We start from the raw sequence: 60,948 nt of genomic DNA on the forward strand, positions 1-60,948 counted from the left end.
AGTTGCTAATTGTAATGAACTTAATTTCGTAAGACAGGTACTTAATATTGTCAAATTACCTGCCAACGACAAGAGAACATGATACCTTCTTTCAACAGGTTTCTTTGAGGATAGCAATTTTAGAATCTGTGAACTGTCTTGTTCGTGTGTTCATATCGTAGTGCTGCATCAGCATTTTCAGCTCAGTAAGAAGTTAAACATTTTGAAAGGAGATTTGTGAGTAGGCAATGCGTGAGTGCGTTATGCACCGCTGTAAGCAATACTCCATCTATATCAGCGTTTTGGACACTAGAAATTAACTTCTTCAATTATGTCATGTTGGAAAATGGAACCCGGATCTTCTGCTTGAGGAGAAAATACTCAGCTATTATACACGTACTCACGCAACATGATGTTAATTCTATGTGGTTGTAATATGAATGGTGGTTTTTCGTCACAAATACTGTTCAGAAACTAGTTTTCTTTTCTTGCTATGAACATTTTTATATTATTTACAGAATTATCAAAACAATCTTTAACTGTAACAATTGGAACGATACCATTTATGTTACATATCTGCACGGTTTGGAAAAGTCACTACTCGTATTGTCATGCTTAGGTGTCTTCCTTGGTATGAACAAACCCAGAGGAAGCCTAGTATTTCAGTACTGATACTTATACAAACAATTGTATCATAGATGGTACATACCGAAAGGCAACCTAGCAACATGTTCAGATACATATACCAATAACAATGTCCAAGAGTAGGATAGTAAGAGTATAAGATAAAACAGGTATCAATGGCAATGTCCAAGAGTTATGTATTATTGGTTTAAGACACAAACACTCAGATGAGCACCCCCTTGCCACTCAATGCAAACGTTATGTAGTTACTATGTGGTGTGTTGAAATGGGGATGAATGTCGCGGGTTTATTGTGCTAGAGACACCATGCGGCGGATTAACATGGACCCACTTATTCGGCGAAGATGATCTGGCAAGTACACAACAGACGTGGTGTGTTTGTTTGTTTGTTTAACGTCGCAATCAGCAATATTTCAGCTATGTGACGGCGGTCTGTAAAAAATCGAGTCTGGACCAGACAATCCAGTGATTGACATCAGAAGGATCGATCCACGCAATTAGGATACGATGACATGCATCAAGCAAGTCCCGTTAGTCGTGTCTTATGACAAGCATGGGTTGCTATTCTATCCCGGATCTTCATGAGAACTAAATTAATTGGGAAACATAAAGAAACTGACTAACACAAGAGTTATTTTATAAAACTGTTATTAGAGATTCATTTCCTTCAGATAACATTCCCAACATTTCAATGCAAATACATTCAAATCTTTGAAAGATATTTAAAAGTGATACACATAAGGAAGAGAATTTACGGATGTCAACTTCTTTATTAGGATGAAAACAACGTTTAGGAGTATATGCTTACTCCTTCATCAGGTGAATGAATGCTATGAGGCAGAGAGCATATGTATACTGAACAACAAAAGTACCTGTGACATTGAATAAGATTTAATGCAAAGGTATGTTTTTACCAAATCTGAAACAATTTCGGTTTGCTACAGATAAAAGACTTCTGTAAGTATTCAAATGGTTTAATTTGCCATGTTGACCTCAGAAAAAACAACCGACCTTCTTCCATGACACAATTATTGACGTAACGTTCACCTCGACGTTGGTACACTCGATCCATCGTCCATCGCTGTGGCTGAGGTGAAAACGAGACTCGTCAGTGAATAGAACTTGTCCCCACTGCATGGCCGTCCGTTTCGTAATGTTGAATAATTGCGTAATTTTGTTGCTTTTCTGAGTGATTGTTGTCAGCACGTAGGTAAACAATGCAAATGGAATCCCGTTAACGCACGTTTTTATCCCCATTCTTGGGTAGTGAAATGCATGGGGCTTGCTTAAAAGTCAACTTTTGCATGGAATGCATGCTTTTCTGTCGCAGTGGCGTTTTTGTGACTTGATTCCATACATGTACTACAATATTGAAAACCAAACTTTACTTGTTTGAAAAAAACACTAAAATATTGGTGTCACAGGAACTTTTGTTGTTGAGTATATGCACATGTAAGGTAAACAAAAGTAATAAGTGAACAAAAGGTGGAAACTTGATCAGTTCCCGCCAGCTTATCAATTTCATATACTAGTATACATACGGAGACAGATCTCCACTGGAGAGACACATCACGCGGTCAGCGCGGGGTGGGCCGTGGTAATACTCTCTAAATACCTAGGTTAAAATATAAATATATACTTTTCAAAAGTTGTTAAAGAGCCCCCGATTATTTCATATCACTATGGTTAATCAGTCATGACTGATTGTATTGCAAAACAGTCGTATGATTGAGAGAGAGAGAGAGAGAGAGAGAGAGAGAGAGAGAGAGAGAGAGAGAGAGAGAAATACTCTGATAGGCAGAAGTTGACGTCCTCCGACACTGCCGATCTGAGAGTAACATGGGCGTGCTTCCTCATTCACGGCTGAGTCCTTAGTGTTCTGAAACATGACAACCTAAGCTGTTATTTCCTTCGGGCAACTATTGCTCCCTTAATCATATATCAGAATCTTTCCAGAATTGAAACCTTGTCTTTATACTGATAGAGAATTGACTGGACAAAGTTCAAAAGATCTCCTTTCTTCCTGAATCTCTTAAAGGCGTACTCGTAAAGAAAATCCTTCATCCCGAACCATTCCCCATCCCCACACCACCCCAACCAGATGCTGATGGAGCTTTAATATCCGATTCAAAATACGGTACTGGAAAGTTAAGCTACATTTATATTTCTTTTTGAATCGACCGCCTCTTTGGTCTAGTGGTAGAGCGTTCAGCGGGCGAAAGGTCCGGGGTTCGATCCGCGACGGCGTCATTGCAAAAGTCGCTAAAAGATGGTATTTGCTGTAGGCGGTCGGCATTAAAGGGCTAAAACAAGGTTTTGTCGGCCTAAAAGCAGTACGCTGTGTCTGAGTGGGGTATTCACTGCATGGTATCTCAGTGGGCTAGCTCTGTAAAATCGGCTTTAGTTCGGACTAGTACAAGCAGCCACACACATACACACATATGGATGCACGTCGCTATATACGTCCAATAATCATGGACGCGACGTTAAAACCGTCTCACTGTCCCTCTTTTTTAATCAATCAGAGACTCACCTCTGCTTAACCAATGAGGTAGAGAGACTTGAATGCCGGTTCAGATGTGAGGTTCGGTTTCTGCACACATGACGGCAGCAGGATGTGTCTGTCCCCGAGGGGGGTATGGGGGTAGTCATCGGGTTCTGGCTGGAGATGCAGGGACTCCCGAATGACAACCATGGTTTGGGACTCAAGCATTTGCTTGAAAGTTGACACACTCAGAGTAGGTCTGTAGTTCGTATTTGGAGTAGAGGACTGGCTCATGATGCCTTAAATCATATTGTATATATTAAACATATAGAAGTATTGATTCACAATATTTACATAGGAGATCTTGAGAATGGATCGTTATATGAACCTAACCTAATGACAAAATAGGATCTACATTTACTATTTTCACAAGTGCAACCAAACAACATTGTTTTAAGGCTAAGTGACTAATAATCCGTACAACCATAACAGTACAATCGTGGCCCATGATCCGTACAATCGTGACCCATAATCCGTACAATCATTTTCGTATAATTAAGTAGCTCATGCATTTACATCATATCCTCGCGAAATTTAAGGACATTATATATATATTTTTCTAAAAAGAATAATAGTGTTTTTAGTTACAAAATTTCAAACAGCCTTAATAAGGTAATGTAATTATGTCAGGAGTTCGTAATTCTTCACATAATGGACAATGGAAAATCATATTTTCATCTTCAATGACATTACAAAAGGACACATTGCCTCAATATTCTGAATATCACACAGACCTTTTCCCAACATTATGTATGTCTATATAGTTTAACAAACGCTTCTGAGCAGCAATCATGCCTTTCTAAATTAACTGTTTTTAATACAAAGTAAATACATAACTGTAAATTATAACCATGATTAGAAAATATAACGACTTTCTACCAGAAAGTTCTGAATGCCAATTTTGCTCAGCACAGTCAGTAAGTCTCTGTTTCAGCTATTCAACCATATGTCTGTGTTTCCAACCCCACGAGAACCCATTCATGGCCCAAACCAAAGCAATGTATGACAAGGGATGCCCAATTTGGGCGTTTTCGGTCGCATAGCTGTCTAAAATCTTTTAATAACATTGATAGGGGTATCTGTAAGTAGGCACTGATACTAATCGTAACCATAAACGGACGTCCTCTACATTTACCATAGACTACAACAACAGGGCATGGTTACAACAAAATGGCCCATGCACAATTATTTTATTTTCCATTCTTTAAACCTCCATATTAATGGCCTATGCACAATAGCTACCTTTTACATTCTTTAAACCCCCATATCAAAATGACCTATGTACAAGTATTATCTTTTTCATTCTTTAAACCTCCATTATATAATGACCTATGTTCAAATGGTATCTTTTCCATTCATTAAAACCACCATATTAAAATGGTCTATGTACAATTATTATCTGTTCCATTCAGTTTTGTTACAATACAAAGTCAGATACTTTAAATGCAGGCATATCATATTATATTTAAAAGTGATCTTATTAGGCTTTTTCAACTTGTTCAGCAAGCACTGTACAAGCTTTGCTGCTTATGAATTTGGGTGTACTTATAAATCCCAGGTATTTGTATGAGGTAACAACTTGAACTACACTGTTATTATAAGTCCACTTTTGTTCAAATTAAGACAAGTCTCCCTCATGTGTATGTAGTTACCAGGTTCATTGATACTCCTCCTTTCGTGTAACGGTACATAATAGCACTAGTCCAGAAATAGGGAAACTGACCTTTATATACTGTCTGTGTAAAGAATAGGGTAAGATATGGTGCAATTGTATCCTTAATATCTTCAGGAATTCAGATGGAGACCATCTCCCTGTGATGTTTACCACATCAAAAATCACCCATATATTTCTACATACATACACACATAGCAACATCCTCCAATAGAAGATCACCATATGAACACGTGTCGCATGTTTCTTCATTGTGTACTATCATAGTATTATCAATATAGTTATCAAACATTATACCCCTGTCTTGAGTGTCTTCACTCGTGGGATGGTTCAATAATTCCATAGGTAGAGATACTATATCTCTGAAGATGTTATTCATAGTTGCTGATTTTCCTTGATACCCTGTAACACGTTTCCAAATCTTAATCAATCATTTGTAAAACTTACTTGAGTAATTGAAATGTCAATGCTTGATATTTATATATGTTTCGTTTGTGGCATGTTGAAATTCACTGTGACAGCACTCTGGTGGTGCTCTCTTTCACTTGCAGTCTTTCCTAATCATAAATCTACCACAAAACTAATGTTTTCACCGAACATTCACGGCTTTACCAATATTATTGTATACATATCCGGCGAAAAGAATCCTCGAGTTGTTTTTAAGTGATTATGCAAACGTGTTGTTAATACACGACACGACGTTAATCACGAAACGACATGACCAGTCTAAGGTCACACAAGAACCCAATATATAGATATAAATGCTCATGTACCACCGGTGGTGATATCTCTGAGAAATAAACTGCATCTGAATCTGTTACTTGATGTTTACCTAGATCAACTAATTGTACCAATCAACTCAAATAAAACTTTAAAACTTGAAACACATACCTGGTCACTCTTCAATATTTTCGAAATAGATGCTCTCAAAAATCCCGCTGTCTGATGTCATACATAAGTAAGCTCTGCGCAGCGCTGTCTGTGGCATACTAATATCACAGCGCATCTTATGCCCTGTGTGGAGAAATGGCTATGAACACCGTTTTAGGTATGTTTCTTCTCAAGTTATTATATTTAGTACATACCAATAAATAGAGGCTACTTCATGCTTTTTGTCGAATACGATTTATATTTCGTCGAGTGAAGCCTCGAACCCCATATTGTTTCGAGATCGAAGATGAAGGCTTCACTACGTTGAAGTAAATAGTTCACTCAAATTATACTCATTTCAAATTGTCAAAGAAAACGAAATACAAATGTCAGTTAAAAAAAACATTTCTTCAAATTGGCATTTTATTAATTTCTTAATTTATTATTGTATATAACTCATTGTCCAAACAATGTTTCGCACTAACGTCAATGCGTAGGAATACATGATAATCCAGAGTCAGCTGATAAGTTTGAACTTTTGTCAACAAAGTCAACAACGTAAAAGGATATAACAAACACTGAATATGAACGCGAAAAGGTAAGTCGAAACATATTTTGTTGTCAATATTTTATGACGAACATAATTTATGGCATAGACTCTATTTCAAGATGATCTTGTCATTTTATTGCAAGCATGGTCTTTTCAATGGTGGTAACTCGTCTTCACATGTGTTTGATGTTGTCGCATTTGCAGTGTGTTTTTCGGAGGACATTGATACATTGAACATGTCAGGCGATAGGCATATGTTAACATTTCCGTTGATTGTATTTCCAGACAACAAGCTTGTCAGAAAATGTTGATTCTGAAGGCGGTTGGACACAGATTGCATCGCAAATCCACCCTGCATTGGTGCCGAGTCAGGATTTCGATCAGCTGTTGTAACTGTGCTGCTGGCGGTGTTACTGTTTGACAGAATGCGAGATATTCACTTCTGCTTTTCAGTATTCATACTTGAGTAATATATTTATCGAATTCACGTTTTTTTGTGGCCTGAAATGTGGAAAACAAAATAATTCAAAATTACATTTTATCCATATTTTGAAAGATGAATGAATGATATTTGTATTTCTCTTAAGAGTATTTTATTATTTATTTGGTATTTCATTACTTTAATGTCTTACAACAAGTTTATAGGATGAGGCCAATAGAATTTTCAAATGTTTATTTTTTTTTTACCGATATATGTTCTCATAACATTCAAAATACTAACAAAATGAATTTAACTAACTTATACAAACACATTTTAACCATTGATATTAAAAAAGGAAAATAAATTTGTTATTGTGCCCAGACTTATCAAATAAATGTAGATAAAATAAATGTATATTTTCACTTCAGTGGAATACCAACCTTCAACATTTATTTCTAAATATGTTTTATCCATATAATTTTATTGATTTAATATATGTAGTATAAATATTTCATAAATTCATTTTTTTTGTTTACAGCTATCATCTCACGAGATATCTGAATGATGTCATTAGGAGAAACGCCACTGTCTGTTAACTTCTGGACCAGGTGTTTCCTCAAATTTATTTCACAATACCATTTATATTTTCACTATATATCTATATATTTCATACTTATGTATATGATAAAAATATTTCATAAATTCACTTTTTTGTTTACAGCTGTCATCTCGCCCGGATATCTGAATGTCATTGGGAGAAACGCCGCTGTCTGTTAACTTCTGGACCAGGTGTTTCCTCATACTGAAAAAAACCCCAAATGATTCAGGTATATTCAATATCATGTCATTTATTTGATATTTATAAGCTAATTTATTTTGACTGATTGTCATTGTATTTCCCAATATTATACTAAAGTCTTTATCCAAAACTAATATAGATATTGAATATTTACCTGTATTGTGTCAATCTTTTGTCATCAGCTATGTCAGCACCTTCTGTCATAGCCTTCATAATTCCATATAGCTTGTTGACACCCAGTGGGGCATTTTTTTGTACCAGTACGACTGTTCCTTCCTGTTGTTATTGACTGCTAGAATAAAATGGACTGTCTGGTGTACAAGAGGCTGGTGGTCGTCTTTGTCTGTACAATGCATTGACAGGGCATCTTTCCAGATCTTCTGGTGTTGCATAGGCTCTTGGTTTCATTTGCCGTATATTTTTAAGATTATCCCCAGGTCTTGTTTTTGTTTGTCGCTCACTTATAAAGATAAGATACTCGGATCTATCATCATCATTTCTTACACATTGCGCCCATACATTATAAACAATTAAAAGAAGGGTATATTGCACTCTCCCTGATGCCACTCATTACACTATAGAGACGGTCTTTGCCGAGTTTACTTCGACAACACATTTTAGAAAACAGTGAGTAAATATATGGTATATACATATCATCTTTCAAAGTGTAATAGACTCGTCATATATATAGCCTCTGGTCGGACTCGAACCGACGTCAGCCAGGACAACCAATCAGAGGCCTTTTATCTGAGTCTAGATGAACTATCACAGATATATTTGAGAATATGTGTCAATCATTATCAATCATTCTTGCATTATGAAAAGCACACGGTGGTACAAATCATATCTTTCATGTTATTCACAATAATGTATATAGTCCCATTAAAAAATATGAATATTATGATTTTACTTCCATGAAAACCAAATGAGTCGGAATGTTTATAATCATAATCATATATCTTTCTAATTAACGCCGTTTCCCTCTCAAATTTCATATCATACACAACGTAACCTGCTCGTTCTTATTTGCGTAAATCGCTATTTTTTACCCTTGATAAACTACCAAGAGAAAGGGTTGCTCAACGATGCGTACCTTACACTTTAACAATTTCACATAGTGTCCATTGTGTTAAAGAAAACCCGTGAAGATCCGGGATAGAATAGGTCTTCAGCAACCCATGCTTGCCGTAAAAGTCGACTATGATTGTCGTAAGAGGCGACTAACGAGGTCGGGTGGTTTGATTGTATACATAACCTTGTTGAATAGTCGGATTTTTGTTGCATAAACAATTAACAACTGAAGGACAAGACAAAAAACGTCACCAAAATCCCAAATATAACAAATATAATACAGCATATTTGTATTTATCTCTAGGATAAAATTGTTGTAATATTCCTACATTCTGAATCCCTTTAAAAAATACACCAACTTTCTTATAACATAATACATAACAAATTAGTTGATACCACTAAGATCACACATTTACAACTGCTTGGTTGATAGAACCGCGATCTATATAGATAACATGGCCTCTATATAGATACCTGTTTCTGTCTCGATCTTGACATTGTATACAGCTCCATATGTGGAACTGTTATATTGTCTGTTTGTACTTGTGATAATCAGTAACAGTTCCGTTCATATACAACATATACTTTGTAGTAGCTGGCAAAGCGTGTTGTGAATGACTTAACCGAAACTTGTGGAAAGCAAATTTGCCAGAGCCTAGTCTACCTTTAATTCCTTTTGTAAACTGCATATAAAAAACAATTATTTAGTTACTGCAGTGTTCTAACCCACACGATGGCGAGTAACTAACGGTATTTTGGAATTAAACAAATGGACCAATTACAATATTTCTTGTGAAAATATTTCTGCCGGTACTGACATGAATACTAAGTTCATCCTTCTTCACTGAAAGTTAGGGAATATTGTAAAACACATCTCAAACATGCTGTCAATTTTTTTTATGCCTCAAATTATAGATAAAAATAAACGCTTCAATAAGTGTTGACCGAATAGTGTCACCTATTCATTGATAAATACACTATCATTTTTGCACGTTTTGCCCAACAATTTACCGTGTCATCAGATATTGAAGAATCTGGCTTCTAAAACACACTTTCTGTGTGGTACAGGAAGAGAAAACCTAAGTGTGGGTTTTTTAAAATGCATTTTGTGTAACTCTTGTGAATGCAATATAGCTATATCCTTAGATATTAATGTCTGAGATGTATTTAAGTAGTGCAAGCATTCAAATGTATCTCTCATCAAAGACTCATTTCCAATCAGCTACTTCAAATTGTTTATTCATGGCAAACTGAGAGGCCATAGGCCCATAGTTCAACGTATTTACAAGGTATGCGCGTTTCTTCTTACTGACAATGCATGATGTATGTACAATGCAATATTTTGTAATAATGTAATATTTTCGGTTGACATAAGTATGCCAAACAAATTGATATTTGAGATAAGATGTAAACTTCTTTGGAATATACTTGTTTATTAATTGAAGATAGAGTTTACACACAAGCATAAAATGATACTCATTTTCTACAACATTAAGGTTACAAGATGTACAGATATTGTTAGACTTTTAAAATAAGCTACACGATGATGCCCCTCCACAAGACAGACGTTAGCAAGCATACTTAAAGAATACATAGGCTCGGGTTAACTGGCCGCCATAGAAAGTTTAAATTCAGTAATTTAGAAAACCTATTTTGTTTATTAATTCAGAAGTAAACGATTTACACAGATACATTGCTTATTACTAATTTGCCTTTTGAAATCAATTTCGGCAGATATTTGAAACTGATTAGTTTCTGGTTGGTTATTTTTAATTAATTGATGCCACAAATAACAAAGTCTAAAGACAGACTGGGCATGAGAACCAGACCGTGGAATGAAAAGGTCTGAAAAAGGTCGATGTCTACGTGAACGAAATATTGTGTTAACGTCACTGCCCTTCTGGAACACAATTTTCGTTCATGCATAAGTTTTAGGTAGACGTTGTTACCCATCCCAAGGGTCTAGAAGTGTACCTCCATGTTTTGAAATTTGAAATCCTAAAAACATCGTCCACATTGTATCAGATTACAATCATTAAAGATGTATGACTGAGTATGGACATCCTAAACTAACATAGTTTCATAATGGATCATTTCTCTGGTCCTTTGTGCCAGTAAGAATTCAATGTCACGGACCATATATTCATCGGCATTTGAATTTTAAGAACGTTACTATTTCATTTATCAACGTCTAATATTAATATATACATAGAGAGATGAAAAGTAACACTTCCCGCGTATTCCAGTACAAGCTGCAACTACAGAAATGCAGGCCAGGTACAAGGCTTGAACGATCTCAGCATACACACAATTTGCTCCGAGATCCTCATCGAATATCCGGAGTTACTACACTGAAATATTTCCTCCTTTTGAATGTCGTATCCTGCTTGCCATTAGATCACTTTGACACTCCCGCGCGATGGGTCCGGGTCAGCGATTACATAGGCCACAAGGAACATGATGCGTGTGCGCTATATGATAGAGCATTTTCATCCACACTCATCTGAAGTGTCTTCATACAACTGACACTTGAATTGGGGCATGCCTTGCAACTTAGCAACACCCGGCCTGCACGAATCTGACTCCCTCTTACATTCTTGCCTCGCTCTGATAACACTCCCGACTGAAACAAGGCGTGATAGCAGACGACATTTCCTACCCCTCAGTGAACAGTGAACAGCGAACAGATGACACTGATTCTCTCTCTCACTGAACCACGGCTTGGAGAAGGGAACGTTGAAGAGAATATTAATTCTCTCAGGACAAAAGTTCTTTAATATTTAGATTGTGATTTATTTTGACATTTACCTGTCAGTGTTAATTCAGTCCTGGCTTTCAGTTGTCCATAACTATCAGCGCCAATTACTGTTGGCTTCCCGCGTTAAGTTTCCAGCTTTTGTTATCTTATTATTATTATTGTTCTTACATGTACATATAAATGCTCTCTGCCTCATATCATTCATTCGCCTGATGAAGGAATAAGCATACACTCCGAAACGTTGTGTTCCTCATAATAACGAAGTTGACATCCATAAACTCTCTCTCTCTCTCTCTCTCTCTCTCTCTCTCTCTCTCTCTCTCTCTCTCTCTCTCTCTCTCTCTCTCTCTCGTGAGATCTCCGTATATGTATATGAAATTGATAATTGTAAACTGTTAGGCGTTCTTTCTTATTTCATTGTGCTTACCACGTGTAATTGAATATATTTTCATTGAACTCTTTGGAATGTTCCCTGGAGGAAATAATGGTTCTCTCGTAACAGTTAACTTTAACTCTCTCTCTCTCTCTCTCTCTCTCTCTCTCTCTCTCTCTCTCTCTCTCTCTCTCTCTCTCTCTCTCTCTCTCAAAACCATACTCATTCATTCACAATGTTTATCCAATAACGTTATGCAAGTACATGTACTTGTATATTTGTACAAGACAAAAAACACACATTACAAGCAAGTCGAATGTCAAAAAGGATATTTACGGACAATAGATATGGAAGTTACACTGTAACATCACATACTACTCAAAACAAGTCAAATAACACCCGCAATTATAAGACTGTGTTTTGCAATACAATCAATCATACTGATTAACCATAGTCATGTGAAACGATACAGCGACAACACGAGACGAGAAAGTGATAAAGCGAGACGAGAAAGCGACAAAGCGAGACGAGAAAGCGATATATAGAGGTTATCACGCTTGTGTGTTTGGGGGTGATAAATATCCTGTATTAGGAATAAACAATGTATTTAGCTCGCCAAGATGCTCGCCAAGGCTCGCTAAATACAATGTTTATTCCTAATACAGGATATTTACCATCCCCAAACAAACTCGCGTGATAACCTCTCTATATCGTTTTCTCGTCTCGCTTTATCGCTTTCTCGTCTCGTCTTGTCGCTGTATCGTTTTCATGAAGGCGAGAAAAGGATGTCCACTCTCGGCCACCATACTTGAAGGAAAGAACTTTCTGATCGGGATATGAGGGAAACTGTTCAAACATGAAACAAGAAATGTGTGACTATATTGAGGCTTTTGACATTTTCCATGCAAATGCGTCATATTCGCTATGCAGAATTGACTATGTGGAGCTGTGCAGAACTGCATCTGTTGCGGACGCCGGAAACCTGTGACCATGGGTTCGAAAGAAGTTTCTAGGTTTGTCAGCACCATACCCGTGCTCGTGACTTTCACCAAAGTGATAAACGTCTAAGACCTACATCATTCCGGGCTCTCCTTTAAGCTGACACGCCGTGATATAGCTGGAATACTGTTCAAAGAGGCGTTAAACACAACTCACTCACTCTTTACTTACTGTTGAGATCGTTGATATACAATAAATTGGACATGACTTCGAATATGATTTGCTATTTCGGACATGTGTTTATCCGAACCCCTGGTAACTGGACGGTCCGGAATTACGGTGTTTCCTTGTACCCAGTACCACGACTGACTTATGTCCTTCCTGGTTGGTGTGAATTTGTTTGTTTCAAGCTGAATGGCGATCTGGAAATAACAGTGAGGTGAAATGGGGTTTAACGCCGCCTTCAGGGTTATTGTACTTACTCTGAGTCAACCAGGCGAGGAAACATCAAGTATCTTCTTTTAACATCTTTTGGTATGACGCGGACGGGGGTTTTGAGTTTTAAATCTTAGAGTTGTAAGTTTCCTAAATGTACGACGTACAAATATTCTGGCTTTTTATTTTATTATGTGTGGTGGATATTCAAACATTCAAGAAAAATAGTATTGCACATTTATAGCTACGTACACGTACGTATAAATATGTGTGCGTGCGTGTGCTTATAGTGCTAGTAAACTGAGACACCATGTTGACGTTTTAACATGAATTTCCCACTCATACACAGTAGACTAACTCCGACACGGTCAGACCTTGATTTCACCCCTTTAATGCCGAGCAACAGGCAGGGAAAGATCAAGTACCAACTGTAAACATCGAGGATAACGCGGCAGGGGATCGAAACACCGACCTTACGTTCTCCAGGCAGACGCTCTCCATCCACACCACGGAGGCGCTGGGATGAGATTATACCTGATGGTGGTTGGATATATAACGTCGATTGTCGCATTCATTCGTTCAGGGACGACCGCCTCCATGGTCTAGTGGTAGAGCGTCCGCCCGGAGAGCGGAAGGTCCGGGGTTCGATCCCCAGCCGCGTCATACCAAAAGACGTTAAAAGATGGTACTTGTTGTTACCCTGTCTGGCGCTCGGCATTAAGGGCTAAAACAAGGACTGGTCGGCTCGGAGTCAGTATTCATGTTAAACTGCGGCATGGTATCTCAGTGAGCTAGCACTATAAATCGGCATCAGTCCGTACTAGTACAAGCTCAAACACACACACGTACATGCACGTCGCTATATAAGTGCAATAATCTTGGACGCGACGTTAAACCCCATTTCACCTCACCTCACTTCGTTCAGGGACAATCCCTTTGACGACTCTAAAACGCAACATATCTTGTAGCTGCTATTCTTGCGTAACAAGCCCTGTGCCCTGTGTACGACCAAGCAAACACACATACACTCGCGCGCGTGCATTTCGCCATGTAAGTGCAATAATCTTGAACGTAACGGTAAACCCAATTTCACCTCACATAACAAACGTGCGTACACCGGAACAAGATAGCTGTAACAATTATTGTTTTTATGTGTATGCAATCGCATATACTGCATTAATTATGTATACAAGCGGCACACATGTATATAACTAGTTGTCTCTTCCACATATGACACAGAGGCTGGTATCAGGAGGTCGCTGTGTTCAGAGTTGACTCAGCTCCAACCCAGTCCAGACTGGATGTCCGCCGTCGACACATGTCGCCGACAGTCGACATAACATACACGTATCGATCCATCATTTTAGGTAGATTCTGGTTATTCCAACGACGATAGATCTGTAACAACGCGAAGGAACAGCCAGAGAAGCACTACCATTCCCAGCTCAAGGTAGGCAGAAAGCTGAGAACGAGTTTCTGAATCGTGTATATTAACAAATGGCATAGCATGCATGCATTTCCATCAACGAGATAATGTTTTAACCTTCATATTAAAGGTCGGTGAAATACTGTATGCAATTTTTTCCATCAATGAGATAATGTTTAAATCGTTCATATTAAAGGTAAGTAAAAAACTGTATGCATTTCCATCAATGAGATAATGTTTAAATCGTTCATATTTAAGGTACGTAAAATACTGTATGCATTTCCGTCAATGGGATAATGTTTAAATCGTTCATATTAAAGGTAGGTAAAATACTGTAGAGTATGCATTTCCGTCAATGGGATAATGTTTAAATCGTTCATATTAAAGGTAGGTAAAATAATGTATGCATTTCCATCAATGAGATAATGTTTAAATCGTTCATATTGAAAGTAGGTAAAATACTGTACAGTATGCATTTCCGTCAATGAGATAATGTTTAAATCGTTCATATTAAAGGTAGGTAAAATACTGTACAGTATGCATTTCCGTCAATTAGATAATGTTTAAATCGTTCATATTTAAGGAAGGTGAAATACTATGAAATTACCTAAAAAGATACTTGTTTAAACTTTATATTAAAGGTAGGCAAAATACTATGCATTTGCAACAATTAGTAAAGGTTTAACCTTTTATATTAAAAGTAGGTAAGAACACTCGTTATATTTTCACACTGAAAAAGAAACGCAAAGAGCATCGCTATTGCATTCAAGTACGAGTTGAACTGTAAGATCGATTGGGCCAGTTCAAGAAAATATGTTTGTATATTTATTCTTAAAATTAATCCTTGATGATGTAACATTTTCGCAAATTTGTAAATATAAGGGGCGGGGGGAGAGGGCGGGCAACGAATAGCGACGTTCAACTGGAACGTAAGGTCATGTTCAATAGTTAGATCGGTAAGCAGACTTGAAGTTCCTAATTCTATCTTCAAATGGTACGTAGAATTAGGAACTTCAAGTCTGCTTACGCATCTAACTATTGAACATGACCTTACGCATCTAACTATTGAACATGTCCTTACGCATCTAACTATTGAACATGACCTTAGCATCTAACTATTGAACATGACCATATATTTCTGAAATAAGATCATCCGTTTGGAGAAGGAGTGTAAATGGTTTACTTCTCATACATGATGATTAAGCACCATCAATTTACAAATAACCGCTGACATGTTCCCACCAGTTTTGGTTTACGCATCAAACTACAAAAATGAAGTGCGTAATTAATTTTCCACATAGATTCAGTTGTCCTATTATAGTACGCAAATTCGTTAAAATGGGTTTGCGGTGCATGCATAAAGGCCGCACTATTTGAAAGGGGTGGTGAGTGTGGTGTGTAATCCATTCGATCATCCATATTAAATACCAGATGGGACACTGGTACAATGAAGTATCGGTATTGAAGGTAGACAGCAGAATGTTTTGCAAAAACAATACATACCATATGCTTTCAAAGATAGACAATTGATTAAATCTATTCTGCTTCAAGGGACCGTGAATGTCTGTGCGTGTGCGTATTTAACGCCGCAATTAGCAATATTCCAGCTATTCCAATATTCAAGCTATATGACGTCCTGTAAATATCCGAGCCTGGACCAAACAATCCAGTGATTGAAAGATAGTATGAGTGAGTGAGAGAGTGAAGTCACAGAAAATAAGATATACTCTCTATTACGCGATGGGCTAAAACTTCGAGATGTTACTCTGTGTGAAATGAAGAGAAAACGGACCTGGGTCAGAAACTCTGGTGTTGTCACAGCAAGTCTGGTTAGTGCTCAACAAAAGGAAGAAATCATAAAGGAGAAGAGTGAGTGAGTGAGTTGGGTTTAACGCCGCTTTTAGCAATATTCCAGTTATATCGCGGCGTGTCAGCTTAATCTGGGATGATAGCCCGAAGTGATGCAGGTCTCGGACGTTTACCACTTCGGTGAAACCCACGAGCACGGGTATGGTGCTGACAAACCTGGAAACATAATCGGAGCGAACCAGGATTCGAACCCACAATCATAGGCTTCTGGCGTGCCCAAGGGACGCAACTCTGCACTGCGAATCGCGGCACCGCAGACGACTGGGCCAGCCCGTGCCCCCTGATAGATAGTATGAACAGGGATTAGTGTGTATATTGACACGCCATCAACCGAGTCACCGAGGTTGACCACCCCATGCCTTAAGTCGCCCCTTACGACTAGCGTAGGCTGCTAATTTGACAAGGGACCAAACCCGTGAAGATCCGGGTTACAATAGGTCTTCAGCAACCCATGCTTGTCGAAAGAGGCGACTAACGGGATCGGGTGGTCATGCTCGCTGTTATCGTATCGCAATTGCGTAGATCGATGCTCATGATATCAATCACTGAATTGTCTGGCCAAGACTCGATTATTTACAGACCGCCGTCATACAGCTGGATTATTGCTGAGTGCGGCGTTAAACAACAAACGAAAAAAATGCTAGGGGCCAATCCTAGCCTGGAATACCCACGGGTTTTCTGTGGATTACTGTATGCCTAGATACTGACACCTGATTACATTCCATGTCTTACTAAAGCCGTTCAAGGTATACATTATACACAGATATATTTAGAAAAGCATAGTTTTAGTATATACTGGGTAAAATGTCTCAGGAGTTACAAGAAAAAACTATTGTTCCCGAAGCCCAAGACAACATATGTTGTTAGTAACAAAAAGAGGTTTGGCCTACGAAAAAGTCAATGTGACCGAAAAATATTGTGGCTGTTATAATTCAAGACCGCCACCCCCACCCCCGCCCCTAGTCCATGGACCCATCACCACGGTAGAATAGCGGTCAGTCACAAGAGAGCTAGAAGCATCGACAGACTTGAACTCGACTGCTATCGTAACGGTTATAGACCGGGAACGCCAAATTTGAATGTCAGATAGTCCCGGGAAAGCCGAACTCATTCGAAGGATGCTTCTGTTGGTACCGCGAGCGCCAAATCGATGAATGCGGTGAACCGTGAATGCATGCCATTTTATGATATGTAAAGGATATAGCTTGGCTGTCGTAGGGTACGGACATGCTTGGGGAGAGCTCTATAGCTTGGGTCTTGATCGGCGTGGTCAGTCATTATAGACGTGTTGTGAAAAAGCTCAGACATAAGTTTGCAAAGTACGTTTTCTGAGGTTGTAAGAAAATCGTCAGAGGAGGATGAACTCTCCCGTGCCATTGTGATTAAGAATATGAAAGAATATGCAGGTGCAAAGAAAGACAGAAATGTCACAGAAAATAAGATATACTCTCTATTACGCGATGGGCTAAAACTTCGAGATGTTACTCTGTGTGAAATGAAGAGAAAGCAGGCCTGGGTTAGAACCTCTGGTGTTGTCACAGCAAGTCTGGCTAGTGCTCAACAAAAAGAAGAAATCATGAATGAGAAGAGTGAGTGAGTTGGGTTTAACGCTGCTTTTAGCATGGGGTGTCAGCCTGATGTGGGAGGAAAGCCCGAAGTGATGCAGGCCTCGGACGTTTACCACACCGATGAAACCCACGAGCACGGGTATGGTGCTGACAAACCTAGAAACATACTCGGGGCGAACCGGGATTCGAACCCACAATCATAGGTTTCTGGCGTGCCCAACTCTGCACAGCGAATGGCGGCGCCTTGAACGACTGGGCCAAACGTGCGCCTGAAGGAGAAGAAAAATCTACGTTCACTGAAGAAATATGAACGGGTGTGTATTGAGAGTCACATCTCGATTGATCGTAGGAAACAGAGATTGGAAAAGAACTCTTTGACCAGAAACGGGTTCATAACAAAGAGAAGATCTCAGCAAAACTCATTTCGGGATGATAAACCACGGCTTGGAGTAGGGAACGTGGGATATGGTCCGTCCCACTTACCTATCAGTGTTAATTTAAGTCATAATTAATGTAAAGTGTTGGCTTCCATTGTCTATTGCTAATCACCTTTCAGCGCCAATTATCTGTTGGCTTCCCTTGTTAAGTTTCCATCTTTTGTTATCATATTACTTTTGTTGTTCTTACAGGTACATATACATGCTCTCTGCCTCATATCATTCATTCACCTGATGAAGGAATAAGCATACACTCCGAAACGTTGTGTTCCTCTCTCTCTCTCTCTCTCTCTCTCTCTCTCTCTCTCTCTCTCTCTCTCTCTCTCTCTCTCTCTCTTGTGAGGAAACACACCGTTGTGTTCCTCATAACAAAGAAGTTGACATCCTGAAATTCTCTTCCTTAAACAGAATGAACTTCTATCTCTACATGAGAGTAACAATACAAGAGACTTTTGGAAATATGTTGGACGGCTTGGTATGGTTGATGACAGAAAATCTCACATCCCCATGGAAGTAATTGATGATGAGGGTAAAATAGTCTCCGATGTTGATGATGTTCTACATAAATGGAAAAAGTCATACGAAGATTTGTTTAGGCAAAAAAGATTACGTCTGAGAAATTCTATAGTTCAGTGTGCGAGAGGGGTCAGGGAGAGACTGTACATAGGTTGGTGGACTGTACAATACTAAAGGAGCCAATAACACATAGAGAAGTACAGGAAGCTGTTCTCCGAATGAAGTTAGGAAAGGCGACAGAACTAGTTGAAATTCCCAGTGACGTTTTACGTAACCCAACTTGTGTGTCTTTTGCATCGAAGAACGGAACTACACTTAGGGCCTGGGTTATAGCTAAAACGGCACCTCAGCAAAACGGCACCGATTGGCGCCGTTTACGCCAAATTTAGGTGCCGTTTTCGCCCAAGAAATCGGTGACGTTTTGCTAAGGTGCCGTTTTAGCTTGCACCCGGCGTACATGAATCATCGAACCCTACCCTAAGGAGTATGGCGACCCAAGGGACCCGCTAGAATACCATGTAGATTTAAACTTACGGAGGAACAAAACGGTTTTCGTGCCGACCGACACTGTATTGATTACATCTACTCTTTGAACACCATAATCAACAATAGGAAGTTACGAAAACAATCAACTTTCATATGCTTTGTGGACATGCGTAAAGCATTTGACACTATGAACAGATCATGCTTGTGATATAAACTTTTGCGGACAGGTCTGAGCGGGCAAATACTAAGTGCCATTCAATCACAAAATGATGACCTCACGTGTTCAGTGCGCGTAAAAAAAACTTTTTAACCAACACGTTTAAGGTAAAACACTGGAGTAAAGCAAGGCTGTAAATTATCACCGACCTTGTTCTCTATTTTATTAATGACTTAGCGGAAGATATAAAGCAACTAAGATGTGGAACAGTAATAAGTAATATAATGCTGTCTCTGCTAGTTAAGCTGACGACATCGCTCTCATAGGTCAAGACGAAAGATCATTACAGAGAATGCTGGTTTGCCTTGACGTATAGGGTACAAAATGGGGTTTAGAAATCAATATTAATAAAACTGCGGTTATCCATTTCCGCACCGATTCTACCAATATATCTACCACTTTATCTGCGATGGACCGCCTCCGTGGTCTAGTGGTAGAACGTCCGCCCAGAGAGCGTAAGGCCCGCGTCATACCAAAAGATGTTAAAAGATGGTACTTGTTGTTACCCTGTCTGGCGCTCGGCGTGAAGGGGCTAAAACAAGGACTGGTCAGCTCGGAGTCAGTATACTGTGTCTGAGTGGTGTATTCATGTTAAACTGCGGCATGGTATCTCAGTGAGCTAGGACTATAATTAGGCATCAGTCTGGACGTCTAGTACAATAAACCACACACAAGTGCGTGCACGTCGCTATATAAGTGCAATAATCTTGGTCGCGACGTTAAACCCAATTCCACCTCATCTCACTTTTGCCTGCGGTGACAAACACAAATTGCTATAGATATTTAGGGATATGGCTTAACGAACGCCTTAATATGAAGACGTCAGTGAGGGAACTGTGTAGATCGGCTAGTAGAGTCCCATCAGCGTTATACATCAAGCATGTCGCATGAAGGTTCTGCCATCCTTCTACGCTTGATCGCTCCTTCAGCTTTTCCATCTTCTCATCAGGATCTTTGGCTTTGCTCAGACGTTGTAGTGGGCCATACTTCAAGCCAGGTACGTGTATGATGCACACTGGCTCTGGATCACTGGGGATACGTTTCCGTTTAGGTTGAGATGTCAAAGCTGTCAAAGTTGTTCCTGGTTGTATAAGATGTTGGTCTCAGTCACAGCAGTTCAACCTCAAAAGACACATAATCATGGTGATGACATTGTTACAAGGTGGGACATTTCCATATATATTAACTTGGGTATTCTGTAAGAGAATCTTAAGTATGTAATTGGAATATAATTTATTTCTGTGAATTGACGGTCCCTGTTCATTTCAAGCCATTCATATACGATTTGGACGATTCGCATTTGGACATTTTCTGTAAATTGGAAACTTAAAGGGGCACTGATCTAACGCAATTCCCCGGGACTGGTTGTTGCCTTTGTTATTGTTTTTCCCCAGTGAGTACCCGGATGTATAGCAGAAATCTAGACTAGTTCGCGACCTCTGCTGCGCCATTCGTAAGCGCATTAGTCACTTTTATGGGTAGTAATAAGGGCGTATGGTCACATTGATCAACAAAATGAAATACAGTTTTCGAGATAATAAGGAAATGTAGGTATCTTTGTGGGTAGCATCGGTAATGGTGACGAAGTTTTGATAAGTCACTTGCTTGGCAATTTTGCGATTTTCGTTTACACTATTTTGACTTGCAACATAAAGTAAATATTTCACCTGAGCATTGCTTTTTTTATAGTGTTTATTTTTTTACTGTCAAAATGTGAAACATTTTCAAATTTATCAAAGTCTAAATGTTCAGTTATTTTACAAAGTGACTGAAAAACATTTCCATCTGTATTATTATAATAACGAACTCCAAACATTTTGATGTTTAATATCATCACCAAGAGACTGAAAATGTTACGTTGAAAAGTACATTTCTATGTTTTTTGGCTTCTAATCCTAAATAATAATCTGTTGTGATCGTCTTAATCAATCTGGACAGATTCTTTTAGTCAAAATAACTGAAATATTTACACATTTTATAAATTGCCTGAGAGAATCACATTTTACATATTGACGGTAATATATACACGCTTACAAAGGAAAAGACCTGTGAAAACAACGTCTATCGCGCATTGAAGAATTTCCCAACCAAGACGTAGAGAAACAAGAACGAATCGGTTCAAAAGAAGGAAAACAAAATGCAAAATACTATAATTACAACGTACCAAATTTATGTGTATAAATTTTAGGCAGCTTCCTTGTTCGAGGAATGTATCCTTGAATATCCACACAAAGGAACAATATCCCACTCGTCTGCAGCTATACAAAGAAACTTATTCGATATCACGTGTCTCTGTAACAATCAAATATTTTAAAAGATATATATCATTTCGGGATATTATAACCCGTGTTCGTTTCTCAACTGATCACTTGGATTGTTTCAGGTGTCAAGTCTCAAGGGTCGGCTGAGAAAGCCCACGTGACAACTATTTTCATAACGTCCACGGTTCCTAAAAAATCCATTGAGTGATAGATAACAATGATCAATCAATCAACGTATTATCAGTTAACCCTTTGAACAAAGTATGTTGTTTTTACATCGGCACTTCACGCCATGATATAAGTGTATTCCCTTTGTTTTAGTAAACCTAGACATGTAAACACTCACTTTTGACATATCAACTCTGCAAGATAACAGTGATTAATCAATCAACGTAATTTCTGTTAATCCTTTGATGACTAGGAACGATCCGTTGATTTACAAAAAATAGTAAATCAACTGATCATTCACCTCTTGCTTGTCTGCCACGTGCATATTACATAACACACATTTCATCTCACTTCAAACCTGAATTTAGAATGAATAATTACCCCAGACACAATAAATGCCAAATGGGAACCTTTGTCAGGTAATCTAAGTGGTGCTACCACTAATTGTACCTGTAATAAATTCATTAACTGAACATCAAGTGAATGACGACAAATACACAAGTGTAGGGTTATACGAGAAAACGTGGATGACAACAAGGGAGTAGTAATCGTATTATCGACGCAATCCGAAATCCGAAAATGCTTTCACTGCATGGATACTTTTTTTAGTATTAAACTATAACCATCTGGGGTATTTCCAAATGACGACATCCGATGAGCTCCGCTGTTCTTTTTGTCTGTTTGTTTAGGCTGAAGAAATTAACTAACAAGCGCCCTTTGTCGAAATCTTTATAGATCACAGTTAACCAATAAGTATTTATGCAAAAATGCGTAAAACAAATATTGCCTCCAGCCTCCAAGTTTATTCAGCTGTCCTTGCAGACGGTAGCCCAGTCTCTGGTCACGCTCAGTTGCGTTACGTATCATCCGGGTACTAACGGGGGAAAAACAATAACAAAAGCAACAACCAGTCCGGGGAATTGCGTTAGATCAGTGCCCCTTTAAGTAGCTAAGTTATGTATGGATTAAATGTTAGTAAGTGAATTCGTCTTTTACCTTCGGTGGTGCCCCCTGCAAATTCACCTTAACTAGTAGCTGTACTAAAGAATCTGAAACTCAACTTGAAATGGCAAAATTTGGCAAAATATCAAGCCTGCGTCCAAGAAATTGATTTTGTATATTTGCTGAAATAAATAACATTTACATTATGATCATTTTGTTTGCACAGCTTTATGGTTGCCATCTTGAATATGTTACACATAGGTCCATTTCATTCAAAGTTCTGAAATCGACTCGAGCATTATACTGTGAACCTCTTATATGCATACAAAAGTGAGTGATATCAGAGTTATCAAGAAGTATTCTTTATAATTGTCCAAAAGTAGATCAATAATCAGCCTACATCAAATTATGGTGTTTATATATGGTTTCCTATGGCATATAACACATCAAGGACGGTGAATAAAACACAAGATGACAAGCCAAATCCTTAGCATACATCCAAGCGTTGTTCCGATGTAGCTAAGCCGAGAATGCAATATTAGGTATCCTACTCTGATATTATAAGAGCAAATTTGTTCCAAATTGTGCAAAAGATTTTCACCTGGTAACATCACATGTTAAGTAAGTACTTCAAGAGATGTACTGGAACATGTGTTAGAAGATTATAGTGGAATCAGGCACACGTACCTAGAACATATACCGGATTAAAGGTTTGTGCGAGAAGAATTTGGTTTTGTCGAGATATATGACGTTCGATTTGCCATGGGTTGGTCCACATTCACTCAATACCAATTATTGATACCTCATTGGAGAGGTATTTATATATGGATTGGTATATCACACTTGAAGATCAGTGGATCACTAGTGAGATGACAACCCAAAACGTAATCATACCCCCAAGTGATATACGGCAAAACCGGCCGAAAACGCGATATGGGGTACCATACTTTGAAAGGCTGTAACAACAAGTTCGTCCCAACTTTTTTCTTGTTAACATTCAAAATCATGTTGAGTATTTTTATGGGTTTTAAAAAAATTAAGTGGGGTTTGGATGTGGGGGGGGGGGGGGGGGGTGCTCGTGGGTCATACCTAGCCCACGGCCTATATATACCAAGTTGTATAGATCTCTTGTCATCTTCCCGAGGCAAGGGAGTTAACTGATTGTAAAAGTCGGGTTTCCACTTTTATAGTCAGTCAACTCCCTTGCATCGGGAAGATGATCTCTAGTGGATCCAGTACTGTTTTATGGATCATGTGTCTGGGGTGTCAACGTGTACAGACAAGTCCAGTCGATCCAGAATTAAGAGTGCAGGTATTGTCGTGGAGCTTGACGAAATGCATCAAACATAGCTCCAAGAGGAGATATGGACTGGTTCTCCTGCACAGCTATTCCACGAACAGAAGTTTGCAAAATGTGTACGAGATTAGACCATAAGACGGCAGACAGGATCGCCCACATTATACACGAGAAAGGGAAAAATCAACCAGTCATGGGAGAAGCTTTTTTTTAAAACTTTTAGAACAATGCAATGCAACTTGACTGACTGTGATATGTGGACTCGGGAATTATGAAATGATTGTGACAAACCTAACGGTAATAAGCTACGTACATATCGATTATAAAACCCGTGAAAATCCGGGGGAGAATAAGTCTTCAGAAAGCCATGCTTGTCGTAAGAGGCGACTAACGGGATCGGGTGGTCAGGCTCGCTGACTTGGTTGATGCATTGTCTGGTCCAGACTCGATTATTTACAGAGCGCCGTCATATAGCTGTAATATTGCTGAGTGCGCCGTTAAACAACAAACAAACAAAAGTTGCCGCTGTAGTCACCTTTTATGGGTTGCTGAAGACCTATTCTACCCCAGATCTTCACGGGTCACAGCGGCAACTGTGAGTGTGAGGACATTAAGTTGTATTTAAGGTTCCAATTAACGTTTATGTACAAGCCCACGCAGTATTAAATCCTGGTTTTAGAAAATCCACAGACCTAAATGTTATTTGGGTCCAAGTAAAACCAGGATCGCTACAATACTGAATTCTGATCTACACAAGTACTTGTCAGCGCAAGGCCTTACAGCGTATAAGTTGAGTTGTGCATGACACAAAAGACCTACTTTGTAATTAATAGCAACATGCATGTGTAACGTACACCCAGGTTACTGTTTTACCCACTGACTAAAATACTTTGGGAACTCGGATTAGACCCGATTCCTCGTCGTAAGAGGCGATAAAATTGGATCGTTGTTTCTGTTTTCAGACACGATTATGTACAGGCCGTCGTGGTGTAGTGAGGGTGTTCCTGACTGTGACGATTATTTACAGGCCGTGGTGATATAGTGAGGGTGTTCCTGACTGTGACTATTATTTACATGTCGTGGTGATATAGTGGGGGTATTACTGACTGTGACGATTATTTACAGGCTGTGGTTTTTGACGATTATTTACAGGTCGTGGTCTTTGACGATTATTTACAGGCCATGGTCTTTGACGATTATTTACAGGCCGTCGTGATATAGTGGGGGTATTGCTGACTGTTACGATTATTTACAGGCCGTGGTGATATTGTGGGGGTATTACTGGCTGTGACGATTATTTACAGGCCATGGTCTTTGACGATTATTTACAGGCCGTGGTCTTTGACGATTATTTACAGGCCGTGGTCTTTGACGATTATTTACAGGTTGTGGTCTTTGACGATTATTTACAGGCCGTGGTGATATAGTGGGGGTATTGCTGACTGTTACGATTATTTACACATCGTGGTGATATAGTGGGGGTATTGCTGACAGTGACGATTTTTTACACGTCGTGGTGATATTGTGGGGGTATTGCTGACTGGGACGATTATTTACAGGCCGTGGTGATATGGTGGGGGTATTACTGGCTGTGACGATTATTTACATGTCGTGGTGATATAGTGGGGGTATTGCTGACTGTGACGATTATTTACACGTCGTGGTGATATTGTGGGGGTATTGCTGACTGTGACGATTATTTACATGTCGTGGTGATATAGTGGGGGTATTGCTGACTGTGACGATTATTTACTCATCGTGGTGATATAGTGGGGGTATTGCTGACTGTTACGATTATTTACAGGCCGTATTGCTGACTGTGACGATTATTGTCTGTGCTGTTATCCAGCTGGCTTCCAGTTGTCCATAGGTATTCCTTTTGTTATAACCTAGCAGTGCTAATTACGCCCAGCAGCTGCCTCCCGTTTGCCCATTGTCCATTACCAATCAGTGATAATTTAAGTTCTGGTTTCCAGCTGGCCATTGCTATACCTGTCAGCGCCAATTAACTGTTGGCTTCCCTTGTTAGGTTTCCACCTTTGTTATCTGATTACTTTTGTTGTTCTTACATATGTATGTTCTCTGCTTCATAGCATTTATTCACCAGATGGAGTGAGTGAGTATGGTTTTACGCCGCTTTTAGCAATATTACAGCAACATCACGGCGGAGGACGCCAGAAATGGGCTTCGAACATTGTAACCATGTCGGGAATCGAACTAAGGTCTTCGGCGTGACGAGCGAACGCTTTAACCATTAGGCTACCCTACCACCCCCACAACAGATGGAGCACGTATATACAGAGTACACACGGGGCCACGAATTGAGTTCGCTATATCCGTTATTTCGTTATAAGCGTATTCGTTATATCCATCAATACTATATAAAATATACAGCAATTGACCGGAACCAAACGAACAGTTCGTAATATCCGTCAGTTCTTTATAAGCGTGTTCGTTATAAACGTAGTTTACTGTACTTCGAAACTGTACTCATAATAAAGAAGCTGACACCCATAAACTATCTTCCTTATGCGTATCATTTCTTAAGTACTGTCGGAAATGCTAGAAATCTGCTTTTCTGGCTTCATTTCATAAATGTAAGTCATAGGACTATAAACAGAGCATATATCAAAATAACGCAAATTCCCCTAATCTCGCCTGTCCTAACTGATACTGTGATTACCCTTATAATGTACTTTTACAGGTAAAATGATGATCAACTTAGAAAATATTCGTCTGTTGTCATGCATGTATGAAAAGGCCTTTTACCTGAGGTAATTACCTAACACCTGTCCCGAGGTGATGACCTCGCACCGTCCCGTGCATTCTCCCAGGTGCAAATGTCACCGAGTTGGGGGTGGTCTCAAAATATTGACATGTGCGTTGATGGGGTAGCAATTAAGGATATGTACGGCATTATATTTGCTTGGAAACATGATGGAGTAGTTAAGAGCTATGAAACGCGATGAATTTTAGAAGGTTGCGGTTTTGGAATCCAGAAGTATTTGTTTTTCCACAGATGATTTCTTGAGATGCATATGTCTGTACTTTTGAATGTGAGTGAGTGAATATGGTTTTACGCCGCTTTTAGCAATATTCCAGCCATATCACGGCGGGTGACACCAGAAATGGGTTTCACACAATGCACCCATGTCGGGAATCGAAAGCGCGTTTTCGGCGTGACGAGCGAACGCTTTAACCACTAGGCTACCCGACCGCCCCTTTGAATGTTGTGTTATGTCTTGCCACCAACCCTTTACCAAGATGGGCACAACAGAGTTGAGCTCACAATGTCTGACTGTCGTACGTAAGACAACGTGACCGTGTTGTGCCGCCAGCACATGTTTCTTATTCAGCCGAATTTTGTCCATGAGTTGAACTTTCGTTTTAGATGGTCTGAAGTCGACAATGTCATATATCCCTGTATGGTCGCCTTCAGACTACTCATGGATTGGGCGACAGTATCTGATTCCCGGACGTTATATTAACTGGCGTTATCCATGAAAATAACACTGGCGTTGTTTAAAATGGACAATAGCTGAAGCTCCAACCAGTCTATGAACACATCACCTCCTATTATTTCCTTATGAAAATCAGCATTTTTCTTTTTCGCCTAGAAAACTAGCACACATTCATCAATAAGCCCCATAATAAGGGTTGCCTCGTGCAAAACAATGACACGATTACCTTTACCTCATTGTCTATGGGTGCTTTTTGTCCGATAGCCACATGTAGTCAGTGGAATGATTCATCAAGGTAAATTATCTCGATGTGATAGTTATGAATGGTTCGGAGATAATGTGACCTCATAGACAGGATGGAATATTTTCCCCTGAAAAGTGCTCGGTCATCGCCACGCGCAGTGTATCGAAATCCATCTCTTGGAGAGCAATAGTTAGTGCAGTTAACATTAATTGTATCTTTAATTCCTCCCAAATTCTACAAGTCAGGGTTACCTTCTGCTCATAAAGCTTTACACTGTACGCCTAATCACCCTGTATCAAAAGCTGTCTAATATCCTTTTATCTTTTGTTATATTTATCATACCGTAGACTTGATGGTATGAAATGAAAACCCGATAGCTTGGGCATTTCGGTAATTCATTCTATCTAAAAAAATCATAAATGGTTTCCCTCTATCTCTCTAAAGTGTAAAGAACTTGTATACATTTCCCAATACAGACTCCATATCGTGTACCATGGTAATGGCTATGCAAGTGTAATGTAACATGCATCATGGAATCAGTGTCAAAAAAAAAACGTAGCGTCATTTTGTCATTTTAGAAGATGAACATCTAGAATTTTCTCAAAATGATTTTTGTTTGTGGATTAGATGTTTAATGAAGACTACATTATTATCATTATAACGGAGTTACGTGCGCATATTTCTATAGTCCGTTTCAGACTGCCATCATTGGAATAAATATAAACTTCCTTTCTTCGTTCGAATTTGTCTCCTGTAAACTTGTCGAGATAGGATTCCTTGTGACTGAAATACTTCAAACCACAGGTAGGTCGACGAGGTAATTACTCGGTATTTTAATAACAACAGTCTGTGAAAAATCATATCCTTTAGCAGGCAAAAAGCAACTCAAAGACTTGATGCTAAAGTTGTCTCTGCATGAAATATATATTTCTCTGTCGACAAGCATTTTATAACCAAAGTCACCAAACAATGAAATGCACGTGCGAACGGCTCAGGCAATATATTTCACGTGCATCACGGAGGGAAACGCACAGTCTTCTCACAGGTAAGCAGGGAGTTCTTGTATTGCCTTTTAGAATACGGTTATCAGAACAAAGTTGGTGAATGAGGTTCAATGAATATTCTCCATCGTTTACATAGGTTTGTTACCTCGTGTTCAATACTAATACCTACGTTCCTCGAGTCTTTCTTGGAGGTTCATTTTCAGGACGTAGTTGGGTCAAATTTGACAGTGATTTTTAGCGAACAGTGCACTGATCATATACATGTGCGCTTATATCATGATAAAACAAATCTATCCTTTACAACTGTCATGCGAGAGACGTTCCCAGACCGTATTACGACAAGTAGTATCGCCGGCGACAATATATGCCGAGGTTCACTGCACATATTGTCGGCATTCGTCAGAGCAAAAAACAACAAAAACTTGAAGATGATGATGATGTTGATGATCATCATCATTACCTTACAGAAAACATGTTAGACTTGATTTTTATCCCCCAACGACGGAGGATATATAGTTGTCAGTATGTCAGTACGTCTGTCCGTCCGTAATTATTTATTTCCCCGAGCATATCTCGAACACTATACAATCTAGCTTCACGAACCTCCATACACTTATTCATCACATTGATCACAATGATGCTTGTTGTATGTTGGACAGCGAAAATATATTTCCGATGACAATATATGCCGTAACAAACCGTCCCTAACCTTAAGCCTTTGTAATAGCGTTAAAGAGTGGGTGAAGTATCAAAGAAAATCGCCATGCGTTGCATTGCGTTAAAAAACGCAACGTAATGTTTTCGTACTATGCGTGCACATGTGCGTGCTTTAGGGTTGAGTTTAACACCGTTTTGAAAATTTCAGTTATACCTCGGAGTGGCAGCTTTACGTAGGAGGAAAGCTCGAATTGAAGGATGGAGTGATTGGGAGAGAAAGAAGGGAGACAGGGGTGTTTCTGCATGATAGCTGCTGTCACTGAGTCTATATTTTATATATTATCATCAAACATTAAATGAAAACATGGTTACAATGTTCAAACTGAATTACTGATATCACTGAATATATATGAATTTGTGATTTCCAAAATATCACTTGGTTATATTCATAATTAAAATCATTTATAAGAAAACAAAAAAAACATTCTGAGATGTAACTAGGTCGAATTCTTGAGATCAATACATCATTGTTGATTTATGAAAACATATTACCGTATTCGGCGTAATAAGCACCCAGGGCTCTTATTACAATATAACTTGGATGAGATAAAAACAGAGTTGAAAGATTATAAATTTTGTGTTTTATACTGACAGCCTGAAATGATATAAAAGAAGAATCTGTGCGTATAGCTTTGTTTTCGAGAACTTAATTGCCCATGATTACACGAATAAATAACTCTTCTGTACATTGATCAATCGGAAAGGGTGCTAATTGTGATTGTTAACAAACCAAAATATTAGCAAATATCGCCGTGGGCGCTTATTATGCCAAATACGGTAACCATTTCCTGACAATAAAGTGAAAGAAGCGGCCCATAAATAACCTTTAACCAAACTTCTATAGATTCGTTCTGCTCTTCCAGTGGCCCCATACGTGTAACATATATGGTAGTTCTGCTATACTGCTGCAACCTTCAGGTAATCCATCGTAGTTTTAAAGAATTGGAGGTAACTCTGTATAACATAAAGAAAAATGCCCGCGTGGTGATTCACACTCTATGGCGTGTTATCGGAATACTGCTTATCTTGCCTTCAGTGACAACTGTACATACATGGCATTTCCCAACTGTGTCAAAGTGTTAACCCCACAGTCCTAGATTACTGAATAGGTCACTACAACGACACATGTGATCATTCTATAAGCGTGGAATATACACCAGTGTTGTTGGTGGCAATGTATTATGGGAATTTAAGTCTACGGCCTTAGCGCCGACATTGATGACACTCGGTGTATGGAAATAATTCTCGTGTGTGGAAACGTGCTAAAATCTAGGAAACCGGAGTGTCTTAGGGGCTCAGCAACGAGGTACGTAAACATTTCTGTAGTCTACTGCGTATGATGATTTATAAAAGGTCATAAAGGAGATTGATCAGATCAGTTACAACGTCACTGAAAAAAATCCTAAATGGCGAGATGTCCTGTGCAACATGCTTGCCAGTGATATGAGGTTTTATACCCATATGTTAAACAACACTAACACTCCTGCATCATACAATAATTAGGATAATTCGTCAGCCAATAATATGCCAAATAGTAGAATAGACCAGTAGCCCTTCGATGGCAGAAAATATATCCATGAAATAATCTTTCGCCCTGTTCTGCACGGTCCAGCTACTAGTATTTAGGCTGTCAGGGTAGCCTCACTTTTCACATTGTAGGATAGCCCATCTATTTGTAAGGCCAGATAGCCCAAATTTATAATGTCGGGTAGCCCAGCTATTTGTGTTGTCGGATAGCCGTGCTATTTATAATGTCGGGTAGCCCATCTATTTGTAATGTCGGATAGCCGTGCTATTTATAATGTCGGGTAGCCCAGCTATTTGTGATGTCGGAAAGCCCAGCTATTTATAATGTCGGGTAGCCCAGCTATTTATAATGTCGGATAGCCCAGCTATTTATAATGTCGGGTAGCCCATCTATTTGTGTTCTCGGATAGCCGTGCTATTTATAATGTCGGGTAGCCCATCTATTTGTGTTGTCGGATAGCCGTGCTATTTATAATGTCGGGTAGCCTATCTATTTGTGTTGTCGGATAGCCGTGCTATTTATAATGTCGTGTAGCCCAGCTATTTGTGATGTCGGAAAGCCCAGCTATTTATAATGTCGGGTAGCCCAGCTATTTATAATGTCGGATAGCCCAGCTATTTATAATGTCGGGTAGCCCATCTATTTGTGTTCTCGGATAGCCGTGCTATTTATAATGTCGGGTAGCCCATCTATTTGTGTTGTCGGATAGCCGTGCTATTTATAATGTCGGGTAGACCATCTATTTGTGTTGTCGGATAGTCGTGCTATTTATAATGACGGGTAGCCCAGCTATTTGTGTTGTCGGATAGCCGTGCTATTTATAATGTCGGGTAGCCCATCTATTTGTGTTGTCGGATAGCCGTGCTATTTATAATGTCGGGTAGCCCAGCTATTTAGGGCGGGAGCATGCTGCGGTTTCGTTGAGCTGCAATTCGTTACATAAATTGGACACTCGAAACGTGGTTTTATTGTAACCAAATGCACTGAACATACATATGGATGTCTACTGACTATGTAGGAACATGTTTAAGAACAGTAAACGAAGAGGCAGTCCTCCTCGTCGGTGAGACAGCTGGGTCTGACACGAATACATGTGACACCCCAGTACGTACAGTCCAACAAGTCACGATGAGCGCTGGTACAACAAGTAGCATTGTAAAGCAGTCACTAGACACACTGAATGACTCCTCACTTGAATAATCCCTACCTCAACCAGCACAAACTAACGATAATCAAGTACCCCCAACTGACTCTGATCCTCTGAACACAATGAACAGCAAGCTCTCAAAACTAGATTCCATTGAAGTTTCAGTTGCAAACATGAACACCAAACTCCTCCATCTTGAGCTAAAAGTACAAGAAATTGATCAACTAAAGAAAAAGTAAACAGCCAACAAGAAGGTTTAAACTATGTGAGCTCCAGTTTTGATGAATGGAGAGAATTAAAGTTCACATGGAAAAAGACATCAAGTCAATAAAAGATTCAGTTTCGGGTCACACCCCACTTATACAGAAACTGCAGCAAGAGAACACGCACCTCAAGGAAGCTCTCATCGACTTGAAATGTCGTTCTATGCGAGACAACCTGATCTCCAACAACATACCAGAGTCAGAAACCCAATCAGACTTCGAAGAATGTGAAAAGCTCCTCAGGAACTTTATATCGACAGAATTAAAAATGCACAGACAGACAGACAATAGTTTATTAACGTCTCACTTCTGTACATACATAAAACAGCTTTGTACAACTTGATATAGATAGAATGTACAGAACCATTCAATAGAATGGACATCACAGCAATCAAGTTCAAACGTGTTCATCGCATTGGCCGACCACGCACACCAGCTAACCCAGGAGGCCGTCCCCGACCACGCACCATGATATCCAAATTCATCTATACATCCGAGAGAGAAGCAGTGAAAAAGGACAGGGAGAAATTGGAGAGATAAGCTTCCAGGAGCAGTTCCCGGAGGAGGTAAACTCCTATAGGCGGGAAGTACTCATGCCACTGCTCAAGACGGCTGGGTCACAGAACAAAAGGGCTGTCATCAGTGTTGACAAACTCTATATCAACAATAATCTTCAGAAAGTAGCTCCTCCCCGTCTAGGGCCCTACAGACCCGTGTGAACCAGTCACAGGGACCCCTTTAGAGATGCGAGGATGGGCAGGAGTCTACATTAGATGTAGGTAGAACAGAAGCACCAACATTGTTTACTGAGGAAAATGTAATACGTAAAGCAAGAGAGTCTAAATGTGACATGTGTAGTATAACCTGCAACAGGACTGGTGTTGATAAACATCTAGGTAATAACACCAAATATACTCAGTTAAACATACCATGTCATTCCCCCGTAAACACAGATGTTGTTCATATTGTTTCTGGGGGGCACGGGTGGCCCAGTCGTCTAAGGCGCCGCGATTCGCTGTGCAGAGTTGCGTCCCTTGGGCACGCCAGAAACCTATGATTGTGGGTTCGAATCCCGATTCGCCCCGATTATGTTTCTAGGTTTGTCAGCACCATACCCGTGCTCGTGGGTTTCACCGAAGTGGTAAACGTCTGAGACCTGCATCACTTCGGGCTTCCCTCCCACATTAATCTGACACGCCACGATATAACTGGAATACTGTTAAAAGCGGCGTTAAACCAAACTCACTCACTCACTCACTCACTCATATTGTTTCTGATATCCCCATCACTGATAAGTCTAAGGATGCTGAAGGAAACCTGTCATGAAATACCAATACAAACACACATCCCGTGGATGTTGTAAATATATTTGAAATCCACGTTGCTCTTACAGAGAGGACTCACAATGATGATGAGGTAAATGGATCATGTACACTAAGTGTAAACACAGATGCTGATGTTTCTGAATATTATGCTTCTATCACAGGAAGACTAACATAACTGATCTTGAAGATCCCCCTCAAAGTCAGATGAATATATCAGCTCAATCAAATGTAAACAAATATGTTGGCAATATATTCGATGACATGCTTGCTTCAGTGGGTTAAGAAAGTCACAGATGATAAAATAACAGATGCCGAATAAAATGTTCAAAATGTACCAGGTATCAACAAAGAGGTCCATGCAGAGGGTATTATAACAATGATATACCAACCATATATAAGCTCAACAAATATTTTGAAAGACATATTCAATATAACCCTGATGTAGATGTAATAGTGAATTCCACAGAAAACACAAATCATGACCACAATGTTTCTGATATTTTGAGTACCATAGATCACACTTTGTCAACAAAAAATCTCAGAAAGACTGTGATGTAAATGTACTAAGCAAGGCAAATGAAAAATCACAGATGGTGTTCACATGTTTATGACACAATGGACTCAGTGAATATTTTGAATAACCATGTTTCCTCAGATAGGGAAAAAGTTACTGATGTAAAATATTTCCACTCAAACATACGCAAACACAGATGTACCTAATAACATTGATGTCACAGATGCACTGAACTATCCCACCTGTATCCAAGTTACTTTTAACAGAGTTCATGAAGAAGGTATGTATGTAAACCAATGGCAAACACATTTGTTCCTAATAATGTAACAGCTGTAGGTCAGGACTCAGAGTTTACTGATAATTGTGACATTGACGTCAAAGCTGTTGAAAATAATGTTGTTGATTATGATAATATTCCAAAAGGCCAGGTAAATACCTCGACTCAATTAAATGCAAACAGATATGATGACAATATATGTGATGATATGCCTGTTGCAGTGGCTTTGGATATTCACACTTGTATCACAGGTAATAAAATAACAGATGTCGAAGTTAGTGCTCAAATTACAACATTTATCAATAAAGAGGTTCACGCAGAGAGGAGTGAGAATGATGTTTCTACCATATACATGCTAAATAAAAACTCTGAAAAAGATATTCAGTATAAACTTAACGTAAACAAAATGTTACTGACAGAAGATATGTGTAATAACCCTAAGTCTGTCCCAAATAACCATACACACTCGGGGGTAAATATCTCAAGTCAAACAATGTCAAACACTAATGTTATCAAGTACTTGATAACGTGAACTCTTCAAATGCACTTATAAACTGTGCCCCTACTCTATGTAATGTTGACAATTGTTCTGATGTAAATGTAATAGTTAATTCAACAAAAAACACAAATCATGCTCACAATCTATCCGATATTCTGAAAACCATAGATCACACACAACTTACACATGAGTCCAGGGAAGTCTCTAAGATAAATGTACCTAGCAAATCAAATGGTGTTTACAATGTGTATGATACAATGGACTCTGTAAATATTTTGAATAACCACGTTTCCTTAAATAAGGAAACCAATTTAACTGATGTATTTTTTTTCACCAAAACATACGCAAACACAGATGTACCCAATACCAGTGATGTCACAGATGTCCTGAACTATCATGCCTATACCCCAGTTATTTTTAACACAGTCAATGAAGCAAAGATTTCATGTAAATTATTGAAAAACAAATCTGTACTTAATAATATAAATGCTGTAAATCATGTTTCTGAATTTGCCAGTAATTGTGATAATGATGCCAATGTTGTTGCAAATGATGTTGTTGCACATGTTGTTGTTGTTGATGAAGATGGCGATGATGATGATGATGATGATGATGGTGGTGGTGGATGATGATGATGATGATGATGATGGTGGTGGTGGCTGTAATGATCATGACCAAAATAATAGTCTTAATTTCTTAAGTCTAAATGTATGTGGCCTCAGTCATCGGCTGGAATATAAAGAATTTATTGACCTGATATCTAAAAGAAACATAATTGGATTTCAAGAAACGAAAACAAACAATTTGGATGAGTTAAATATACCCGGATATACTCTTTTTCTTCAGAATAGGTTAGGTACTATAAGGCGAGCAGGAGGTATAGGTGTAGCATATAAAAGTAAATATAGAGATTATATATCCGTAACTGAAGAAAAATGCGATTACATTCTTTGGACTAAAGTATGTAAAAAACTATTTAGTTTTGATCAGGATCTGTACTTGGGGACTGTTGATATCCCACCCGAAGGATCAAAGTATATTACAAACGATATGTTTGATGAAACTGAGCAATCAATAATTAATATTATGTCAAAAAGTGAGTATGTCATTTTAATTGGGTACTTTGATGCCCGGACAAGTAATCTATGCGAGTACGAAATTCTTGATGAATACATAATTGAAGAATTTAATTTGGATATTGATGAAATTAGATCGGAACTTAACCCTGAATCTGTGCTCGATGAACTTGGGTTGCCACGCGTGAGAGCAACACAGCACAAACAAGAATAAATATTTGTTTATTGGTAATGGCAGGCTAGGAAATAATAAAATGATAGGTAAAACAACATGTAAAGATAAAAGAGTTATCGGCTATGTTTTCGTATCGCAAATGTGCCTTCCGCTCTTTTCTGATTTTAATATAATGCACCCCTCTGGTCAGACGTGCACTGCCCTCTCACCTTCACACTTAGCGCAGTCAAACCTCCTGTCAGTAATCCATGTAAAGGCCTACCATGCATCTATACAAATGCTGCTAACAAACCTAAACATTACAACCTTAAATCCGATATATACATAAACAATATAAATGTTGAACAGATAAATAAACTGATGAAGACTGTGCACGAAGCACGGACAGGTCACGGCGACCCGTCGAGTGTAAACAGACTTGCGAATGAAATCGCGCACGTGCTTGTTAACGCTGCACGAGCAACATTCGGAGTCAGAGAAAACAGTGTTACAAACAGACAACGCGAAAAAGATAAACCTTGGTTCGGAATAGAATGCAGACGATCCCGTAAAAAAATTAATAAAACAAAATGGCGTCTTAAAAAGCGAAAACAGTATTTAATAAATTGGCATATCACCAAGAAGCAAAGGCTTACAAGAAATGTATACTTTATTATTATTAGATAAAACTATACGTAAATATAAAGACAATTTAAATTAGACTTTTCGCCAAAACCTTCACACTCGCCTAAATAATTTTGGCAGATCCTAACAGGATGTAAGAAAGAAAGAAATCCGAAAGTTCCTGATATAAATTCCTTCGATAATTTTTATAAAAACTTAAATGAAAACAAAATTGATGACTCTGATTTAGAACGATGTGCAACTCTGCATCTGATCGGTATGACACAGAGTAGGATGATTAACTGTGCACTAAAGTAAGGTTAGAAAAAGCATTACTGGACAATGGATTCTGAAATATGCTGCGTTATTGGCCAAGGATCCTGTGACTTTGCTGAAGCATTACAATTCTTCATGCAGCCAACCATTTTCGATTTTCAAGGTCAAGGTAACCCTTTTTACTTTTATAAGTTGCTTGGTTGAATTTGTCATGTCAAAAAACATATTATTAGACACTAAAATCATGACTATCGGACAATGTTAACTGTGTTTGTGAATTTCACCGACTGCCAAAAGTGCGTTGACCTTTCAACGTTTTTGGCCATAGCTCCCCAATTTATAGGTCGGAAGTATAACAAACTATATATTTCTAGGTTCCTTATGACTGGACGAGTAATTTGATATGCATATCGACACAATTTTGAATTTTGACCCCAGTTTGACCTTTGTTGATCCTTCCCCAAAATGCCCGGGATTTTCAACCGGGCAGCCCAAGTCAAAATTGTTCAGTATACATCAGGAAACTCAAAAACACTTTCAAACCTTTGTTTCCATGATTTGGTCACGGGTCCTACAGGTTGGTCCTTGACTATCTAGGCTAGATTTTGTCGAGAATGATCATATAATAGATAGCATTGGATTACTTGCCCCACTATATTCGGATTTTTTCAATCTTGTACTCTCATGCGGTGTAATCCCTGAAACGTGGCTCTCGGGAATTATAAAACCTATCTTCAAAAATAAAGGCGATCCATCTGATCCAAACTCGTACAGACCCGTTACAATATTAAGCTGTTTCGGAAAACTATTCACCAGTATCCTAAACGAACGACTGACAAAATTTCTAGATGCCAATAATATCCTAACTCCAGCACAGTTGGGACTTAGGAAACAATTTCAAACTGCTGATAATATATTCGTTATTCATTCGTTGATGCTATTTTGAAACTGTCAAAAAAACGTTATTGTGCGTGCATAGATTTTACGAAAGCATTTGATACTGTCTGGAGAGTAGGATTGTGGTCTAAAATGCAAAACATTGGAATTGAGGGCCGATTTCTAACTTTAGTTAAAAATATGTACAGTAATATTAAATTAATGGTACAATCAAATAATGCAGAATCGGAGCACTTCCCTTGTCAATCAGGTGTTAGACAGGGTGAAAATCTATCACAACTACTGTTTTCAATATTTTTAAATGATCTTGAATCGTACCTTACAAAACAAGGATGCCAAGGGATCTCATTTGATTGTATATCAGGAAATGACACCACGGTATGGTTACATATTTTAGTATTACTCTACGCAGACGATTCAGTCATATTGAGCGATTCCCAATCTGGATAACAAAAATCGTTAGATTACTTTAATCAATATTGCTTACAATGGAAGCTAAACGTGAATATCTCAAAAACAAAAATAATATTCTTTGGATGGGGTCCAGCCAAATCAACCAAATCAATGTTTCATTTTGGGGGAAAGATACTGGAGATTATTGATAATTATACATATTTAGGTATAAATCTTCACAGAAATAGAAAACTTGTGTTTTGCATGAAATCACTAAGAGCAAATGCGACAAAAGCCATGTACTGCCTAGAAAAATGAGCAAGATATGTTAACCTACCATTAGATTGTTTATTGAAGGCGTCTGATGTGATGGTAGTGCCAATCCTTCTATACTGCTCCGAAATATGGGGTTTTGAAAATTTAGAAATAATAGAGAAAATGCAATTGAAATTTTTAAAACTAGTAACTGGTCTGAGGAATTCAACACCCAATTTTATGGTTTATGGGGAACTTGGCAGGGAACCCCTCAAATTAAAGTATTTAAACGGATGATTTCCTTCTGGCATAAATTAACGAATTGTTATATAAAATTTATAATTTTTTATAATTATTTGATAATAGACTTTGATGCAAACGCAAAATCGTTTAAGTGGATAGCTACAGTAAAAAAATATTAAATGATGTCGGACTGTCAGAGGTATTCATAAACCCGTCTATTTGCTCGACTTCATGGCTGGTTTCAAAGGTCGAGAGAACTCTTAAGGACCAATTTATTCAGCAGTGGCGATAATGTATATTATCAAGTTTATACTACCAACATCTAAAAGAATTACGAAAATTCGAAAAATTTCTATTACTTCCCAAAACTATCTACTTGCCAGTTTTACAATTTCGTACATCCAGTCATCGCATTGAAACCAGCCGATGGCGAGGGTTACTGAGAGAAGCCCGTGTCTGCACACTATGCAATTCATCTGCTTTTGGAGACAAATTTCACTATCTTTTTAGGTGTGAAGCACTTCTCCAACAACGCCTTCTTTACATCCCAAAGAATTGTCATATCTTTCCAAATATGTGTAAATTGCGTAGAACGCTATCACCTAAAAATATATCCACTTTGAAACATTTGTCCAGATTCATCGTACAGTTGAACACATTATTACGTTAAGGTGTCTAATTTTTTTCTTTCTTTTTTTGAAATATTTTTTTTAATTTGTTTGTTACCATATTGATCTTCATTGTATATCATATGTTGTATATATATATACTCTTGTACCACCGTTGGTGTTTTTTCAGAGAAATAAAACTGAAACTGTATAATGTCGGGCAGCCCAGCTATTTCTAATGTCGGGTAGCCCAGCTATTCATATTGTCGGATAGCCCAGCTATTTGTAATGTCGGGCAGCCCAGCTATTTCTAATGTCGGGTAGCCCAGCTATTTGTAATGTCGGGTAGTTCAGCTATTTCTAATGTTGGGTAGCCCAGCTATTCATATTGTCGGGTAGCCCAGCTGTTCGTATTGCCCATCTATTTATCTTGTCGGATAGCATACTTATTTGTATTGTCAGGGAGCCCAGCTATTTGTATTGTCAGATAACCCAGCTATTTGTATTGTCAGATAACACAGCTATTTGTATTGTCGGCTCGCCCAGCTATTTGCACTGAAGGGGGTGTGCCCATTCAGCATTTTTTTCTTTGTTTTTTTTTTGTTGTTGATGATTTTTAACGCCGAACTCAGCAATATTACAGCTAAATGACGCCGGTCTGTAAATAAACTGGACCAAGATTTACATCATGAGCAACACACATAACAAGCCATGATGGGAAGGCCAAACGTGGGTCATCATACATACAGACGCCGGACTAGCATATGCCCAAGGGGAAAAGGATGGTTGATTTGTCTCGTCTGTATCTACAAAGTTATGTCCCTTATGTCTGGTAGGATCCGCTGATCGCGCGTTAGAATCCAATATTCGCCATGATTGTGATGGGCCTTCGGTTGTCAACACCAACACCCGCCGTCGTTGGTTTCACCGTCCACATCCTTCACACATTAATCTGTGATGTATCTGAGATAGCGTTAACCTGTTAAATCTAACTCAATCATTTGTAAAATCACGTGGTGCTTAACATTTTGTTGACCATGCATCACGTGAGCATGACTGCTTTCAGACCACCCCCTGGAGATGCCACGTGCTCACGTTACGCGGGCTCTTTTGAGCAGAGGATGTGGGCTTCACAAACTTGTGACGTCAGGTCGCTGGGCGAAAAGTCCTTTGAAGCAAGGCGTATCATCATATTCGTCAGCTGGTCACATCGAGAACCAGTTGAACAAGAACAGAGTGGTGGTTCCCAAAGACTTGTCCATAGCAGACTACCTACTCCAGGACGCTGGCAAGCACGCCAAGAACACGGCTTTGGTAAGGTAATCCTGCACCATGCCCGTGGAATATATTTATTCTATGAAAAAATAATAATCTAGAAATGCATACAAAAGCAAGTCTAGCCAGCTCAAGCTAGCTCTATCTGAAATCAGCATAGGGAATTTTTTTAATTTTTAGAGTCAAGAAGGATATTGTGTAATATAAGATGTCAGAGACTAAATGTTAGTCTATTGGTAAGGCTGCAATGATAAATGCACTATGGAATATAGTCCGTCTCAGAGTCCCAAAACCATATCATATTCCCCTCCGCCCAGCCCTTATTGTAATGATATAGCCCAAAATGAAGCAAGTCTAGATTTTCCACAGGCTCAGCTCCCATCTTACTGGGGCTCCTTTTCAAATTAAATGGAGTTGTTTGTTTCAGTCAAAATAAGTCTCCTTCTTCTTCTTCTTCTTCTTCTTCTTATTATTATTATTATTATTATTATAATTATTATTGTTGCTGTTTTTTAGACTAAGCGTTAGTTTTCATGGAATACATCAGGACCAGCGTCATATAAGGATTAGTTTAATATATCGAAGGGCGGTGGGGTAGTCTAGTAGTTAAAACGTTCTCTTGCCACGCCGCGGACAAGGTTCGATTCCCCGCATTGGTACAGCACGTGAAGCCCAAATCGCGTGTCTCCCCGCCGTGATATTGCCGGAATATTGCTAAAAGCGGCATAAAACTCAACTCACTCTTTTTGCAATATTGACACTTCTAAGCATGTTGATGATCCCCGTCAATCACAGTGTTTCAGGATCCGCTGACCGTGGGTTTTATAAAGACGGAACATATCTACGGCCTGCATCAATTCGGGCCTTTCTCCAACATTAAGCTGACACGCCGTTGCATAACTGAAATATTTTTCAAAAACAGCGTTACACCCAACTAACTCATTCAGTGTGATCGTGCCTTCGAATCCAAGGTTCGACCGGATTATGACCGTCAGAACCATACCCCGTGCTTTTTGGTTTCGTCAAAATGGCGGCAAATGTACATGGCGTGCATAATTTGAATCGTAAACCATTACACCGTGAATTTTAAGATGTTTGAAAGTGTAAACTAAAATTGTATATTCCTTGTTGAACCGTTGGGCAGTGGGGTAGCCTAGTGGTTAAAGCGTTCGCTCGTCACGCCGAAGATCTGGGTTCGATTCCCCATGCAAATGGATACAATGTCTGAAGCCAATTTATGGCGTCCTCCACCGTGATATTACTGGAATATTGCAAAAAGCGGCGTAAAAACATTTTCACTCACTCACTTTTGCTGCGGGCATGAACTCAGTGAATACGGTAGTGCTTTCCTTACGACTGAACATGTTATAATGGGCAAAGTGTGTTTTACTCCTCAGATAGATGGGAAGACAGATAGAAGGATAAGCTTCGACCGTCTCCAAGACGACATCCACACGCTGACATCAGCGTTCTACCATCTTGGGCTACGTCACCGAGATATTGTGACCATGTATGCCACCAACGTCCCAGAAATCGCCCACGTGTTTTGCAGCGTTACCGACAACGGCGCAGCGTTGTCTTTAGCTAACTCTCAGCTAACTGCCGGTATTTGACCCTAGTTTGTTGCAAATATTGTGTACTTGTACTCTGTGAGTAATGAAGTCTTATGAATCACAGGATCTCGCATTTATCCATTTTCCATCTTGTTTATAACAGACATACGATTGTGAAGTTCTAAAGGTCCGACTTTCATAAGCGTCAAATTTATATTTACAATAGAAAGCAACAGCTGACAGTTTTATAATCACTTAACACAACTAGCTTCTAGTTTCAAATCATGCATTGAGAGTTTGTTTCCTTTTAAGATGACCTGGCGTCCCAGCTACGACAGACACGATCCCGACTCCTCATCACAACCCCCGACTGCGCTGACACGGCACTGGCAGCGGCCTGCCTCTCACCGTATACACAGGTACGTGTGTGAATGTGTGAGTGAGTTGTTTGACGCCCCCTTAAACAGTGTTATACGAACCGTGAAGATCCGGGGTAGAATAGGTCTTCAGCAACCCATGCTTGCCGTAAAAGGCGACTATGCTTGTCGTAAGAGGCGACTGACGGGATCTGGTAGTCAGGCTCCTTGACATGGTTGATGCCTGTCATCGTATCCCAATTGCGTGGATCGATGCTCATGATGTCAATCATTGGATTGTCTGGCCCAGATTCGATTATTTTCAGAGCGCCGTCATATAGCTGCAATATTGCGGTGTTAAACAACAAACAAACCAGCAAACTTGAACAGGGTCATACAACGTGTCTGCTTCATGTGGGAGGAAAACTCGAAGTGATGCAGGTCTTACATTATTACCACGTCGGTGAAACCCAAGAGCACGAGTATGGTGCTGCCAAACCATGAATCATGACTGCGACGAATCTTGGATTCTAATCCACGATCATAGGAACCTGGCTGTCTGGAGTAGGTGGGCGGTTCAGTACTAGGGTTTAACGTCGCGTTCAAGATTATTGCACTTATATAGCGAAGTCTTTGTTTGTTGTTTAACGCCACACTCAGGAATATTCCGGCTGTATGACGGCGGTCTGTAAATAATCGAGTCTGGGATACGATGACATGCATCAACCATGTCAAGAAGCCTGACCACCCGATCCCGTTATCGCCAATAACAAGCATTGTCAGCTCTTTAGAGTGAGTGAGTGAGTGAGTGAGTGAGTGAGTGAGTTAGTTTTAACGCCGTTTTTTAACATTATTCCAGTTATATCAGGCGTGTCAGCTTAATGTAGGAGGAAAGCCCAAAGTGATGCATGTCTCAGACGTTTACCACTTAAAACCCACGAGCACGGGTATGGTGCTGACAAACCTAGAAACATAATCGGGGCGAACCGGGATTCGAACCCACAATCTTAGGTTTCTGGCGTGCCCTAGGGACGCAACTCTGCCCACTGAATCGCGGCGCCTTTGACGACTGGGCCACCCGTGTCCCCTCACCTCTTTAGACAATAATTGGTTGCTGAAGACCAATTCTATCCCGGATCTTCCCGGGTCAAATAGCCAAATTCATGCGTGCGCATGTGCGTGCATGTTCCGACCAATCCTTCTTTTATTCCCTTAATGCCGGGTGCAATGCGAGATGAAAAGAAGAACCATTTCTTAACGTCTTTTGGTATGTTAGTGAGCGTTGATGACCACAACGCGGGTATTGTGCTGACGAACCCAGAATCTGGGATTCAAGCCTACGGTCATCGGTGTCTTGCACGTTATATAAATCATGGAATAGAAACAGCATGCCATGTATTTTCTTCCACAGCTAACACACCTTCATATAACTGAAACAGTAAAATAACTAGGTAAATTCACTGGCATTATTTAACAATGCAGGTAACAGTATCATGAACACTTCTTTTCGTATCCTCCCATGGGCTAACTGTCACCCAGGCTCTTCACAAGTTTGTCGGACTCCGACAGCCGATGGAGGTGATCGGAACAGCCGAGGCGCCCCGATGTAGACCTCTGTCTAGACTGACTATGTTCTCTGATACTCCCAGGAGGTGATCTGTATAGGCGAGGCGCCCGGGTGTAGACCTCTGTCCAACCTGTTGCAGAACAAGCACCTGCCATCTCACCCTCGAATGCACATCAACCCGGACTCCACCACGGCACTGATTCCCTTCTCCAGCGGGACCACAGGCCTCCCAAAGGGCGTCATGCTCAGCCATACCAACATCATATCTGATCTCTGCCAACTCAGGTAATACCATTTGTGATCCGTGAAGATCCGGCGTAGTATAGGTCTCCAGCAACCCATGCTTGCCGTAAAAGGCGACTATGCTTATCGTCAGTGGCGACTAACGTAATCGGGTGGTCAGACTCGCTGATTTGGTTAATGCGTGTCATTGTATCCAAATTGCATTGTATCGATGCTCATGATGTCAATCACTGTATTGTCTGGTCCAGATTCGATTATTTACAGACCGCCGTCATATAGCTTGAATATTGCTGAGTGCGGCGTTAAATAACAAACAAACAGTCCCATTTTTTATAAGTAGCAAAAGCAACACAGTAGATCTGTGTAGGATCAGGTATTAATATTTCTATTAAAAAAACACCAAATTAGGTTCTTGTAACTTAAGCTTTTAAAATGTGTATAAATCGCAAACCATCATAGATCTCTGCATGCTTTGGTAGTAAGATTTGAATTACTTAAGAATCACCATAGTAGGTCACTTAAGGTTCAGGTAGCAAGATTTGATTAAGAATACGCCTAGGGCCTTGAAGTTTTCTTGTTTATTTTGTGGGTTTAGTATTGCTTCTAGAGTGAGAGCCTGGTTTAGATTGAGGGTGGTTTGTAATGCGGTTCGATGTGTTAGGTAATGTGTGGATGAGTGCGTGTTCTGGGGTTTCTAGTTGTTTGCAGTGTGGGCAGTTACCTGTAGTGTGTTTTTTTTATTTTTTTAGGTGGTTATTCAGGTTGGTGTGTCCTGAAATGTCCTGGGGAAATACCCCAGAAGGTTATAGTTTAACACTAAAAAAAGTATCCATGCAGTGAAAGCATTTTCGGATTTCGGATTGCGTCGATAATACGATTACTACTCCCTTGTTGTCACCTACGTTTTCTCGTGTAACCCTACACTTGTGTATTTGTCGTCATTCACTTGATGCTCAGTGAATGAATTTATTACAGGTAAAATTAGTGGTAGCACCACTTAGATTAGACAAAAGTTCCCATTTGGCATTTATTGTGTCTGGGGTAATTATTCAATCTAAATCCAGGTTTGATGTGAGGTGAAAGGTGTGTTATGTAATATGCACGTGGCAGACCAGCAAGAGATGAATGATCAGTTGATTTACCTTTTTTTGTAAATCATTTGAACCGATAATTCGTTCTTGTTTCTCTACGTCTTGGTTGGGAAATTCTTCAATGCGCGATAGACGTTGTTTTCACAGGTCTTTTCCTTTGTAAGCGTGTATATATTACCGTCAATTTGTAAAATAACTGAATATTTAGACGTTTAATAAATATGTTACACATTTTGACAGTAAAATAATATACACAATATAAAAAAAGCAATGCTCAGGTGAAATATTTACTTTATGTTGCAAGTCAAAATAGTTTAAACGAAAATCGCAAAATTACCAAGCAAGTGACTTATCAAAACTTCGTCACCATTACCGATGCTACCCACAAAGATACCTTCATTTCCTTATTATCTCGAAAACTGTATTTCATTTTGTTGATCAATGCGACCATACGCCCTTATATTACTACCGGTATCCATAAAAGTGACTAATGCGCTTACGAATGGCGCAGCAGAGGTCGCGAACTAGTCTAGATTTCTGCTCTACATCCGGGTACTCACTGGGAAAAAACAACAACAAAGGCAACAACCAGTCCCGGGGAATTGCGTTAGATCAGTGCCCCTTTAAGTCCCCAAAACATCACTTAAGACCCGTGTAGACTCCTGCATTGCCAAATTAATAGTCTAGCAGACCTCTGTCATCTCAGTTACAGAGATATGTATATTTGTTCAATCACATCGTCACTATAGTAGATCTTTGTCAGTTCAGGAACTGGAACACTTCAAAAAGAACATTATATTGCACAAATGACCGCTACATGCTGAAGTAAGGTTGTATATTTGCAGGCATCCCGCGTTCCTCCGTCTGTCGAGTGAGCAGGACGTGACTCTGTGTGCGCTACCCACAATGCACATAGCTGGGATTGTCCTCGGGGTGTGTTTGCCTCTGGTCCAAGGAGTGCCGACAGTCGTGCTGCCCAGATACAACCCCGTGGACTTTCTTCAGGCGGCGCAGCACTACCGGGTACGTCTTCAGCACCCGGGTGCCGTTGTACAAAGCGATCTTAGCGCTAAGGTGATCGTAACACCCATACCTTAACATTGACTTACGACAGTCGTTGTTGTGTACAACGGCACCCAGGACATCAACACACAATGCTATTTTAGAAAGTGGTCAAATGTAATTACTTGGGATAACACTTTCTAAGTAATGTACAGATTCCAACCCACACTGCCAGAGTGAGGCACCTAATCCCCAGCACACAAAGTCAGTGATCTAACCCACTCAGCCACCGAGGCTTCCACAAAAATGAAAGTCCGACCACTGGTAGTCCAGATCACGTACTTTGTGTACCCCTCTGACAAGCGTAAATTGTCACGGCACTCATGGCCGAAAGCTTTGAACACACAATACCATTTTAGAAAGTGGTCAAATGTAACAAGTGTTGTATTTGGGAACAAATGTGACTTTGTGTGCTGGCGATAAGGTGCCTCAATCTGGCAGTGTGGGTTCGAAGCCCGGATCGGTCGCAACCCAAAAAGTTACCGGAATCTGAACTTGACTAAGAAAGTGTTATCCCAAATATAACATTTGTTACATGGACATCAATCCTGGGGTATCCTGGGTTATTTCTTTTCTTTCTGGACAAACGAGTTTCCTGCGCGGTACCCATTGAGCATGTATGCAAGTGACACTGTTTGTGTTTCCCGTCTCAGGTAACGTTTTCCCAAGTCGCACCAACAGTCATTAGCTTCCTGGCCAAGCATCCACTGGTGGACAAATTCGACCTCAGCAGTTTCAACACAGTACTCTCGGGCGCGGCGGCTCTCAGCAAAGAACTCACAACAATCTTCATAGATAGGCTCAAGCTGAAAGGACTCAGACAGGGTATGTAGAGTCACACCTTCAGACAGGTATGTAGGATGACATTCATCAACCAAGTCAGCGAGGCTGACTACCCGATCCCGTTAGTCGCCTCTGACGACGAGCATAGTCGCCTTTCACGGCAAACATGGGTTGCTGAAGACCTAATCAACCCCGGATCTTCACGGGTCCTGTGTACAAGAAAAACTGTGTTTATGACACATGAAACGACATGTTTTGATGTAGGTAGTTTATTTCCATTTTGTAAAAATGTGAATAGCAGCTCTTCTATACTATACATGTTCCTCGTCGTATTTAAACCAGGTTTGTCTACCATGCAGGCTATGGCATGACTGAGGCAAGCCCAGCCACCCACGTGTCCCCAACTGGCTTCTTCAAGCACGGATCAGTTGGAATACCACTGCCTCTTACACACAGCAAGGTATGGCCATGGTTGGTGGGTGGGTGGGTGGGTGAGTGAGTGAGTGAGTGAGTGCGTTGGGTTCCACGCTGCCCTGAAATGTATTTCAATAATTAGTAAATGTGATGAAAATCGGAATTGACGAATTTCTGAGTTTATCACTTCAGTGAAACCAACATGGTCTTGTTCCAAGAAGCGATCTTAGCGCTAAGGCGATCACTGCTCTCATACATTAACACAGACAAACGACAGCCGCTGCGGAACGAGGCCTAGGGTGCCGTTGCACAAAGCGATCTAAGCGATAAGGCGATTGCTTCTCCCATACATTAACACAGACAAACGACAGCCGCTGCGGAACGAGGCCTAGGGTGCCGTTGCACAAAGCGATCTTAGCGATAAGGCGATCGCTTCTCTCATACATTGACGCAGACAAACGACAGCCGCAGCGGAACGAGGCCATGGTCTTGTTACAAGAAGCGATCTTAGCGCTAAGCGATCGTAACTCTCATACATTGACGCAGACAAACGACAGTCCTAGCGCTGTCAATATTCCAGCTATATGGCAGCGGTCTGTAAATAATCGAATCCAGACAATCCAGTGATTTACATCATGAGCATGGATCCACGTAATTGGTTTGGTTTGTTTGTTGTTTAACGCCGCACTCAGCAATACTCCAGCTATATCACTGCGGTTTGTAAATAATCGAGTCTGGACCAGACATTCCAGTGATTGACATCATGAGCATCAATCCACACAATTGGGATCGATGATATGCATCAACCAAGACAGCGAGCCTGACCACCCGATCCCGTTAGTCTGCTGGACAAGTATAGTCGCTTTTGTACCGCAAGTATAGGTTGCTGAAGACCTATTCTACCCTGGATCTTCACGGGTCTGTGACTACGTGACTCTGTTGATGAAGATGTGTCGTGTTTTCAGGTTGTTGATCCTGTGACTGGGGCTGATCTCGGCCCGGGGGAGGAGGGGGAGGTGTGTGTGAAGGGCCCGCAAGTAATGATGGGATACCTCAACAACAGAACATCAACCCAGGCGGCCTTCACCTCAGACGCCTGGCTCCGTACAGGTGTGTGATCATACATGGTTCAATGTTAGGTGGTGAGTCGAAATGGGGTTAACGTCGCGTTCAAGATTCTTGCAGGTATATAGCGACGTGCAAGCGTGTATGTGTGCTTGCGTGCGTGCGTGCGTGCGTGCGTGTGGCTGCTTGAACTAGTCCAGACAAATGCCGATTTCATAGTGCTACCCCACTGAGATACCATATCGCAGTTTAACAAGAATATCCCACTCAGATACAGTATACTGACTCCGTGCCGACCAGTCCTTGTTTTAGCCCTTTAATGCCGAGCGCCAGGCAGGGTAGCAACAAGTTTCTTTGTTTGATTGTATAGAGGTTGACTGAAAAGATACTGATATGTGCAGAACCTCCACTGTACACTTACCGTTTGCATTATGGGTCTATGGCCTACAATACACTTGAATAAAGACTACTACTACATGTGCAGTCCATACAAGTGCATTTGATGGCAAAGGGCAGATTATACCCGTACCCAAGATTATTTGTTTGTTTGCTGTTTAACGCCGCACTCAGCAGTATTCCAGTTATATGACGGCAATCTGTTAATAATCGAGTCTAAGCAATTGGGATACGATGACATGCATCAACCAAGTCACCGGGCCTGACCAACCGATCCTTTTACGACAAGCATGGGTTGCTGAAGACTTATTCTCTACCCGCATCTTCACGGTTTGGGGTCATCTTTTAAAATGACACAGGCAGATGTTCTATCCACTATAGACCATGGAGGAGGTCTTGATTCAATACGAAGCTTTTTTAATAGAGTTGGATAGGGAGGAACGGCTTTTTAAAGGATCACTTATCGAGACCTGGCTTTGAACAAGCAATGCTGCCTGGACAGATTTGGTCGGATGAATGGTCGTTCTGACATGACCCGTAATGGGTTGTCCTCAGATCTTTGTTTAGCGGCAGAAAGAACTTAGATCCGATTTTAATGAGATTGTGCCGAACTGCGCTGGAATTTCCAGGCTCGATCGTAGCGCCACCAGTGGCTGTTACGAGTTATGTCCCTTCTTTATCCCTCCTATTGTCCAATCAGATTCCACCTCTCATATTACTTGCATTTGCTTCAAACAAAATGGTGGCGCCCAGTCAAGACGATCTGATCGATAATCAAGGTCTATATTGTAATAAAACGGGTCTGTGCGAAGTGCATTAAATCACTTGAGCACCTTCGATGATAAGATTAATGTCTGTCGACGCCCAGTTGACGGTACACATGCTTTGTCAAATCGCACAGTCGACTGAAATCTGCACGTTGAAATCCACGTTGTTTACGAACCGGTTGTCTAGTTTGTTACGCCATTCTGATTGGGCTATGCATAGACTCATTAGTCTAGCCAAAATGTAACTTCGGAATTCCAGCCTAGTTCGGCAAGGGTGGAAACTGGACTTTTAGAGTCAGTTAACTCCCTTGTCTCGGGAAGATGTACTACCCTATGACATCTTTGATTTTCTTATGCAGGAGACCTTGGTTTCTATGACGACGATGGTCACTATTACATTGTTGACCGGCTGAAGGATATTATCAAGTTCAAAGGCTATCAGGTAGGTCATGTTTGTTTCATTGGGGTGACCGCCTCATTGGTCTAGTGGTAGAGTGTCCGTCCTGAAAGCGGAAGGTCGTGGGTTCGATCCCCGACCGCGTCATACCAAAAGACGTTTATAGATGGTACTTGTTGTTACCCTGTCTCGGCATTAAGGGGCTAAAACAAGGACTGGTCCACTCGGAGTCAGTATACTTCGTCTGAGTGGGGTATTCATGTTAAACTGCGGCATGGCATCTCAGTGAGCTAGCACTATAAATCGGCATCAGTCCGGACAAGTACAAGCAGTCAAAAACACACACGTACATGTACGTCGCTTTATAAGTGCAATGATCTTGGACGCGACGTTAAACCCCATTTCACCTCACCTCACCTTCATTGGGCCGGGGGCGGTCGGGTAGCCTAGTGGTTAAAGCGTTCGCTCGTCACGCCGAAGACCCGGGTTCGATTCCCGACATGGGTACAATGTGTGAAGCCCATATCTGGTGTCCCCCGCCGTGATGTTGCTGGAATATTGCTAAAAGCGGCGTAAAACATCACTCACTCACTCATTGGGCCGAAGTGTAGGACGTGGTCGGATTGAGGGGCTGGGTCGGTTGACTGCGTTTGGGGTGTAGAGTTGTTTTGGTTTTCATGTGTCGGATATATAAACAAAAATCAAATTTATAATGAGTCTGTACACCGACATTAATTTGCCAATCTTTGCCAAGAGTAAAATGCTATAATACGAAATGTGAAATGTGTTGCAGATTTCGCCATGCCATCTTGAGAACATCATTTTAAGCCACCCGGACGTTGAAGACGCAGCAGTGGTGGGAATACCAACAGCCGACGTCGGAGAAGTGCCACGAGCGTTCGTAGTTGCCAAGCCGAGCGTCACTGAAAAGGAGCTCACTGGCCTCGTGGCAGGTGAGTGAGTTGTCCCTTGCATTCTGTGCCAAGGTCTCATCTTGTGCAGGTGAACCAGAATGTATTGCACCAGTTATATGTTTTGTGCGTGGTTGTTGTTTATGCATGTATATTACGTCTGTTCTAGATCACGTGGCACCGTACAGGCAGATACGTGGCGGTGTGGAGTTCATCGAGAACATCCCCAGGAACCCCAGCGGCAAGATACTCAGGAGACTCCTCCGAGACAGAAACATGTCCAGACAGGAGCGGGGGAAAGTGTGGGGAAACTAACTGTGGGAAAGTGGGATGGGGGTGGGAGAGAACCTGGCTGTGGAAGGTGGTGGGGCCTCGCTGGAGAGATGGGCAAGTGTTTGTTTGTTTGTTTGATTGTTTGTTAGTTCTTTGACGCCGTACTCAACAATATTCCAGATATATGACGGTGGTAAATAATAGAGTCTACCCGGGATCTTCACGGGTCAGGTGGGCAAGTGAGGTGTCTGTGTGGGGGTGGGGTGTGGGGTGGGTGTGGGGGGGGGGGGGGGGGTGGGGGGGGATGGGCAAGTAAGGGGGACCTTGCTGTGGGACGAGGAACAAGGAGAGGACCCAGCAGGTAGAACTATGCACTTCTTTAAAGGAATCGCCCCAAGAAGATATTTTGATAATCACAAAGGCGATGGTTAAGATGTAATGTTTTGGAATAAAACAAGAATGAGCATTAGCAAAGGGAAAAGAGTAACTTTTTTGCAAGGACTGTAATTGGGAATAAATAGAGACAGTAAAAGTATGGTAACCGTCAGGAATGAGATGGACAGATCAATACGTACCTATCCTAGTCATGTGGTACCCATTGTCAACAGTGTATGTCAGTATTTCGTGTAGCCACCCTGTACACGGATCTCACCCGCAAGACGTCTCCTCCTGCTGAAGATCAACTGAAGGATGTAGTACCATTTCTCATGTAATGCCTGGGTCAAATCTTGGAGATTCTTTACATGAGGGACCCTGACTCAGACCCTACGCCCCAACTGATCCCATAGATGATCGATTGGATTCACGTCGGAATTCTGGGCTAAGGCAGAGTCTCAATCGCCTTGTTCTGGAGATGGTCTGTCACAGCTGGTGATCTGTGGGGTCTATGAGTGAGTGAGTTGGGTTTTACGCCGCTTTTAACAGTATTCCAGTTATATGGCGGCGTGTCAGCTTAGTGTGGGTGGAAAGCCCGAAGTGATGCAGATCGGGGCGAACCGGGATTCGAACCCACACTCATAGGTTTCTGGCGTGCCCAAGGGACGCAACTCTGCACAGCGAATCGCGGCGCCTTAGACGACTGGGCCACCCGTGCCCCTTTGGGGTCCATGAAGAAAGGGCATGTGGCAAGTGCATGGCTATATTAAAATGAAGAAAAAAAACATCCAAAATGGTACCTTTGACCATTTAATGTCCTCTGAACTGCGACAGTCAAGCTTGATTTAATATGTTTGGACTGAAAACACAAGAGATCTCTTCCTTTCAAAGTTTACTTCATTATATGACACTTTGCATCACGATGTAATTGATGGTATTAGTCACGACATAGAAAGAACAGTTTTAGACCTCACTAGATTGTATCAACAAGCAGCTGGACATACTAAGAAACCTTATAAAGGATATTTTGCAGGCGTCAACAAATCACAGCCCCCATGATAGGACGAAGAACTAGACTAAATAAAACGTATGCAGCTCTTAGAGCTCACAGGGACCAAGGGCTGGCTTTTAGTCATTTTAGGTCATTTCGCAATAAGTTCAAAACTGAGTTCAACAAGAGGCATTTCACTGATAGACTTTATGTGTAAGATATTCACTTCTATTTTAAACAATCGGTTACGACAGTGGTGTGATCAAAATAATATTACTCACGAGACACAAGCAGGATTCAGATCAAATTATTCCACTACTGATCATATATTTTCACTCCATGCAATGATCCACAAATATGATCTGCAAAAAGAAAGGTAGATTCTACTGTTTGTTTATTGATTTTTCAAAAGCTTTTGGGGGCACGGGTGGCCCAGTCGTCTAAGGCGCCGCAATTCGCTGTGCAGAGTTGCGTCCCTTGGGCACGCCAGAAACCTATGTGTAGGTTCGAATCCAGGTTCGCCCTGATTATGTTTCTAGGTTTGTCAGCACCGTACCCGTGCTCGTGGGTTTCACCGAAGTGGTAAACGTCTGAGACCTGCATCACTTCGGGCTTTCCTCCCACATTAAGCTGACACGCCGTAATATAACTGGAATACTGTTAAAAGCGGCGTTAAACCAACTCACTCACTCACTCACTCAAAAGCTTTTGATACTTTTAAACATGATATATTACTGACTGTCAAGCCTTAAAAATGTGGGTATAAATGAGAAATTCTTCAATATTCTTTCATGAATGTATTCACAGCTTTCAGCCTGTGTAAGAACTTCCATTGTAATGTTGGTACTCGTCAAGGGTGCATCTTGAGTCCCCAGATGTTTATTATTTTCATCAATCAACTTATTAGTATGATGGAAGAAAATGGTGGACAAGTATGAAAGTAAATTTGAAAAAGACAAAGGTTGTGGTGTTTCGTAACAGCGGCCCACTGCGACACTATGAGAATTGGTCTCTCCACGGCCAGAAGCTTGAGGTGGTGTCATTTTATAGATATTTAGGTATAGTATTTACACCCTGACTAGTTTGGACTAAAGCACAGTCCTGCCTTGCATTACAAGCAATAAAGCCATAATGGCAATAAATAGGTATCAAAAGAGAGTAGGTGATATTAAATGTACCGATCTTTTCAGGATTTTTGATGCAGTGGTTACACCAATATTGTGTTATGGGTCAGAAATCTGGGGAACAACATATAGTAAAACTACTGAAAATGTTCAGATAAGAATGTGCAAATATTTCCTGAAAGTTGGTAAAAGTACATGCAATAGTATGGTACTGGGTGAATGTGGTAGAGACCCACTTCAGCTTACATACATGTCACGTCAGTCAAGTACTAGTGTAGACTAATCACTCTAGATAGATGTTATTTAATGTTAAAGTCTCTTGATGATGCTGGCAGAGTCACATGAGCTACACATATCGAACACATTCTATTTCAATTTGGGTTTGGTTTTGTATGGAATGCCAGGATGTTGGAAATATTAACATTTTTTCAGATTATCTAAAACAAGACTTCTTGATAATTTTAAACAAAACTGATATTCTACACTTCACTCTTCTCATAAATGTGCTAACTATGTGTTATACAAGACACTTTTACATGTGGAAACATACTTATGCCCTGCTATTCCTTTACATTTGAGAATCTGTTTCACAATATTTAGATGTGGAAATTTTAGACTTATGACAGAAACAGGAATATACACTAATATGCCATACCATTTAAGACTGTGCCCTCATTGTAGGCTAAATGACAAAATGTACTTAGAAGACGAGATTCATGTTTTACTTGTATGTGATGCATATGGCCTCTATACTGAATAAAATTTTCTTGTCTTGAACTGCGTCAAATCAAGTTCATTATCAAAGGAGCAGCATCCCCATACCATCACTGAGCCGCCACCACACGCCACTGTTTCCTGGATGCTGCGCTCATGATACGATGTTCCTCTTGGATCCAGACACGAGTCCTACCATCAGTGTGGTCAAAATTAAAACTGTCCCACGTCAGAGCAGTGAATCCTCCTCCATGACCTCAGGTTCCAGAGTGCTGGAGCCTGACACCAGGCTAAAAGGTCACACATGTGTTGGGTTGAGAGGAGAGGACGTTTTGTTGATCTCACCCTTTAACCTGCTGCATTCGCTCGACGCCTGGGTATGTTGGGGGACACTGTTTTGGGTATGTCAGCGATGACGAAGAAAGTTGCAGTCGGCACCTGAAATCCAGTCGTCTAAGGCGCCGCGATTCGCTGTGCAGAGTTGCGTCCCATGGGCACGCCAGAAACCTATGGTTGTGGGTTCGAATCCCGGTTCGCCCCGATTATGTTTCTAGGTTTGTCAGCACCATACTCGTGCTCGTGGGTTTCACCGAAGTGGTAAACGTCTGAGACCTGCATCACTTCGGGCTTTCCTCCCACATTAAGCTGACACGCCGTGATATAACTGGAATACTGTTAAAAGCGGCGTTAAACCCAACTCACTCACTCACTCACTCACTCACTCACTCATGCAAAGGATTTGCCATGCCTGGTTTTCTGGGACAGTACGCTTAGGCATTTTGGTACAATTATACAAAGACAGACTTTCAAATTGGTAGAACTTTCATTCAAAATTAATAGTAGTAAATACGCATGAAATTCAGCATCAAAAATGAATTTCTCTACAGCGACCCCTTAGGTGTGCATACGGCTGTCATAAACGCACCCACAAGGATGGGCGGTTTGGGTACCATTCTACAGGCAGATTATGTGTCATCACAGAGTGTACCATTTGAAAGTCTCAACATCAATATATATATATATATATTTATATATATAATAACGAATACGCTTATATATATAACGAACACACAAGCGTGATAACCTCTTTATCATATAATGTCATTCTTTAATTCTGTGCTTCAAAATCACTTTCCCTCTTTCACAAACATTACCGAAACATTGCGAGTTTTCCTTGAATGCGCGCATTAATATTTATTACGTCACAGGGTAAGTGATGTGTCAGTCGGACAGTGACAGTAGCCAATATAGTTCCAACTGAAATCTGTTTCTTATACAGTGGCGAAGCAACATATACGCAAAAAAACTATTGTTTTTATTTGCCTTTCGCGGCAATCCATCGGTCTGTCAGCTAGAGTAACTGCCCTTTGTCAAAGGGAAGCTACTCTAACCCTAGTCTATGAGACGTCACGGCCACGGTCAGACGTTGTTGACCGTCGGTCTGTCATAACGTTTAGAAGTGTAGTCAGATGTACACACAGCGACAAAACGAAACAAGGTAACAATTCAAACATATTTGGTTCCAAATCCAACTATTTTAATTTGTGGAGAAGGTTTCAAGCCGCAGAGGTCTACAAGCACAGATATGGATACTGATCCCACTTGGCTAGGCCTCGTGCCCTCGGAAAATTGTTTCGAAATTTATATCTCCAAAGTTGCCAAAACTTATAAAATGCCTTAGCTACGTCACAGTTAGACACTGATTTTCAGTATATTAGACGGTTCTTTTGATAATGATAGCAATTATCCCTGTAGTTTATCCAGATTCCTGATGGTTAATTCTGACTCGATCGCCAAATGACGAGGGCGACGCCATGTTTGTTTATAAACAGTGAAAGTAGTCCCTACTGGACCTTTGATATTTGCATCTCTATCCGCATATGACCCCAACGGATATCGTTTTATCCGTTGGCATTATCCTGCCGAGAAACCTACCCATTATATGATAAATTTTAATACATGTACCCTAAGGCTGTTATTCCGGTCTAGGCGCATGAAACAGACGGGCATGTTATTTGTAACATCTGTGAGGTGAGGCGAAATGGGGTTTACGTCGCGTCCAAGATTATTGCACTTATAAAGCGACGTGCATGCACGTGTGTGTGTGGCTGCTTGTACTAGTCCGGACTGATGCCGATTTATAGTGCTAGCTCACTGAGATACCATGCCGCAGTTTAGCATGAATACCCCACTCAGACACAGTATACTGACTCCGAGCCGACCAGTCCTTGTTTCAGCCCCTTAATGCCGAGCGCCAGACAGGGTAACAACAAGTGCCATCTTTTAACGTCTTTTGGTATGACCTTCCGCTCTACCACTAGATAATGACGAGCACAATTTACATGCATGAGCCTTTAAACGTACATATTTATTCAACCTTATTATTCTCATAGCTGACCTGTGAATAGGTCTTCAGCGACCCATGCTTGTTGTACAAGGCGACTATGCTTGTCGTCAGAGGCGACTAACGGGATCGGGTGGTCAGGTTCTTGGTTGATGCATGTTATCGTATCCCTATTGCATGGATCGATGCTCATGATGTTAATCACTGGATTGTCTGGTCCGATTATTTACAGACCGCCGTCATGTTGCTGGAATATTGCTAAGTGCGGCGTTACACAACAAACAAACAAACGGGTAATATGGTCGGGTAGACTTCATTATTCTGCAGTTGACGCTATGAGAAATGGTCCTGTCAAGATCCATGTCCAAGGAACAAAAAACATTTTGTTTGTTGTTTAACGCCACAAAAGGCACTGTACCAGTTATATGACGGCGGTCTGTAAATAATCGAGTAAATCCAGTGATTGACATCATGAGCATCGATCATTGCAACTGGGATACGATGACATGCAGCAACCAAGTCACCGAGTCTGACCATGCTCCCGATCCCGTTAGTGGCCTCTAACAACAAGCATTGGTATCAGAAGACCAGTTCTAACGCTTCTTACACCAGTTCTTGGAAAACTGGGGGCGGTCGGGTAGCCCAGTGGTTAAAGGGTTCGCTCGTCACGCCGAAGACCCGGGTTCGATTCCCGACATGGGTACAATGTGTGAAGCCCATTTCTGGTGTCCCCTGCCGCGATATTGCTGGAATATTGCTAAAAGCATTGTAAAATCATACTCATTCACTTGGAAAACTGGGACAACTCCACATTACATTTTCGACTGATCTTGACAATTTACAAAGAACAACAATTTGCATAATATGATATCAAACAATTACAAATATATATCGCAGGAGGAGTGTAACTAGCCATATTTTCTACAACCGGTTGTAACAAATGATTATACATCCATCAAGCAACGTTGCATACTCTACTGGTAAATGACAAAACAAGATAAAAAAAAGGCACATTATATTAGTCCAGCTTGTCAAGGTGAAGAGAGGTTAAATTAGTGTCGTGAGAACATGTGCCCGCTGTTGACGCATAAACGCTTGCAATACTTCACAGTACAGTTTCTACGAGAGCTGTGGCTTTTACCGTATAACCTTATATAAATAGCTTCAAATTGATTGCCTCTACCATGTTACAATTGTCGCCATCGTGTGATTGTCTATCTGGGTAAACTTAGAACTATTAAACCCACAAGCAAAGTTACAGATCCACTAAGAGAAATAGCACACGATTGATTAAGTGAGTACGGTTTTACGCTGCTTTTAGCAATATTCCAACAATATCACGGCAGGGGACACCAGAAATGGGCTTCACACATTGTACCCATGTCGGGAATCGAACCCGGGTCTTCGGCGTGACGAGCGAACGCTTTAACCACTAGGCTACCCGACCGCCCCTAAATAGCACAGGAACGTATATTTAGTACATTTTACCATTTATTGAAAATCCACCGCTGCCATCTCATTTAACTAACGATTTGAATATTCCTCATTTTTATCCATATTACGTAAATTGTTTATGGGCTGTTAATACCAGCATTAACAATACTTCGTGTGGATTGAGAGGTGAATATATAGGCTCACTTCCGAATACACACTTCAAAAAAGGAAACGCCCATGTAAATTTTTAGTACATTTATTGTGCCTCATAAAGTCGATATATATAATTTAATATCATAGTTACAAATATGACATTTTGGAGCTCGTAAGTCACATGTTGTCGTTGTACAGAGGTATGTCACATCAGGCCACAAGGTTGCGCTGAACTTTGTGTGAACTCGTGTGACCGCCCCGGGCAGCAATCACGGCTCTGCATCTCCTCGGCACTGACTGGATAAGTACGAATTCTGTTCTGCGGAATTCTGCACCATTCTTCTTTCAACGCATTGGCCAGTTGTGAGATTGTCTGCGGCGTGTTCTGACGTTGACGTACACGTCGTTCGAGTTCATCCCAGAGGTGTTCGATTGGGTTGAGATCTGGAGATCTCGACGGCCAGGGCAAAACGTTGATGTTGGCATCAAATACCGAGCAGTGATTAGGTTTTCATATTTGAAAGGTCGCACACCAAAAGAAACTTTCGATGAAATAAAAGCATCGTATGGGGAAGATGCCCCATCATATAACGTTGTTTAACACTGGCATCGCCAGTTCAAGGGTGGTCGGGCATCTGTGGAAACAGCTGCCATTCCTGGTCGCCCCCATTCAGCCATTGATGAGGACACTATCCATCAAGTGGAGACCGCCATTTTGGCAGACCGACGTAAAACTGTTCGCCAGTTAGCACAAGATGTCAAGATCAGTGTAGGGTCTGTGGAAAAAATCATCCATGGCAATTTGAACATGCATAAGATGTCTGCACGATGGATTCCCAGGTTGCTCACACCTTTCAAAAAGCAGGAACGAGTCATTTGCTCAAAGGATCTTTTGGACATGTGCCAAAAAAAACAGGCAAACTTTTTAACAGACTTATCACACAGGATGAAAAATGGGTCTATCACTATGATCCTGAGACTAAAGTTCAGTCGATGCAATGGAAGCATGTGGAGTCACCACCCCCAAAGAAGGCATGTGTCCAACCCTCTGCAGGCAAGGTCATGCTCACGGTGTTTAGGGACCAGCACGGAGTAGTGATGATGGATTTCTTGGCAAAGGGTACCACAATTACAGGAGCTTATTATGCTTCACTGCTGCGGAAATTGCGGGACGCTATCAAGCTTAAGAGGCGTGGCAAGCTGACCAAGGGTGTCCGTCTCCTGCAAGTCAATGCTCCAGTACACAACTCTCATGTTGCCCGGACAGAAGCGCGGTCTTGTGGCTATGAAATCCCTCCACATACTCTCCTGACCTTGCACCATCTGACTTCCACCTCTTTCCAACCATGAAGTCATTTTTGAAGGGAAAACGTTTCACAGATGATGAAACACTGATTTCTGAAGTCAAGTCCTGGTTTGAGACGCAAAATGAGGGCTTTTACAAGTGAGGTCTCCATAGTTGCATAAAACGATGGGAGAAGTGTGTAACTCTTGGTGGTTCCTTTGTGGAGAAAGACTAATACCTATGCCAAGTTTCATTCCACTAGGTCCATCGGAAGTGGGTCAGGGGAAATCTTTAATGTGATAAACGGTTGATGAACCGGATTTCGATTTCGGTGCGCGATTTTGATTGGACTATGCATAGACTCGTTAGTCCAGCAAAAATGTTACTCTATAATACCAGCCTAGTTCGGCAAGGGTGGAAACTGGACTATTATACTCACTTGCCTCGGGAAGATTTGACACGAGCTGTGTGCGGTGGAGCGTTGTCCTGTTGAAACAGCTCCCTCTAGCGGTGAGTGATTAGAAAAAGATGAGGTTGAAGAATTTGATTTGCGATTTGCTGTCAAATTTCCCTGAACCACAACCAAGTCAGATCTCGTTGTGTGGGATATGGCCACCCACACCATGA

At 40.6% G+C, this 60,948-nt stretch overlaps 1 protein-coding gene and 1 pseudogene across 2 annotated transcripts; one reads left to right on the forward strand and one right to left on the reverse strand.

The window, feature by feature from the left end:
* Positions 1-6,393: 6,393 nt before the first annotated feature.
* Positions 6,394-7,693, reverse strand: LOC139442043 (uncharacterized; annotated as a pseudogene).
* Positions 7,694-14,334: 6,641 nt separating this feature from the next.
* On the forward strand, positions 14,335-52,140 carry LOC139443143 (probable 4-coumarate--CoA ligase 1). Of its 2 annotated transcripts, none has more exons than XM_071224094.1 (12): positions 14,335-14,506; positions 40,815-41,062; positions 42,421-42,628; positions 42,889-42,995; positions 44,582-44,784; positions 46,679-46,856; positions 47,549-47,720; positions 48,038-48,138; positions 49,058-49,202; positions 50,680-50,762; positions 51,511-51,670; positions 51,798-52,140. In XM_071224094.1, exons 2-12 carry the CDS (start codon positions 40,829-40,831, stop codon positions 51,941-51,943), a joined length of 1,737 nt encoding a protein of 578 aa, XP_071080195.1. In that variant the 5' UTR covers positions 14,335-14,506; positions 40,815-40,828; the 3' UTR covers positions 51,944-52,140. The 2 variants fall into 2 exon arrangements, with proteins under 2 accessions (XP_071080195.1, XP_071080194.1); XM_071224093.1 differs by lacking the exon at positions 14,335-14,506 and adding an exon at positions 30,787-30,975.
* The last annotated feature ends 8,808 nt before the right edge of the window (positions 52,141-60,948 follow it).

Source organism: Haliotis cracherodii, unplaced genomic scaffold (assembly GCF_022045235.1).
Source record: "Haliotis cracherodii isolate W230 unplaced genomic scaffold, xgHalCrac1.p SCAF_5, whole genome shotgun sequence".
Taxonomy (NCBI): Eukaryota; Metazoa; Mollusca; class Gastropoda; order Lepetellida; family Haliotidae; genus Haliotis; species Haliotis cracherodii.

Excerpts from the sequence above, each read along its gene's own strand:
- LOC139443143 (XM_071224094.1), top strand. The coding sequence starts at position 40,829 with ATGCCACGTGCTCACGTTACGCGGGCTCTTTTGAGCAGAGGATGTGGG. Across the intron at positions 46,857-47,548 it reads AGGCGGCGCAGCACTACCGG|GTAACGTTTTCCCAAGTCGC; the intron begins GTACGTCTTCAG and ends TTCCCGTCTCAG. Across the intron at positions 51,671-51,797 it reads GCTCACTGGCCTCGTGGCAG|ATCACGTGGCACCGTACAGG; the intron begins GTGAGTGAGTTG and ends CGTCTGTTCTAG.